Source organism: Triticum urartu, chromosome 6A (assembly GCF_056163025.1).
Source record: "Triticum urartu cultivar PI428250 chromosome 6A, HENAU_Tu73, whole genome shotgun sequence".
Classification (NCBI taxonomy): Eukaryota; Viridiplantae; Streptophyta; class Magnoliopsida; order Poales; family Poaceae; genus Triticum; species Triticum urartu.
In genome coordinates, this window is record NC_141878.1 from 242,152,723 (window position 1) to 242,224,811 (window position 72,089).

Sequence of the window (72,089 nt, forward strand, 5' to 3'; positions counted from 1 at the left end):
ATCCGGCCGTGGAGTCTATCACTTGGTCAATACTTGGCAGGGCAAAGGGATCTTTGGGGCAGGCCTTGTTGAGGCTCGTGTAGTCTATACACATGCGCCACTTGTTGTTTTTCTTTAGCACGAGGACCGGGTTGGCGAGCCACTCTGTAAAGAGAACTTCCATAATGAAGCAGGCTGCCAGAAGCCGGGCTATCTCCTCTCCCAAAATCCTGCGTTTCTCCTCCGACAGTCGGCGGAGGGGTTGTTTGACTGGCTTTGCATCTTCTCGGACGTGTAGTTTGTGCTCGGCGAATTTCTTTGGGATGCCCGGCATGTCCTTGGGGGACCATGAAAAGATGTCCCGATTCTCATGGAGGAAATCGGAGAGCTCGCCTTCCTATTTGCTGTTTAGGTTTGCCCAGATGGCGGCAAACCTCTCTGGGTGCGGGCCGCGCTTCAGGCTGCTCGTCTTCGACTGTGGCCACCTGCCGACTGGTGGAGGGCGACACCGGGCCCTTGCGCTTGTGGTCGTTCTGGTGTGGGCGTCGGCCGGAGTCCCCAGCCAGCTCCTAGGTTTGCTGTTTAGGTTTGCTCGGGGTCAAGAGGTATCTTCTTCGTCTCCTTGGCCGGCTGGAAAGATCCTTGAGCATCATGCTCCTTGGGATCGGGGGACAAGGCCGACTGCTTGCCGGCCATGGCCATGACTCGGTCCAACATCTTCTTTTCTTCGGCAATCACAAGGGACTCGGCCAGCCGACTGCTGGCTACTGCGCACTCAGAGGACTTCTTGTAATTGCCGGCTATGGTGATGACGCCTTTGGTGCTCGGTATCTTCATCTTGAGGTATGCATAGTGGGGAAATGCCATGAACTTGGCCAAGGCAGGTCGGCCAAGCAATACATGGTAAGGGCTCTCCAGGTCCACCACTTCAAACCAGATCGCTTCCCGGCGGAAATGCTCCTTGTCCCCAAAAAGTACATCAATCTTGATCATGCCAATGGGGGCGCAGGACAGGCCGGGTACGATGCCATGGAACACAGTCCGAGTAGGCATGAGCTGCTTCATCTTAACATTCAGCTTCTCCATGGTGTCACGGTACAGGATGTTGATGCTCTCCCGCCGTCTATCAGCACGCGGGAGAATCGAGCAGCGCGTCTATCCGTTGCAAGGGTGGCATCCAAAACCAACGCATAAGAGCCGGGAGACGGCATCACCTCTGGGTGGTCGGTCCGGCTCCAGCTGATAGGTTTTTCTGACCAGTGCATGTGCTCGGCGGGGTTGGCAGCAACCATGCTGACTTCTTGGTGCTCTCGGCGTTTGCTGCGCCGGTCTTCGGGCTGGCTTGTAAAGATGATATAGGCGGCATGCTCGTCGGGGAACTCATCATGCACGGCTCCGACTGCGGGCCGAGCGGCCGGCGGCTGCGGAGCCGGAGGCGGCGGACCGGCAGGCGGAGGCGGCGCGAGCCCTTCGCATTTAGAGATTCGGGTGAGCCAGTGGCACTTCCGGGTCGTGTGGTTGGACGGCTTCGCGCCGCTGTGGAACTTGCACGAGGCGTCGAGAGTCTGCTCGTAGGAGAAGGCCGGCTGCCAAGCCGGCTTGCCGCCCCTCTACTTCTTGGGTGCGGGCGCGCTTCGGGCTGCTCGTCTTCGACTGTGGCCACCTGCCGACTGGTGGAGGGCGACACTGGGCCCTTGCGCTTGTGGTCATTCTGGTGTGGGCGTCGGCCGGAGTCCCCAGCCGGCGTCTTGGGCGCCGGGTTGAGTACCTTTCCGGACGCGTCTACCCAGAGTTCGGTCTTCATCAGAAGCTCGTCGAGGGTAGTCGGCTCGTCGCAGAGGAGCTTGTGCTTGAGGAGGGTGCCTTCTCGGCACCCGGCAGTGAAGTATTCTATGGCTTGCACCTCGTGCACCCCTTCGCAAGAGTTGCGGAGCTAGGCCCAACGCATGAGGTAGTCGCGAGTGGACTCGGCGGGGCCTTGTATGCACAAGGAGAGCTGTCTGGGCTTGGGAGCCCGCTTGTAGGTGCTGGTGAAGTTGCGGACGAAGGCTTCTGTGAAGTCTAGCCAGCTGTTGATGCTGTATGGCTTGAGGCTGTTGAGCCAGGTCCGCGCCGTGCCCTGCAGCATGAGGGGCACGTACTTCACGGCAACGCGCCTGTTGCCGTTGGCTATGCTAACCGCCGTGGAGTAGTCGATCAACCAATCTTCTGGCTTCACGGAGCCGTTGTACTTGGGCGTGTCTCTTGGGAGCGAGAACCCTTTGGCGAAAGGCTCATCGCGGATGCGGGGGCCGAAGCAAGGCGGGTCGACATCGTCTTCTTCTTCTAGCGCCAGGGATCGCGCCAGGCGGTCGATCCGATGGCGGGCGTCGTTCTCGCCGACTCCTTCGGGGCGACCTAGCTGGCCGCTGAGAGTCGGATGCGCAACAGGCGGCGGGGTGGGATATCTCTCTCCACGGGGCCGGGGCGGAGGCACGTTGCCCCGCCACTCCATGGCCCGGGGGTGGCCTTCTGCGTCTCGCTCGATGGAGATTCGGGTTCGGCTTCGGCTGGCAGCCGGTTCTTTCTCGCGCCGCGCGCGGGTTTTACCCGTGGTCGGCGTCCGGGACGTCGCGCCGTGATCTCGGCGCGGGGGAGGGCTTTCCGCTCGGGCGTCGGCTTCGTGCCGCTGCGCGGCTGCATCGATCAGCTGTTGGATGCGTCGGGTCATGTGGGGGAGCTCTTCGGCCCCCAGTCCATCTAGCTCGTCTACGGCCGCCTGGGCGGCGCGCAGGTTCTCGAGCAGAGTAGCGTAGACTGGGCGGTCGACTCCTAGCGTATCGGCGACGACAGCGCCGCACTGTCTGACAACGCCGACCCGGCTAGGCCCGCCTGGGGGCGGCGTGCCAAAGGCGGCGCGGTCGGCCTGGCGTCGGTGGGCCTCAGCGAGGCGTCTCATGGAAACCAACTTCTGGCCCTCCGCGAGGAGGGCAAGGCGGCGAGCTTCCAGTGCTTCAGCATCGGCATCGACCGGGAGGGGGATGGACAAGTCGTGGACCGCCGCGTGCGGGGCGTCGTGGGCGCTCTCGTCAGAAGCGCCGCCGTGGCCGATGACCATCACCTCGGTGGTGACAGCGTCACAGCCATCGGCCCGGGGGAGCGGGTCGTTGTAGATCGCGACGTTGGTGGGGAACACGTCGAGTGAGGCCGTGTCGGAGTCGACAGGCATCGGATCGGTGGAGCCAACCGACTCCAAGTCCATGGCAGGCTCGCCGGAGACGTGGAGCTGGCCGAGGAGGTTGACGAGGTGGTCGGTGCCCGCGTCGGAGGCGAGCTCGTCAGAGATGAGAATCTTGTCAAGGAGATTGGCGAGGCTGCTCGCCGCACAGATGTTGGTGATGCCTTGTAGCACGTCGTGGCAAGCGCCATCGGGCGTGCCGGGCTGGCTACGCTCGCGGGGGACGAAGAGGGTTCCCGTCCAGAACAGGTCTCCGGACGATGGTGCACCTGGCCCCAGGTGGGCGCCAAATGTCGGGTGGTAGGTGCGACATATGCCAATGAGTGGCTTATCATTGTGGGAGCCAATAAGACGTCGCCGGTGCCTGGAAACGGGATGAGGCGAAGACATGCACGCCGGCAAATCTTACCCAGCTTCGGGGCTCTCTGTGGAGATAACACCCCTACTGCGGCTCTGCGGGGTCTCCGCATGGTCACTAGATGAACAAGTAGCTACACGGTGCTCCTTGAGCTGTTTGGTGAGAGGAGGAAGAAGGGCACGGCTTGCTCTCTTCTCCTCCCTATGTGGTGTCTAAGACTAGCAGGGATTGATCTCCCTTTGCATGGATGCCCCTGGGGGTTTATATAGGCATACCCCCCGGGGGTATGATGGTAATCCGGCTGGGCGCGGGGCCCAGCCGTCTGTGTCTATGCTCTCCAGCTTCTGTGCCGGCTGCTGGGGCCCACCGGCTAGTGGGTCCCGTCGGCTGCTGGCTCCTTGGTCGACAGGCAGGCCCCACTGTCAGGGCCTTGTCGGCGGCTGGTTACTGTTGCTCAATCTTGGTGGCGAGGGCTTCGCCGAAGTGGGCGTGGCTATAGTGCCGCTGCCCGGTGGGCGATCACTATAGCCCCACCGCATCTTGTCTCCTTAATGGGGCGTCTTCTTCGAGGGAGGTGGCAAGCCGGCTGTGGGGAGCCGGCTCTATCTTGGGCCGACTGGGGGAGGTCTGGCCGCCTTCGGGTGTCTCTCTGCCCAAAGGGGCCCACCGCCCGTGGGCCGTACTGGTATCCCGTCGTGGATGACATCAGGGTCAACGTGGCAACAGTGCTGCGCCGGACGGGTCATGGCCACCCGTACGGCGCACTATGCCAGGCGTGCTCCGGGATTCGGGGGTGGCTGGCTTCACTGTAGCCACGCCCCGTCACATCGCCGTTATGTGGATGCAGACTTCGAGGGTACGATCTTGACCACTTTATGGGAGCCGGCTTCTCGGAGCCGGCCCTCCTGCGGCTTCTCTTCATGAGGGCTGAAGTCGGGCCGCCTTCTGATAGCCGGCCTGGAGACAGCCGGCAAGGGGAAGGCGGCCCTGTGTCTTGGATTCTTGAGGGCCGAATCGGCTCGTAATTTTTTCAGAAGGGCCAGGGGGAGCCTGCTAGGCTACCCATGGTTATTTACTCCGACGCGCATTTAATGCGTCTTGCTTAGGTGTCCTTGCTTTATCGGGGACAGGGGAGAAACCTGTCTCGTCCGTCGCCGCTCCTTCTTGTGTCGACACGCGCCCTGGCCAGCGACGCCTGCGATGCCATGTAGGTAGGCAGGCAGCTGAGGTGGCGCAGTGGTGGGTCTCCACGAAGATCTGCATACCGCCACGCGGGTGCCTGCCCAGCTGGTTGGGTCGGCAGCTGCATGCAAGCGGTGGTGGAGGTTTAGTCAGCATGGGCCTGATGGTGGCCCTGCGGGTGTCCTCGGCAAGGGCCTTGCCGGGGCCCCGGCAAGGGTCTTCCCGAGGCGCCTGCTGTCATCCCCGGCAAGGCGCTTGCTGGGGGCCTTGTGGTCTTCCTTGGCTGGGATCCCGCCAAAGGTTGTCGTCTCCTTAGTGCGTATCTGATCTTGAATGTCTTCACAAAGATCTGCATGCCGCCACGGGGATGTCTCCTGAATCCTTGCCCTTTGGGGGCAGTGGACTCAAGGGTGATTTGTTGCGTAGGCGCGGGACGAGTCGTCGCGGCAAGGGTCTTGCCGGGGCTGCTAGAACTGTCTCCCGTCAAGGATCTTGCCGGGGGAGTCCGCTTCGTCCCCTTTGCTCTTCATGGTCTTGGCCTTGGCGTTGTTCTAGTTCTCTTGAGCTTCGGTATTACCCTGGCTCACCTCCCTTGCCTTGCTTGGTGTGGTGGTATCCGCGGCTCAGACTGCCCGTGCACAGTTATAGGGGTACAAAAAGTGTACCCCTCTTTTTGTACACCGACAAGAGGATTCCTCATAATGTTCTGAGACATTTTCCAATTACACCAAGATTGCAGAGGTTGTTTCATGATGCTGAAACAAGAGAGGATGTACTGTGGCATTCTAGGAACCAGGAGTACAGAGATCAGAATGTAATGAGCCATCCATCTCATGGTAGTGAGTGGAAAAGCTTCAATGATAAACACAAAGAGTTTGCTGCTGACCCGAGAAACATTAGACTTGGCTTAGCTTCAGATGGATTTAACCCATTTGGCCACCAGAGCGCCACATATAGCATGTGGCCAGTGCTTGTTATCCCTTACAACATGCCTCCAAATGTCTGCACCAAAGAATCAAACTTCATGATGGCCTTGCTCATCTCAGGTCCAAAAAGTCCTGGAAAGGATTTTGATTTGTTCATGGTGCCTCTTATGGAGGAACTTCAACATCTATGGAAGGGTGTTCTCACTCGAGACCTATATAGCAGCCCACCAGCTGATTTCTTTCTGCGTGTTGTTATAATGTGGTGCATCCATGATTATCCGGCTTTGGGCACTATGTCAGGGCGAACGACACATGGTTACAATGCATGTGTTTGCTGTGACAGGAATCCGCTGTCATACGCAATACATAGCAAGATCTGTTACATTGGACACCGCTGTTTCCTTGCCAAGGACAAGCCGCTTCCTAGAAAATACCGAAGACATGTGTTCAATGCAAAGCATGAAAACTGTGATGCGCCAAAGAGGCTCACCGCCGATGAGTTGCAAGTGGAATTAGAGAAGGTCAGGCATATTACACCAGGAAACCATCCTGATAATGGTAGCGGGAAAAGGAAGCGTGGTAGGGCAGAAGAGAGATTAGTGTTTACCCGCAGGTCCACTTTGTGGGACTTGGAGTATTGGAAAGATTTGGATCCGTGGCATAATCTTGATGTGATGCACATCGAGAAAAAAATATGTGACAACATTATCGGCACACTTCTTAGTATTGAAGGCAAGACGAAAGATACCTTAAAATCTAGGATTGATTTGACACACCTGGGTATCAGACAGGATTTGTAGGTGCAAGATGAAGGTAAACCACGCGATATGGCACCAGCTGTGTATATCTTGGACATGGTAAAAAGAAAAGAATTCTGCGAGGTCCTGTCACGTGTGAGATTCCCACATGGTTTTGCTTCCAGCCCTGAAAAGAGATGCTTTGGAGCGTCTTAGAGAAAAGATACCAACTATCCTATGCGACCTTGAGAAGATATATCCTCCAGCCTTCTTTGATGTGATGGTGCATTTGGTTGTTCATCTACCTGATGAGGCACTACTTAGAGGTCCAGTACAGTTTGGCTGGATGTACCCTATTGAAAGGCAGCTAGGTACTTTCAAGGGCTATGTTAGGAACATAGCTAGACCCCAGGGTTCCATTGAAGAGGCCTACATTGCTACAGAAGCGTTGACATTCTGCTCAAAATACATTGAAACAGCTGATCAGCTTAGCAAAGAGGTGGGTGAAGACAATCCCGGGCTCAATGTTTTCGATTATTCTGTTCGAGTTACAAGGAAGAGTCTACAAGAGGACAAACCTAAAGATTTGGACAAAATGGTTTGGTATGTGTTGAATAATTGTCTTGAGATACTACCTTATATCAAGTAAGTGGAGTACTGCAGCTTATACATCGTAATCTACCAAACTTGCAGCACATTCTTATATACTTAGATGTTTGACGCGATCACTATGTTGTGCAACATCTACAAAGAGGAGTTACTGCCGCAAAATCCAAGAAACATTGACAAACTGGTTATGGCAGGATTTGCGAAATGGTTCAAGAACCATGTAAGCTTTTGAAGTGCACTGTCAGTTTTTTTAATATATTGAGTACATAAGATGATCAGCTTGTCTATTTTCTAACCATAGGTTAAGAAGATGCGGGAGGATGGGCAGGCAGTTGATGATGCCCTTTACTCACTAGCAATGGGTCCTGATACTCGGGTAAGACATTATGAATCTTGCGTTGTTGGAGATGTGCGCTACAACACCCTTGCACGAGACGAAGGCAGGAAGACACAAAACAGTGCCATCATGTGCACGGATACGTATGACAAAGAGATAACTGAAACGTATGCTAACATAACAGACATTGTTCAGTTGTAGTATATCTCCAGTTTCGAGGATCGTCGGTGTGTGGTTCTATTGTGCTATCGTTGGTATAACCTGTTTTCCAGGATCGCAAAACCCAGAGCTGATGATTATTTCAAATCCATCACTGTCAAGGCGGCGTACCAGACCAACGAGCCTTTTATTTTGGCAAATCAAGCAACACAGATATTTTTCTTGGAAGAAACATTTGCACGTAGCGATGACAGGATAGTATTGCAAAGGTGTGAGCAGAGGAATTCGTTTAATGAAGTTGCACAACAAGATGATGCTTACACTGCTCCTGATGTACAAGATAACACAGATGTTCCTAATATCTTTGAGAATCATCACGTCAATGACACCGGCGAAAAGATTGCCTGTCGTGATGTGGACATACAAGAGTTGATTAAGAAGAAGCCAACTTTCGACGACGTTGAGGACGAAGAAGAAGATGACACCATGGGGAATTACGATTCAGACTGATACACATGGTCAAGATGTTGATGCTGCTGCTGCGGATGATGATTACATTGCTTTTGTCGTATTTGCCTGTCAGAAGACATTTTTTATCTACTATGTGAAATTGTGTTTGCTATGACAACTGAAACCTGATGAACATGTTGTTTAGTATTTTGCTGTGAGAACATCACTTGTTATGTATGCTGATTTGTGTTTGGTGATTGTATGACAACTAAAACATGATGACATTGTTGTTTAGTTGTACTCATATTTGGCTGTGAAACTTGAATTTGATCACATAGTTTGCTGTTGGACTGCAATTTGCTCGACGTCTTCGAATGAGAACAAAGCTGACCCGAGAGGGCCTCTGCTATTTATTTATTTATATGAGCAAAAGGGGATACCCCCTGATTTCCGTTAAAAGAAATAATTAGATGTTCAAAACACTACGCCCAGCCTGCTACACAGGTTTCATTCATTACTAGTTTCAGCAAAGTGCTCATGTCGTAGCCACTGAATACATCACGAGTGCTACATACACTGCAAATAAAGAGACAATCATCCTACAGAGCACATCGATTTTGCCCATTATCTTCACAAGCTCTTTCATCTCCTCATTGCTGTCAAGGCCGTTCAGCAGCTGTTGCTTGGCCATGATCAGAGGAACTGCATCTTTAACCTTCTGCTCTGCATCTTCCTCTTCTGCCGTTCCTTCAGTTACTTGACCAACACCCCAACCTGCTGGTATTGGGATTCCTCGGCTGACCAAATAATCAGCGTAGTTGCATTCCCCCACATCAGCAACTTCCCAGAAATACAAATCACATGAATCTTCCCTTTTCTGCACGAATCAAATTGGTAGATCATCAACCAAACTATTCAAAAAATCAGCAACTGAAAGCAGCAGAACAACACTTAAACATATTATTACCCCATGATTCGGGCATTTGTAGAAGACTCGGCCAGGGTTGCGGATTGTGGTTGAGACGCGACGGATGACTCTGCGTGATTTGCAGCAGTGGCACCACACCAACGGCAGCGGGTTGCGATGAGCAACCGGCTGCGGTGCGCGTGCCGGCGAGGGTGTGATGAGACCCACAGGCGATGGTACGGGTTGCGACTTGGCGCATATCTGGTTGTTGCCTGCTGAAGAGCAGGTGGACGAGCAGCCAGCGGACATAGTTGCTGCGGCCAGAGCTTCTGATGCAAGGCAGAGTAAGTAGAGAAGAGGAGAAGCGAACGTTGGATATGTCAGTTTCATTACTTGCAGAGTAGCATAGCACCATATATAGTCATAGTCTAGGTTTGGATTCAAACCAGCTACAGGAGCACGTCTTTCTTTTTTCTAAAACTCGGCAACGTCTCTTTACTGGTACACTAGCTTGTTCTGTACGCCTTCCCAAGTCTTTGATTTTCTTTCCCTTTTTTTGCGAGGACCTGATAGCTGGGACCCACCGGAAGGGCCTCTGTATTTCGCGAAAAAAACGTTCCCCCTGCTGACATGTCGGACCCACCAGCTATATCTTCGCACGCAAGGAAGTGCCTCCTCATTACGCACAAAAAAATGAATACCCCCCTGCTAGCTGAGACCCACCATAGTGGGAGGATGACTTGTGGGCCAACAAAGTTGACGGGGACGTAGGGCTTTGTCAACTTAGTCAATATGAACGATTCTAGCTCCAGTGACCGTACGATGTCCATCCAACGGGCGTAGTGCATCTTCAACCTCTGGTCTTCTTGCTCCAGCCGCCCAAAGCAGCGTTGGTCGTGTCGGATTTCGGGTTCCAGCAGACCCTTGAGGTTCGAACACTGGGGTGCGCGCGGAGATTTCGCCTCCTACCTACCTGCACCCCTCCGCCGAGCTGGGATCAAAGCTATGAAAAGAACATCACAAGGGACACAGGATTTATACTGGTTCGGGCCACCGTTGTGGTGTAATACCCTACTCCAGTGTGTGGTGTGTGGATTGCCTCTTGGGCTGATGATGATGAACAATACAAGGGAGAACAGCCTCGCGAGGGTCTGTTCTTGGCTGGGGCGATGAACTGCTGGGAGGAGTTCAGCCACCTTTCTCTATCTCTCTCTCTCTGCTTACTTCCTCTCTACTTGTCGAGCCCTTGGAGGAGACTGAGCCGAACCCTTTGCTACGTGGGTGGTCGGTCCTATTTATACAGGCCCTGGTCCTCTTCCCAAATATTGAGCGGGAAGGGAGCCAACAATGGCGGGCTAATTTGAAAGGGGACAGCAAGTATCAGCTATCCTGACAAAAGTAGTCTTCGCCTGCGCAAAGCTCTGGTGATGACGCCGTCTTGGGCCCCATGGTGACCTCCGTCTTGTATTCCTCCTGGTCTTGGTCTCGTTGCACCGAAATGGCAACCATTGCCTGATGCCTCGGTACTCCGCGGCCGCGCTTGCCCCCTTTGCACCAAAGAGGAAAGGAGGACGCTGCGCGGGCTGGCACCCGCCTGGTGCCCTGAGTCGTCATGGCTTGCGTCACGGGCACCTCGCGAGGTACCCCACCTTGATCTCTCCGCCTCCTCGTGAGCCAGCCTGACGAGGCCGTGCCTGAGGAATCCGCCCCGCGAGGCTTGGCCCCTCGTGAGGTTCTTGAGTTTGTGTTGGTGAAGATGGGCCATGCTGGGCCCCCCTTCGAGCCACGCCGCAGGCCGCAGGCAGGCAAGTCTGGGGACCCCCGTTCCCAGAACACCGACAGTAGCCCCCGGGCCCAAGGCGCGCCCGGACTTGGCCGTGCAGGGAGGCGGAAGGGCAAGAGCGAAGCGCCGCAGGCCCTAACAGCCTGCGGCCTTAGGCGCCGCGCAGCAGTTGATTGGACGTGGGCGGCACTGTTCCCCCACGCCCTCCTTATCTTGTGCCTTGCTAGGCGGACCCGTAGTTGTACACAGCCGTTCCCCTTTTATCGCTCGAGCGCTTCCCGTCCTTCCTCCGCTTGAGCCCTGGTTTCTGTTTTCAATTCAATCTCGAATCCTCCCCCCCCCTTTTCCTATCGCCATGGCCCCGACGAAGAAGGGAAGAGGGAAGAATCCCGTGTCTCCGCCTCGCCCGCCGCCGTTGGCGGCCCCCGCCGAGGGTTTGGGTAAGGTCAGCTTGGCTCTGGCCACCATATTCAATGAATGCGGGAGAACGACGGCCTGGCCCGCGTCCCACTTCTCCATCGGCAGGATAGTTACCGAGGTGCCATATTTCGCCGACGCCCTGTGGGCAGGTCTGGTTCCCCCCTTTTCTACTTTCTTCAATGCCGTTCTCTCCCACTATTAGATCCACATGCTGCATCTGAGTCCTGGATCCATCACCCTCCTTTCGGTATTTGCCTTCGTCTGCGAAGCCATGGTGGGCATCCCTCCTTCGGTTGCCTTGTTGCGCCACTTCTTCTCACTGCATCTTGTCGACCCTACCCAATGCTGGGCGTGCGTAAGCTTCGTTGCCGCGCCAGAGACTGCCGCCTCTGGGATTGACTTCAAGCTCCCCCTGCCCGCGGTTGGGTTCCGCGAGCGGTGGCTGTATGTGGACGCAGGGGTGCCCAGCCCCCTGCTAACGGAGCCGACCTCGCCTGCTGTTCCCAATTCAGGCTGGGGCCAGGTGGCGCTTGAGAGCCCTCGGCTCGTCTTCGTCTGGCGCCGCTTCGCACTCTTAAGGTCGCTTGGCGTGACAGTGCCCAAGGTGGTGAAGGAGTTCCTGCTATGCCACGTTGCTCCTCTTCAACGCCACTCTCACCGGATGTGGGCCTTCCGTGGGCGCGAGGATAGTATGAGGCTCCAGGAAGAGGACCTGGCTCCTGAGGTGCTGAAGACGGCGCTCTTGACCCTGGCTGGGGACCCCAACCCCGGCAGCGTCCGGCAGGGAGGGGCCTTGCTGTACCTCTGCCAGAGCAGGGTTGACTTTGTGAAGCAGATGCCTGCCTTTGATGAGTGGGGGCTGCACCCCGCCGGCCTTCAGGGGTCTCGCGAGAATCCGGTGGTGGTGACTGCCCTTCCAGTCAGCCAAGGCGACTCGTCCTCAAGTGGCGGAGCAGGGAGGTACGAGGCGCCAGAGGCCGAGGGGGCTCCCGGCGTCGTGACGGCACCGGGCGAGGCTCATGAGGAAGCAGTTATCGGGGCCCATACCGCTGAGGCTGAGGGTGACAAACAGCTGCCCTCTATGCCTGCGACTGGGGCCCCTGAGGATCCAGCTACTTCTCTTGGGGAGGCGATTGGCAGCGCACATCAGGCAGGCGCCCCTGACGCTGATCGTCTTGACGCTCCATCTTCGTCGCAGGTCGATCCCTGCGCCCGACTCTTAGGCCGCTTCCGCGTGGACTTAGGGGCTCTCCGGAAGAGAAGGGAGGCCCTTGGCGACGGTTACCCTTGTCGCCTGCTGAAGTGCAGAAAGTACTTCGCCACTAATGAGTAAGCCTTCTCCTTTCCCTGCTCCTGATTCTCCCGTTGCTCTTACTAACCCTTGCTCCGCAGGCCCCTTCCAGCCGAGCTTGCTGAGACGGCTGAGGAGCCGTCCCCTTTGGCTTTGCCCCCTCCACCGTCCTCGAGCGCCCCAAGTAGCGGAGCCCTTGTGGCAAGGGCGACCGAAGAGGCGAACCATCTCGAGGCGTATCGTGGTCCCGCGCACCTCGTGATCCTCCTTCACGAGCCTTCTCGTGGCATAGCCAACCTGCCATGGGCTTCTCGCCTGGTCATGGACTGCGACTGGCTGAGGCGCTTCCTGCGCTCTCCTCCTGAGGTCGGGCTGGCCCCAGGCCGTGCTTCTGACGCGGCGTGCCCGGCCGTCGCGAGGGTGCCAGCCCCCAGCCCCCAGCCCGGAGAAGGAGCGCTGACCTGCAGCCCCCGGCGCTTGCTTGGGGCAGATGATGGTGTGGAAGATGTGCTTGAGCGCGCTCGGGAGTGTCGCGCTCTCGGCCAAGGATTCCTTCGAAGGGCGACTGACGCGGTGAGCCTGCTTGGTGAGGAGCTTGGTGATGAAGACGCGCGCCTTGAGGCCGAGGGCTTGCGCCTGGCTGCAGAGAGGCGCGAGCTGGAGGGCGCCATCGCCCTTGCGTGCCGTCAGCGCGACCTTGATGAAGCAGAGGCCAAGGCGTCATTGGTGGCCTCTCGGGAGGCCCGGTCTCGCTGCTGAGGAAGCTCGGGAGGCTGACCGACGGCGGACGGCTGCAGAGGAGCGGGCTCGGGAGCTCCTGACCTGGTGCCACTCGCTGGAGGAGCAGGTGGAGCTACGCGAGGCAGCCCTCACGTCGACGAGGGTGGCCTCCGGCGACTCGGCGGAGCTCCAGAAGCGTGAGGAGGTGCTGACGCTGGAAGCCGCCGAACGTGCCCGCGAGTACGAGCGTCTGGAGACGAGGGAGCACTTGGTGATGCAGGCAGAGGACGATGTCGCTGCACAGGAAGCCCGTGTCCTGGTGGAGGTCGGACGTCGGGTGGCGATGGCGCATTTGAACCTCGAGCACGAGTTCGAGGAGAAGCTGGGGTTGATCCGGGCCGAAGCCGAAGGCAGGACTGCTGCCCCGAGGGCCAAGCTGGAGGAGGTGACGCGGAGGGCCGATGCTTCCCGGGCCGCCCTTGAGGTGGCGCAAGGTGGGCTAACCACCTCCCAGGCTAAGGTGCTCCTTCTTCGCTAGTGGGTGGAGGAGGCTAAGGCCGTCGCGCGCCAGAACGCGGACGAGATACGTCAGCGGCGGCTCCTGGAGCATGAGCACGGCCCCATGCTGACCATGCTCCGGGAGAGGGCCAACGCGGCCTTGGGCAACATCTGCGAGGAGACCGTCGGCGAGCCGCACGCGGTTAACTACGCGGGCAATCTTCAATTCTTTACTGACGTGGTGACGCAGCTGGAGGCGCGGTTGATAAGGGCTGACAGGTTGGTGGAGGAGAGGAGCCGCGCCCTGCTCAGGCGCGCCTTTTCTCGTGTCTTCAGCCATCTCCGGAGCATGGATCCCAACTTTGATTTCGACGCCGCCATCGCCCCAGTCCCCCAGGCCGTCTGAGGTGAGCTGGCGCACTGGGTGGATGACCATGTGGAGGCTCTTATCAGGGCCTTCGCCTCGGACAACGACGATGCGATCGTGGCGGCCGACGAGGGCGGCGTGACGGGCGGCCCTGACGCCGCTGGTGGCAACGCGGGCGGCGGTGGCGAGTTCAGTGATGCCAGCAACGGCCCCGATGGCGCTCCTAAGGACGCATTGGGAGATTCATCCGACTGATTGTGCATCATTCCTGCTTACCCGGTATGAATAGAACTCAGGTTTTGGCCTGATAGCTATGAGAGCATTTTGGAGGGGGAGCCCCTCATGTAAAACTTGCGTATATCGTATCAGTAGGAGCTACATTGCCCATGCGCCCGCGCCAAGTGGTTGGCTTAAGCGACGCGCTGGTCGGCTAATTTACCTTTGTCCCGTGCTGGCCCTGGGGCAGCCCGCAGGAGGCTGTGGAGCCCGGAGTGTTTCCCGATTGAATCCGTTGGACCTGCAGTAAGACGCCCTCCTGAGAGGACGTGGCGGCGGCAGTCTGGGCTGCGCGCAAGCTAGGCCTGACCCGGCTCGTGAGGGGCTCACGAGGGGAGGCAGCTGAGGCGAAGTGGTAACCGAAACGCGAGAAATTGCTCGAACGAGACTAAGCACCCCTTCCCCGAACACACGCAAATCTCAAATTCGAATCCAACTTGAATCCAGCGGGGGAAAGCGGCAACCAAAGGGAAGAGCAACAAAAGCAAACAAAAGGTCGCGTCCGGCACCTAGTCTAGTCTTGGACGTCTTCTCACCAGCGCGGAGCTAAGTGCTGCCACTGGGCGTGGGAGGGAGCCCCAGGGCCTGAGGCCGGCACCCCTGAGACTCCGGGGCGTGTACAGCCCCACTCATTATTACGTGAGAGTGTCACGGGGCGGCGAGCTTCACAGGCATTGGGCCTTCTTCACAGGTACTGGCCTTGCTTCATATCGCCAGATGAGGGCCCCGCCTTGCGCCACACTCTAGTGCCATCAGCAACGACCGGAAACCAGGACGCCGCCCGATGGGGTAGAGCGGTCGCCAGCGGTTCCCCCGACGACCACGGGTCCTCCGCCGGGGGCAGGCCCTGGGGCACCTCCCCAGCGGAGGGCCTACCTCCTGAGAACGCCTTGCTCCGAACGTCGCGGTGGCAATGTCGGATCCCTGCCTCTCTCCTGCAGCCCCCTACGCCCTCCTCCCGAGGGGTAGGAGACTGTGGGAGCGGGGCAGCTGCTCGCTGCGGCGACCTGCACCTCCTGTGATCCATGGTTAGCGTATACCTGCTCCTGAAGAATTAGCGGTACCCGATATTCGTTGCCTCCAGCATGGCCAGTGGGACCGTCCCGGGGCTCCTGGAAAGGCTCAGGTTCTAGTGCCTCGTCCCCCCAGCTTGGGCTGAGGAGCGAGCCTTGTCCGTCCTCGTGAGGGTGTCCTTGGTCCATCATGAGGGGCACGTATTCCTCCGGCGTCGTCATCCCGAATGCCATGCCATAATGCCCCGCATGCCACGGGAACCTTCCTGACGCGCCCATTGTGGGGTCGCAGCGCGGCCGCCCACTGGGGCCATGGGTCGCGTTGAGTCCTTCTTCTTCGCGGACCGGGGGCGGGGATAGCGCCGCCGCGGGTCCGGCGCTGACAGCTTCGCTGGCGTCGGAGTAGCCTTGGAGCCCGCGGGCGCGCGCGGGGCCCCCACGTGGGTAGCCCTGGGCTTGAGATGGGAGCTGGGTGGAGAAGGGGTGAGCCCCCGAGGCGGCGAAGCCCAGGAGCTCTGCCACTCGCTCCAGCAGCACGTCGTGGCCGCCCTCCAGAAGTCTGCACTGCAGCAGCTCTCGGGCCACCGTGAGTGCGGCTATCGAGTTCGCCTGCTCCCGGCGGGTGTACGGTGTCGTGGTCGCGTCGTGATTGGAGGCCCTTGCTGCCGACCGCGCCTGCCGCGGTGTAAGAGTTGTTGAAGCCTGTCCGCGTTGCCCGCGGCCCGCAGCACCCTGCGGACCGCGAGCTGCCTGGGGCATGGGGTCGCCTGAGGCGAGCGGTTCTGCGCGGGCGGGCCACGCAGCCCATGGGTCTGGGTTGCCCTCCTGGTCGCCGGGCATGGTGATGACGACGCGACAGGGCACGGAGCGGTGGAAGACGAATTCCTGCGCACCCCTACCTGGCGCGCCAAATGTCGGATTTCGGGTTCCGGCAGACCCTTGAGGTTCAAACACTGGGGTGCGCGCGGAGATTTCGCCTCCTACCTACCTGCACCCCTCTGCCGAGCTGGGATCAAAGCTATGAAAAGAACAACACAAGGGACACAGGGTTTATACTGGTTCGGGCCACCGTTGTGGTGTAATACCCTACTCCAGTGTGTGGTGTGTGGATTGCCTCTTGGGCTGATGATGATGAACAATACAAGGGAGAACAGCCTCGCGAGGGTCTGTTCTTGGCTGGGGCGATGAACTGCTGGGAGGAGTTCAGCCACCTTTCTCTATCTCTCTCTCTCTCTGCTTACTTCCTCTCTACTTGTCGAGCCCTTGGAGGAGACTGAGCCGAACCCTTTGCTACGTGGGTGGCCGGTCCTATTTATAGAGGCCCTGGTCCTCTTCCCAAATATTGAGCGGGAAGGGAGCCAACAATGGCGGGCTAATTTGAAAGGGGACAGCAAGTATCAGCTATCCTGACAAAAGTAGTCTTCGCCTGCGCAAAGCTCTCGTGATGACGCCGTCTTGGGCCCCATGGTGACCTCCGTCTCATAGTCCTCCTGGTCTTGGTCTCGTTGCACTGAAATGGCAACCTTTGCCTGATGCCTCGGTACTCCGTGGCTGCGCTTGACCCCTTTGCACCAAAGAGGAAAGGAGGACGCTGCGCGGGCTGGCACCCGCCTGGCGCCCTGAGTCGTCATGCCTTGCGTCACGGGCACCTCGCGAGGTACCCCGCCTTGATCTCTCCGCCTCCTCGTGAGCCAGCATGACGAGGCCGTGCTTGAGGAAGCTCCGCGTCGTCCGCCCTGCGAGGCTTGGCCCCTCGCGAGGGTCTTGAGTTTGTGTTGGTGAAGATGGGTCGTGCTGGGCCCCCCTTTGAGCCACGCCGCAGGCCGCAGGCAGTCAAGTCTGGGGACCCCCGTTCCCAGAACACTGACAGGTCGTGCCACATACTCTTGCCTCCCGTGGCCAGCTGTGCTGCCGCGGAGGCCTCATCGCCCCTACTATTCCCATCGCTGGCCAGGCCCTGCGGCGACGGCAGTCTCACACCGCAGCCGAACCAGTGAACCCTCGTACTCCTCTCTGCGTGGGCTTCCACTGCCGCGTCTTCCCCGGCTCCGCGTCGTCCCCTTCCTAGGCCTCGCCGTCGTCCACCGCCGTGGTGCTCTCCGCGCGGCGTGGTCAACGTGGTCAAGGAACGACTTACATCGGAAGAGTACTGTACGTGGAGAGGCTGACAGGTGGGTCCACGGCCACAGACCAGTTTTTTTGTGATTTGCCAAGTAAGTCGCTTTGTCAGGCGTGTTGGGCTGCAAATCTTTCAAGACGAGGAGAGCTTTCATTCAGCCGGCCGAGAAAATGGCCCATCAGTAATGAGAAATGGGTTGTACATTTTTAAAACACATCAAACTGGCAATTATTTTCAAATATCTTTTTTTTCATTTCAAGATTTTAAATTACATCAATTTTTATGCGTGGAGAATTTGTTGGATTTTATATTGATATACATTTATTTTTAAAATCAGTTTGAATGTGAGTCGAAATTTCGGGATTAAGAACAGTTCGGACCGCACCAAAATATGCAAAATTTCATATAATTTTTTAACCGTGGCCACAATTTGGGCTGTAATGCTAACAAAAAGAATATGGGCTCCAAAAAAAACCTTAAGAATTAGCAAATGGGCTGAAAATTATTATATATAATGGCAGATGGGTTGTATGCTGTTTTCCACAGATTTGAGGCTTTCCTAAAAAAAAGGTTGACGCACAAGCAGTGACGGTTGGATGTCGATCCAACGGCCATTCTTCTTCTGTTGTAATGGGACCGAGTTCTTCTCACAGACCACCTTCTTGAGTGTGTTGGGGCTGATAATATTTGGCACCTCGGCTATCTGAGGCTCGGTGAAGTCGGCAGCTGGAGGCTTCTCCTGAGAACTAAACGCCAGACGACGCCTGTTGCAACTGGGTTTCTCCGCCGTACCAGCTAGACCGCGGTCGTCTTGGTTGGGTTCTTGAGAAAGAGGCCCGCAGAATTCGTCATCATACCCATGTTCGGCAAAGTACTTATCAACATTGCTAAATGTACGACCGTCGTCGTTGTCGTTGTCGTCCAGATCCTGTGCCACATGCATGTTCGGATCATGTGCCATAGGGATGTCCAGCATGTCCGGTAGCGTTGCGGCGGTCTTGCCATGGCTTGGCGCCGGCACGACTGGTGGTGTTGTCTTTGGGGTGGTGTCCCCTGCCCCCAAACGAATCTGGCTCTTCGGCCAAAGCAGGGGCCAGCTTAGGCAGGTGCTGAGGGTCATCAGATCATCTTCGTCGGCCCCGGCGGGTTGAATCAAAGGTAACAACTTGTCGCAGACTGGCAGCACCCAAACCAGTTGAACCCTATACACGGTGGGTGGCATCGGTTTACCATGGAACACGGGGTTGCCCGGTTGAACGATTTTGCCCTTGGCGACATGGACCAACTCGTCGTTCACGAAGTGCAAGAGAGTTCACGGAACGTCGGCGGCGCCCTGCGAAAACATGTAGGGCGTCAGGGATGCCGAGTCAAAGGCAAGGAGATGAAGTCCTCGACCGAGAGGCTTAATTAGTTACCATGATGATGGCGTCGAGCTCGGCTAATGTCGAGGCACCGCCAACGGCGGGCGTGCAACTGACGGAGGGGCCGCTTGCTGGCGAGGTGCCGGCCGGTGTACACCCGGGTGCATTAAGATCCAATGCCGGCGTCGGAGACACCAATACCGCCGCTGCCGGAGACACCAATGGCGCCGCCACCGTAGACACCAATACCGCCGCCGCCGGAGACACCAATGGCGCCGCCTGCGCGTTGTGCGAGTTGCTGGCCGTGAAGCTGGGAATCGGGGGCGGCCCCTGTTGGCCACCCGCAATCCACGTCATTATCCCATGAATCAAGGTAGGCATAGTGCCGGTGAGCGTCGATCCCAGTTGTTGTTGCACTTGCTCTTGGACCATCTCCGGAATCCGCGCCACTTGCGCCTTGAGTGCTTCAACCTCGCGCGACTAGCTTTCCGAGCTGGTCTTTTTCTCCTTTCGCCCACCAGCAGTATAGTATGACGACCATTTTGTGGACAAGCCTTTGCCGGCCACACGACCAGCTGACGCCGGCTTATTGAGCTTATCCTTGTTTTTCATTATGTTCAACGCCCTATTCAAAGGGGTGTCGAAAGGGGAGCTCTGAGACGACCCCGCGCTACTGCTCTCTTTGTCCTGCAGAAGGAACATGAACCATTTAGAAATATTGGGGATTAATTAGAATGCAACCATATGGAGCTAATTACGCGGGGGTGTATTCCTTACCAGAACAAGCTCAAGCGCCTTGGTCTTCGAATCCGTGGTAAGCTCCTTTGTTACCGGGTCCTCCTTGTACCGGGCCCTCAGAAAGTTCATGGTCTGCTTGTCACGGTATTTCTCGAAGCGGGGCGGTAGGCCTTGCTCGGCACGCTCCGCGTCCTCCTTGTCCCATATAGGCTCCGCCACTCTGTAACCACCGGGACCGAGTTGGTGGACCCCTAAGTTCAACTGCCGCATTTCTTTCCCCCACTAACTTGATTCGGAGGTTGCGGGGCTCTTGCACTTGATCTTGAACTCCTTGTAGTCATCTTCGCTAATCAAAGGATATTTCGCCTTGATCTTCTCATAACTATCACCTTTGTCAATCATTGCCTTCACCGTGCTTTTCCAAGTAGACAAGGCCATGCTCATCCTCGTGAGGGCGGCACCGTTCACTTTATTCCCCGAGAGGCGTGTGTTTGCGAACTCAGCGGGGAACTTGTATCGTTCGTGCAGCTTCGTGAAGAGGAGGCTGCGCAAATTCCCTCGATCCTTATGCCTTAGGTTCTCGGTGTTGATCGAGGCGGTGCTCCAGAGAATGCACCCGAGCTGAACCGAGTACCCCTTGACTACGTGTTTGGGCGCCGTCGGATGACCGTCGGAGTTCACTTCAGTAAATTCCTCCCTGATGGTGCCGAGCACGTTCGGGCGCCGGTCCTTCCGTTGCCTCTTTGGTTGGCTGCCATCTGTGTGTGCGCCGCCATCATCAGTGGTGGCATCCGCGGCACCATCATCAGTGGTGTCATCCCCGACGCCACTAGGGGTTGTGTAGTCAGGATCGTTGTCTTTCGCGGCGTCCTCATAGCGGTGAGGTTCTTCCTCCAACTCATGGGACAGCTCCCAGAATTGCTTGCCGCCCGAACCGCCGGCCTCATCGTTGTGGGCCATGTTTCGCTCTAAATAGGAAAAAAGTTTGGTCAAAAAGTTGGTTATTGTCAAGGAACAAGATCATGGTCTCATCATTTAGGGTTTGTCGACACCGAGGCATCCTAAAAGCTAAGCTTTTATCATTTAGGGTTTGTCGACGCCGAGGCACCCTAAAAGCCTAAGCGTACATCATTTAGGTTCTCATCGACATCGAGGCACCCTATAGAAGCCAAGTTAAGTTTTCATCATTTAGGGTTTATCGATGCCGAGGCACCCTAGGTTAGGCCTAATCACTTGGCACTAATCACTTGGCTCTATTGCCACCTATGTTGGGTTTATCATCTAGGGTTTATCGATGCTAAGGAGAATTCTAAGTTGGGCCTAATCACTTGGCTCTATTGCCACCTATGGTTTAATGCAGCAAGAATGGCGGGGCAGTTGATCCTACTTAACTAAGTACTAAGATACCCCGGCCCATGCATTAGTCGCAAGTACCCCATATGTCCTATTTTTAGCAAAGTCATGCTAAAATTCACGGAAAATTTCAGCATGACCTTTGCTAAAAATAGGACATATGGAGTACCCGAATTTGCCAGAACGGAAGTTAATCGACATTCCAGCAAACTCAAGGGCCTCTCGGGGTACCTGCAAATTCATCACGACACAATGGTCGGAGACAAAACCTAGCAAACTAGCACCACAATGTGCCTCTACTTTCATATGGTTGAAAAGGCCACAGACCATATGGTCCTCTGCTTGCATATGGACAAAAATCAGCTCAACTTATGTGAGCTTCCATTCCAGATCTAATAGGTCACCCAACAAAAATTATAAGTCCTCACACCATATATACTTTATCACATTATAAGTCCTCACACCATATATACTTTATCACATTATAAGTCCTCACACCATCAACTATGAAAAAATCTGAGAGTATAAGTTTGGTTACATTCACCCAAGTCCAAACGTAAAATTCTGTCCAACATAGTACAGCCCACTTTGATAATTTCATAGGATTTAATATACCAAACGAAACCTGACAAGTGATATGTGTTTTAAGTATCTACAGAACTAACTAGCAGCAGGTGTGCAATGACAAAATTCTGGAGTTATGCTATGCAATCAAGAATGTAGTCTAAGGGGAACTAACTGGCAGTAGCTCATCTAGAACACGTGTGAGTACTTCAATGGAAATAGCAACATCAAGAAGAAAAGAAGGAACATTGTCCCATAGTAGCAACAGTAGGTGTTCAATTAGTCAAGCAGCAGGAACACACAAGCAAAGCATGTGTTCAATTAGTGAAGCAGTTGGTGTGACTGTACAAATTACTCTACTGATACATGATACATGTGTCATGTACATTGATCGCTATAGCCTTGTTCACTGACCAAACATCTTCATCTCACTACATGGACAGGGCAGTGTACTGTTATGTCCACTCACAGACCAAAAAATTGCAACCAATAACGAACAAATGCCTAACAGTTCCATGGAGCTACTGGATTAAGTGAGAGCTATATGCGGGTTTTTTAAAACAAGTGAGAACTCCTACATGCTTGCCAGGCCATGAAAAAAATGAGTGTTGTTTCCATAATTATTTCTTAGAGTGAATACAGTATGTTCTCCAAAACTCAACAAACAATATGCAGATCGTTCTTAGTGTCTCTTGCTTTTCTGATAGCCAAATAGCCACTAATAATATGCCATTGGGATCATCATCGCTTCAAATCATTTGTCTGGAAACAAAGGAATGTATAAACTGAATTTGAAGAATAATAAAGACAGATATGAGTTGCTAGCTGTTATGAGGCACCAGATATGTCTTTGCTTGCTGCAGTTGTGGTTCTGTGTCATTGATGTCCTAGGAGTTTTCTCAAATTTTACTAGCTCAAGTGTGATGCTATTTCTTGTTTACCTATGTGTGCCACAGTTACTTTGTTACATAATTACCCTTTCATAAACTAAGCAATTAACATGAGCACATAGTTACATACTAGTGTGTTTCACACAAAAGCAAACAAATCTCCTGGAATCTGTCACGAAATTGAGTTTTAACCAACTGCCATATATAATTTTGCTATTAAGCACAGATCATTTTTGTTCAGGTTTCTTTTCCAGAAGAAGTATAAATATGCTCCTAAACAAACAAGGTCGGCCCTGTGGTGAGTTGGATAACAGCTTGCTACACTGACAGAGAGGAAGACGAAATCGAAGGGGGGGAGGGGAACCGGTGCAGCTCACCGAGAGGAAGATGATGGCGAGCTCGTGCGGGGCCGGGGTTGACGAGGTGACGCGGATCGATGGTGAGGCCGCGGTGGCCGGAGGTGGAAGAAGACCTCGATCCGCATGATGCAGAGTCGTCAAGCTCGAACAGCTGGCCGTAGATGGCGTAGAAGAACACTGCAGAGCTCCTGGACTCCTTGGTCAGGTGCAGGGACGACGGTGGTCGCGGGGACGACCTAGTCGGGTGAAGCAGCGCGAGGGGAGGGGAAGTGGGGAGGTGCTAGGGTGTGGAGCGGGCGCGGGGGTCGTCGGAGTGGGTGTGGCGGGGGAGGGAAGGGGATCTGGTGAGGGAGAGGGAAGGGGGATCGGGCGAAGGGGTATCCAGCTAGAGGGGGAATGTTAGTAATGGCGCACCCTCCTTTGGTGCGCCATTAGTAGTTTTTTTTTCTGATAGCAATGGCGCACCCTCCTCTGGTGCGCCATTAGTAACTTTTTTTCTGATAGCAATGGTGCACCCTCCTCTGTGCGCCATTAGTAACTTCTTTTTTCATTATTTCTTGTTGCATCTAATAATTTGTTTTTTTATCAAAAATTTTATTTTCATGAGGACTAGAACAGAAGATATCATCAAATATCATCAATTTTTTTAAATATCATCAAATTTGTTTTTTTATTTTTAATTGAAAATAACATCAAATTTGTTATTTGAAAATATCATCAAATTTTTTATTTGAAAATATCATCAAATTTGTTATTTAAAAATATCATCAAAAAGTGGGGGAGGGTGCGGGGTGTCGGCGACGGCGGTGGAGCGGCCGGGGGAGGGAGCGGAGGGTCGGCGGCGGCGGTGGAGCGGGGAAGGGTGCGGTGGGTCGGCGGCGGCGGTGGAGCGGGGGAGGGTGCGGGGGGTCGTCGGCGGTGGTGGAGCAGGGGGAGGGTGCGGGGGGTGCTCGGCGGCGAGGGGGATCTGGCGAGGGGGATAGCTATCGAGAGGGAGGGGGTCGAGATCGAGTGTCCTCATGAATATTCAATATTTTTTCATATTGAATATGAAAAAATATCATCAAATTGGAAAAAAAATATTCATGAATTCAAAAAGTGCCCATGAAATTTAAAAATATTCATGATATCAAAAAGTGCCCAAGAAATGAAGACTACGATTTAAATACAATCGATCTTAGCTAGCTATCTGTTCACAATCTTCTTGCCCTTCTTTTTCGCAAATGGAGTTCTTCTGTGGAACGGACGTCCTTTAGGTAGGGTGGTCCTGCTTCTTCTTGTGGTGTACACTGCTACTTCATCGTCGTCGCCATATTCGATCTTCAGGTTGCCGTACTTGTCGAAGTCTTGCTCATTGGCTACTCCATCCATTCTGATGATCTTCCTTTTGCCTCTCCTCACGACAACATGACTGGGCTTTGACGGGTCGGTAATGAAGAAGCATTGGTCCACTTGGGAAGCCAGTACCCACTTTAGGACACTCTTGGCCCATGTGACACGGAACATCGGGACCTTCTCTCCAGCATAGCTCAGCTCCCAGATCTCCTCGATCCTTCCATAGTATCTGTCCTTGTCGTTACTGGTGTAGGATTCCATCGTTACCCCGGAGTTCTGATAACCATCGCTCTTCATGTCCTTGTCCTTAGTGTAGAATGTGTAGCCGTTGATACCGTACACCTCATAGGTCATCAGGTTGTGCTCGGCGCCCTGTGACAAGGCGAATATGAGTTGTTCTTCCATGGAAGAATCCTCATGTAAAGGGTACGACAGAAGCTTCTGGTTGAACCAACGCGTGAAACATGAGTTGTGCTCTTTGATTATATCTCCGTCCTTCCTCTGTTGGCCTCGGTCATTGTACGTCTTCTCAATAAAGGTTTTGTGCTCTACCACCCAAGGATCGACCACGTCTATGTGTTGTAGCGCGACTAGGTTTGCTCTTTCAAAGTCGGCGAGTCAACCCTCGAAGTCGACATGCATTTCGCGGCGACCCTCACGGTGACCCCATCCAGCGAGCCTGCCGAGGTGCCTGTTGACGGGCAGACCAACGGGGTTCTCGATGCCTAGATAATTCGTGCAGTAGGAGATGCACTCTTCGGTCAGAAAGCCCCTGGCTATGCTTCCCTCTGGACGTGGCATGTTGCGAACGTATCCTTTGATGACACCATTCATCCTTTCGAACGGCATCATGCTGTGCAGGAACGTCGGCCCGAGTTGGATGATATCCTCCACGATATGGACCAGCAGATGCACCATAACGTCGAAGAATGCGGGCGGGAAGTACATCTCAAGCTCGCATAGTATCACCGCGATCTCTTCCTGTAGCCTTCTGAGTTGCCTCACACCAACCGACTTCTGAGAGATGACGTCAAAAAAGTTGCATAGGCGAAATAGCGTTTCACGGACGTGCGCGTCCATGATCCCACGGATTGCAACTGAAATATCTGTGTCATCAGCACGTGACAGTCATTAGACTTCATCCCGCTGAACTTCTGCTTCGCTGGGTCTAGGTATCTGCTTATCTTCCCCGCGTAACCGTAAGGAAGTTTTACTCCTACGAGGCAGGTGAAAAACTGCTCGATCTCCTCCTGACTTAGAGTGAAGCACGTGGGAGGGTAGTCATTTCCCGTCTTCTTGGCCTTTTTGCCTTCGCGACGACTTTCTGTGTCCTGCTTTGCCTCATCATCATTAGCGTGAAGCTCCTGCCTGATGCCCATTGATTTCAAGTCTGCCCTTGCTTTCGGCCCATCTTTGGTTCTCTCTGGCATGTTGAGCATGGTACCAAGAAGACTCTCGCACATGTTCTTCGTGATATGCCTTGCATCAAGGCTGTGAGGCACACGGTGGATCTTCCAGTACGGCAAGTCCCAGAAAACAGACCTCGTTTTCCATACCTTCAGCAGCGGCTCTGGCGCCTTTCGCTTCTTTCCTGGCTCTGGCGCCTTTTGCTTCTTTCCCGGTAGTGGGCAATCTTTCCAATTTTTCAACAGCCCGTCTATTTCCTCGTCGCTCCTCGTACGCGGGCGTCTTCGGGGTTCGGTTTCACCATCGAACAGATCCTTGCGTTTCCTCCACGGGTCATCGTCGCGAAGCCACCTTCGATGTCCCGTGAACACGGTTTTCGAAGACCCGGGATCACTATCTAGCTGGCGATACATTGTGCCATCCATGCATCTGACGCATCTAGAAAATCAGTGGACCACCTGCCCCGCGACATATCCGTAACCGAGATAGTCGTGCACCGTCATGAGCAGTGCGGCTCTCATAGGGAAATATTCTTTCTCTGCGGCGTCCCACGTATTGGCTGACGTTTTCCACAGCGTGTCTAGCTCCTCTTCCAGCAGCCCCAGATACAGATTGATGTCATCCCCTGGTTGTTTCGGCCCTTCAATTAGCATACTCATGTGAATGTACTTCCTTTTCATGCACAACCAGGGGGGAAGGTTGTACATCCACACAGACACAGGCCAGGTGCTATGTGTGCTTCTCTGGCTGCCAAACGGATTGACTCCATCGGTGCTCGCGCCCAGCACGATGTTCCTTGGATCCTTCCCAAATTCTGGGTGTTCGAAGTTCAACGCTTGCCACTGGCTCCCATCCTTAGGGTGACTCAGCATCTTGTCTTTTTTATTTATCTCCTGGTCATTTGCGTCATCTTCTCGCTTCTTCTCCTCCCTATCCACGTGCCAACGCAGGAGCTTTGCTACCTTAGGGTCCGCGAAATACCGCTGCAGACGAGGAGTGATCGGAAAGTACCACACCACTTTTCAAGGAGCTTTCTTCCTCTTCTTGTATCGAGTGACGCCGCACACCGGACATATGGTAGACTCCGCGTGCTCGTCCCGATAAATGATGCAATTGTTCATGCACACATGGTATTTCACGTGCGGTAAATCCAGAGGACACACGAATTTCTTCGCCTCCTCGGAACTGGTCGGGCACTTGTTCCCCTTGGGAAGACGTTCGTTCCAGAATGACATGTTCTCGTCGAAGCATGCGTCGGTCATTTTGTGTTTTACCTTCATCTCCAGAGCCATGAGCGTTACTTTCAGGCGGGTATCCTCGGGTCTGCATCCTTCATACAATGGAGTAACCGCGTCTATCTCCAGTTGATCCAGCTTGGCTTTCTCTCGGGCGGCAGCTCTTGCGTTATCCATCTGCTTGAGAAGCAGCTCTTGAATATGAGGGTCCTGCACCCAGCCCATTGATGGTCCATCATCGTCTGCTCCGCCGGCATCTTCATCTTCATGATCATGCCCTTCGTCTGCTCCGGCATCTTCCTCATCATCATGTCCGACATCTTCTACATGATGACTGTGTACAGCATCACCGTCGTGACCATGTCCTAGAGATTCTTCGTCTTCTCGCCCGCCCGAGCCGCGGTGGTTGTCTTGCTGCCCTTCCTCATTTCTTGCCCGGCCCCCATGGACGACTTCATAGTCATCTTCATCACCTTGCCACCGATAGCCAGCCATGAAACCACGCAAGATCAGGTGGTCCCGCACCTGCCCGGAATCCGGGTCCGCAATAAGGCTCTTCAGCTTGCATCTTCGACACGGACATCTTATCTCCGTCTCGTTCTTTTGAAGCATCTCGGCCTTCGCGGAGCTCAAAAACCTATTCACGATGCCTTCGGTCATCGTGCAGACCATGGTCACCTGCGGGGTAGAGCAAAACGATATTTTAGAACCAAGAAAAAATTTGGCGTGATTTTCCCTAAAAATAGGACCAAAAAGAATGCATAGTGCCAAAATTCTTGCAGAAACGGAAATGAATCAACATTCCGGCAAAATATTGGCAACTATCGCATTTCAAATACCGGTATGCAAACACAAACATAAATGCAACACCACAAACATATGCAACACCACAAACATATGCAACACCACAAACATACATAGATCTAGCTAGGCCACAAAAAGTGCATGTGCACGTTGTTCGAGCGAGCTAGGGAGAAAAAAAGTAGATCTACAACATGAAGATAGCTTTCCCCTTACTTACCTATCAAAAAAAGGTAATTTCACCACTTAATTTTGATGAATCTATGGTGCAAATGAGGTGAGGAGGAGGAGGCAGCCGACAAGCTTGGAGAAGGAGGTGGAGGGAATGAAGTGGGGAAAGTGAGTGTGTAGGTGTGGCTGTCCAAAATATCTAGCTGGTCCCAGGTTACTAATGGCGCACCACACAGCCATGCACCATTAGTAACCCAACATACTAATGGCGCACCTCCTCGCCGTGCGCCATTAGTAGTGCAAAAAAAGTAAAAAAATATATATATATATATATACTAATGGCGCACCGTGGCATAGTGCGCCATTACTAGTTTAAACAAGTAATGGCGCACTTTGCAACGGTGCGCCATTAGTAGTTTTGCAAAAAAAGAATAAAAAAATACAGTAGTGGCGCACTCCATGGCTGGTGCGCCATTACTAGTTAGAACTACTAATGGTGCACTTTGCCAGGATGCGCCATTAGTATGTTTGGAAAAATGAAAAAAAAATTGTTACTTGTGGCGCACCTTGTGCCTGGTGCGCCATTAGTGTCTTCCACACTAATGGCACATCACCACATGGTGCGCCATTAGTATATAGTAGTGGCGCACTTCTTCTCTGGTGCGCCATCTATAGCCCTTTTCCTAGTAGTGATCTTCATAGTCCAGGAGTCCGGCCGAAGGTATAGTCCAGTTATCCGTACACCCCCTAATCCAGGACTCCCTCAGGACCCTCTTGGCGGGTGTGGCTGGAGTGGAGCGGTTCCGATTACTGCTTGCTCCATTCCCATTCCCATTGTTGGGGCCATTGTGGTTGTGAGAACTCCCTCCATTGTGAGTATGGCCTTCATGGTTATGGGTATATCCTCCCAAGTTCGGGGTTAAACGAGGCTTCTACTGAGATCCTGAATTGTACTTCCCTTGTCCATACTTCCTCTTGCGGCTCTCAATCTACTGTTGCTTCCCTTCAATCATAAGAGTCGTGTCTACCAGCTCCTGGTAGTTGTTAAATGTTGCCACCATCAACTGCATGCTCATCTCATCATTCAGCCCTTCCATAAACTTCTCCTGCTTCGTGGCATCTGTGGCCACATCATTGGGGGCATAATGAGACAGCTTACTAAACTCATCTATGTACTGAGTCACAGTACGATTTCCCTGGCGCAAGTTGCGAAACTCATGCTTCTTCATGATCATAGCTCCAGTTGAGACATGGGTTGTGCGGAAAGCTTGCTAAAACTGCTCCCAAGTAACATTGGCTATGTGAAAAGTGGCTACGTAATTCTCCCACCATGCGGCTGTTGGTCCATCCAATTGGTGTACGGCAAAACGCACCTTCTCAGCATCCATGCAACCGGCAGTGGTTAACTCCCTTCCAATCCTAGGTAGCCAATCATCCGCAACTATGGGCTCGGTGCTACTAGAAAACACCGGCGGTTGTAGCCTCAGAAAACAGGCTAAGTTGTTAACTGGTGATGGTGTCGGTGGGTTGTTGTTATTGTTGTTGTTGTTGCCCTGATTCTGAACTAGTAACTGCATCAGTGTATGCTGCTGCTGGATCAACTAGCTGAGCTCCGGTGGAAAAAAACCGGGGTCATGTCTCGGAGGCATCTGATGGGTTTTAGAGGGGAGAGATTAGAATAGAATGAGATCTAAGGAGAAAGCACTACCCATATGCACATGAGACAAACACAATCATATCACAAGCAAGGGCATATAATCGATCTAACTATCATTACAGCGCGCAGACTATACTATATACATGGGGATACACTACTGATCATATGGTGGTCTACTAGAAGTTTTGATCGGTGGAAGACTCCATGATATCCGCTCCGGCTTCGTCTTCATAATCATCATCACTATCGTCGGGGTCGGAGTCGGTGTCGTCGATGATGATGTAGTCTTCAGAACGAATCTCCTTGGGTTTGTCGTCTTCTCCTCCTGGCGCGGGGTCTCCCAAGAAAACTCCTAGCTTCCTTGTCATGTCGTCATTCTTCTCCACAAGTATCATCATTTCCTCCTCATATCCATCGCATGTAGACTTAAGCTCCTCTTCTAGCTCTGTGATCCTGGTCATCGCCTTCTACAAATCTATCATGCTTGCACACATCTGGTTCTCTTGGTGACGAATGTGATGGTTTAACTCCTGGATGAACGCTGCAATGGACCTGTCCTTCCTGGTGCTGATCATCTCCCATTGCTCATCTCGATGCCTACGTATCTGGTAGATGGTGTCCTTTAGCTCCTGTTTGTAGACTTCTCCAATTTGTCCCATAGCAATGTGGGCTGCCATGCTCTTTCCTAGACTCCAGGTGGGTGCGTTAAAGGAAAACTCTATGGATTTAGTGACTGGTGTGGAAGTCCTTCTTGGGATTTGGACTTGAATCAACCGATTCTCCTCTTCTGGTAAAGTGGTGGTGTAGGTCCCGTTGAAGCTTGGTATTCCAATGTTTAGGTACCTAGTGACTTCCTTCAAGTGTCGTCCAAAGGGTGTGTCATCATCCGGTTGTGCAAACTTGTTCCTTAAGTCCGCCATCCTAAGGAGTAGAAAATGGAGAGGAGTCAGAAATGAGTAGAGAAGAGTGACCTATGGCTCATCTTAGTGGTCGTGTCCTACATTCAGCATGTGCTCTGATACCATCTTGTAGCTATCCGACCTCAGACGGTCAAATCTCTGTGTTCAGTGTCATCCGTAGATCGGTAATGCTGACGCACACAGTACTTCAAAGGATTTATAACAGAGTAGAAATCACACACTTATTACATCGAATGTCTCAAAAGAGAACTTACTATAATAAATATCGCTTAAGGCCATCTAAGTAGGATAACAGCGGAGGGCTTGGAAGATAAAGTGAGTCCATCAACTCCAACAGCATAGCTGAGTGCACGACAAACGACCTAGCGCACCTTACTCCTCGTCTGAAAAGTCTGCAACATGATACGTTGCAGACCGAAAACGGGTCAGCACATGGAATATGCTGGCAATATAACACAGTAGAGCAATGAACAGGTAAATGCTATCACTACATGCATATTTGGCTGGTGGAGGCTCTACGGTTATATTGTTTTGCGAAAGCCAATTTTTCCCTGCTAAAAAGGAATATATTTTTGTCAGGACCCCGATTCCAAGTCACATCGATCTAGCCGGTAACACCTCATATCACTTTGCGGCCTCACGCACGGTATCCCACGGGTGACGCCTTACCATGGCCCGGGACCGTTTGCGCCTTTTGGCTCACGTATATGACAGTGTCGCTAGCATCCATATGACAGAGAACCCGGGCCGACATGGCTAGTCGTGAACCCAAAGCGGCACAGACCTATGGAGACAGGCATACATGAATCACATCGAACATGTCGGTCATCAACGAGTGATTCCGGGCTGTAGCACTGGGCTAACAGGACTCCGGGGAACCCCGGGCTGTAGTAGGCTAGGCAGGACTCCGGAAGTCACCATGTGACATTTCCCCGAAGGGACAGACATAGGGACGAAGTGAAACACATGCCGGCCAGTCAAGTGTCCTGAGCAGTAGTGCTGGGCTAGCAGGACTCCGGTGAACCGGGCTGTAGCGGACTACTATGGCTCGAGGAACACTAGACTACATTTCCCCATAAGAAAGGCCGTCAAGGATAAACAACTAGATTGTCGGATCCCACTCATACCAAGCATTTCAATCATACACACAATATGCCTGATATGAGTACATACAACATGGCATTACAACAAAACTCTACAACTCAAGTACTTTATTTAAAGGCTCCAGAGAGCCATACATAACATGTTCATACAGATAGGGGTCACATGACCTGACACTCAAGTCATACAAACATACAAGCACATGCGGAAGCAACTAGTCTGGGTACAGACTCTAGAAAGAAAGAAGGCATCTCGAAGCCTGTCTATCTACATAGGCCCTCCATGGCCAGGGTCACCACCTGGGTGGCTAGTCACTCGTCGACGCCAAGGTCTACATAGAACCCATCGGAGGAGGCAGTGTTGTAATCTGAAAACAATAAATAAGCAAAACATGAGTACAAAGGTACTCAGCAAGTCTTACATCAGAACCTACTATACATGCTTATTCTCAAGAAGGCGGTGGGGTTGATGCAGCAAGCCAGCTTTGACTCTTGGCTAAGCTATCCTACGGAACTTCACCAGTAAAATAGTTTTCGCACACGAGTCCACTACTCACCAACATAATACTCCACCGGGGATCCTCCCTCGTCATCCTACGAGAGGGCCATCATCGGTACTCACACTTTATCTTGAGTCTTTTAGTAGTATCCATTAACTTGTCCATGAACTGTATATGCAACCAAGTAGTCCTTTACCGCGGACGTGGCTATTCGAATAGTTTTATACCCTGCAGGGGTGTACTTCGTCACACATGTTTCCACCACTTAGCGTCTGCACACGACATGTGCTCGGCAGACTTCAAGCGAAAACCGACGTGGGTGTAGACCACGACCTGACTAACCTCACAAGTCTCTAGTCCAGGTTTATCGCCTATTCAGGTTCCATCCGCAAGGAAATCCGGCCGGGGCGTCCTCAACGGCCCCAAACGATGTGAACAGGGTTCCCGCGACACCAAACGGGTGACTCGGTACACCGTGCCACGGTGTATCTACCGCAACATAGCCCACCCCTAGGGTCAGCGCTACGCACGGCCTCCAACACGTGTCCTACAAACACCAGAAACTAGTTGCAACTCTTGGACAGAGGCGAGAGGGGTCAGTAAGTCGAGCGGGGTCATATTTCAGGGCCCAATGTGTGGTAGTAGCTGAATCTTAAATCACGCATACAGATCTCAGTGCTTAGGGACGGCCTCAATGAAACAACCCACCATGTACTCCTACATGGCCTCTCATCGATACCTTTACCAAGACATGTTCAACGCATCCCTCACATTACCGGCATAAGCATTTCACTCTAGCCCATCTCCCAGATGAACCAGACCTGACACAACTCTAAGCATAGCAGGCATAGCAAGGTAAGAATCACATACATGGCTCAATCAACTCCTACACATGCTAGTGGGTTTCATCTAGTTACTGTGGCAATGACAGGTCATGCAGAGGATAAGGTTTCAACTACCGTAGCACACAGCAGTTTGAATCGCGTTGTCTTAATGCAGTAAACAAGAGCAGAAGCGAGAACATGGGTTTGTATCGGAATAATCAATGGTTGCTTGCCTGATGGAGTGGTAGTGGGATACTGCCCTTCAGTTGGATACTCGTGGATATCCTCGAAGGCAGAACCTACCACGAAGAACACATCGTAATACAATCAACACATGACGATATGCAACAATATGATGCATGCTATGACATGGCAATATGAATGTGTCTTGGCCTAATGCAAGTTATATTAGAAAGGAATGAACTCATTTGAATCAAAGATTCAAATATTAGCTCATTAAACATGGCCTTAATAGTGCTTTTCCTTATTCTGCCTAAATAACAAGGTAACTTGTTTTGTCATGCATGAAACCATTACAGTTGGATAGATTGAATTTTTCTGATAATTTTTCATATATAATTTATCTCATTTGGAGCTATGGTTGAATTTCTATGAATTTTTGAAGTTTGAACTATTTTCTGGAATTTCCTAAATAAGAATAAATCCAGAAAATCAATTACTGCGTCAGCATTGCGTCAGGGTGACGTCAGCAGGTCAAAGGCGCCAGCCCAGGTCAAACCTGACTAGTGGGCCCCTTCTGTCAGCCTCTCAGCTAATTAGCAAAATTAGATTAACACTAATTAGTTGTCAGTGGGGCCTGGGCCCACATGTCAGTGACTGATTTAATTAAAATTAATTAAGACTAATCCTAATTTAGTTAGCCGACCGGCCCCACCTGTCATAGACTCAGGGGGGGTCTTCCTGGGCCCACCCAGGGGTCAAACTGGGTCAACTCGTCGGCGGCTCGACGCCGGCGAGGCCCGAGACGGCGGAGGGCTTCGGATTTGGTCCTCCGGTGACCAAATCGACGGTGGAGACGTGCTACGCGTAGCTGGGTGTGACGCCCCCGATTTAATCGTACGCTAATCATACACGCAAACGTGTACGATCAAGATCAGGGACTCATGGGAAGATATCACAACACAACTCTACAAATAAAATAAGTCATACAAGCATCATATTACAAGCCAGGGGCCTCGAGGGTTCGAATACAAGAGCTCGATCATAGACGAGTCAGCGGAAGCAACAATATCTGAGTACAGACATAAGTTAAACAAGTTGCCATAAGATGGCTAGCACAAACTGGGATACAGATCGAAAGAGGCGCAGGCCTCCTGCCTGGGATCCTCCTAAATTACTCCTGGTCGTCGTCAGCGGGCAGCACGTAGTAGTAGGCACCTCTGGTGCAGTAGGAGTCATCGTCGAAGGTGGCATCTGGCTCTTGGGCTCCAACATCTGGTTGCGACAACCAGGTAGAAGGGATAGGGGTAAAAGAGGGAGAAAGCAACCGTGAGTACTCATCCAAAGTACTCGCAAGCAAGGAGCTATACTACATATGTATGCATTGGTATCAACTGGAATAAGGCTATTATATGTGGACTGAACTGCAGAAAGCCGAGATAAGGGGGGGATAGCTAGTCCTTTCGAAGACTACACTTCTGGAAGCCTCCGTCTTGCATCATGTAGAAGAGAGTAGACTGAAGTCCTCCAAGTAGCACCGCATAGCATAATCCTAACCGATGATCCTCCCCTCGTCGCCCTGTGAGAGAGCGATCACCGGTTGTATCTGGCACTTGGAAGGGTGTGTTTTATTTAGTATCCGGTTCTAGTTGTCATAAGGTCAAGGTACAACTCCAAGTCGTCCTGTTACCGAAGATCACGGCTATTCGAATAGATTAACTTCCCTGCAGGGGTGCACCACATAACCCAACACGCTCGATCCCATTTGGCCGGACACACTTTCCTGGGTCATGCCCGGCCTCGGAAGATCAACACGTCGCAGCCCTACCTAGGCACAACAAAGAGGTCAGCACGCCGGTCTAAACCTAAGCGCCCAGGGGTCTGGGCCCATCGCCCTTAGCACACCTGCACGTTGCGTGGGCGGCCGGAAGCAGACCTAGCCTAGTAGGCGTTCCAGTCCAATCCAGCGCGCGCCGCTCCGTCGCTGACGTCACGAAGACTTCGGCTGATACCACGACGTCGAGTGCCCATAACTGTCCCCGCGTAGATGGTTAGTGCGTATAGGCCAGTAGCCAGACTCAGATCAAATACCAAGATCTCATTAAACGTGTTAAGTATCTGCGAACGCCAACCAGGGCCAGGCCCACCTCTCTCCTAGGTGGTCTCAACCTGCCCTGTCGCTCCGCCTCAAAGTAACAGTCAGGGGCCGTCGGGAACCCAGGCCCACCTCTACCGGGATGGAGCCACCTGCCCCTTCAGCCCCCATCTCCGAACAGTAACACAGGTAAGGTAACTATGTAAAGTATATTGTATATGCCCATGATCACCTCCCGAAGTGATCACGGCCCAGTGGTATAGCATGGCAGACGGACAAGAGTGTAGGGCCACTGATGGAACACTAGCATCCTATACTAAGCAGTAGGATAGCAGGTAATGGTAACAAAAGTAGTAGCAAGGACAGGCTATGCATCAGGATAGGAATAACGGAAAGCAGTAACATGCTACACTACTATAATGCAAGCAGTATAGAGAAAAGAGTAGGCGATATCTGGTGATCAAAGGGGGGGCTTGCCTGGTTGCTCTGGCAAGAGAGAGGGGTCGTCAACTCCGTAGTCGATCACAAGGGTACGGACAGCGGTCTCGGAGTCTACCGGAAAAAGTAACGGAGGGGGAACACAATAAATAACAGAGCCATCAAAGCATAACATGACAAATGCGGTGCTAGAGGTGATCTAACGCAGGGATAGGTGATACCGGCGAAGGGGGGAAACATCCGGGAAAGTATCACCGGTGTTTTGTGTTTTCGGGCAGATGAGCCGGAGGGGGAAAGTTGCGAGTTTGATATGTTAGGGGTGTGTGGCGGACGAACGGGCTGCGTATCCGGGTTCGTCTCATCGTTCTGAGCAACTTTCGTGTACAAAGTTTTTCCAACCGAGCTACGGTTTATTTTATATTAATTGTTAAAAATTTTAAAACATTTTCTAAATTCAGGATTTAATTTAATTCGAAATTAAATTTGTATTTAAATTCTATGGGTACACAGGAAGTGTACCCAGATCGTGTCCAAGGGGCTGACAGGTGGGGCCCTGGTCAAATGTCCAGTCAGCGTTTGACTGGACCGTTGACTGGTCAAAGGGGGCCCATGGGACCCAAATGTCATTGACTGGGTTATCCTAGTCAGCAGTTTGACTGGTCAATGGACTCATGTGTCATTGATACATGTTTTACTAAACAGCACTTGATTAACTAATCTGGTTGATTTGGTTATTATGCAGGTTAATTAAGTTAACTAATTAACTTACTAGCTAATTAATTAATTAATTAATTGAATAATATTTATTTAATTAATTTCTTTTTACGTTTTATTTTTGGGCGTGGGCCCCATCTGTCATAGGCACAGGGGCCTTGCGGGTCGGGCGAAGGGCGAAGGGCATGCGGGTTACGGGCACGGGCGCCCAGCCCAATTGGGCATTCGCCCAGATCGAAAGGGGGGCGACCATGGGCACGGCGAGGCCGCCCGCCTGAGGCGGCAGTGGCGAGGCCACCACAGGGCGGCGCGCATTGCAGGCGGTTGAAGCCAGCAGGACTCGCAGCGGTGGCGAGCGGGGTCGAGAAGGGCGGCAGCAAGCAACGGCACCAGCAGCAGTAGAGCGAAGCAGCGGCGGCGACACTGGAGCAATTAGCAGCGGCAACAGAGGCAGTTAGCAGCAGCCGTAGAGCAGGGGAGCGGGACGCGGCAGGGGCGGCCGGCGCGCGTGCGGGCGCCGGTGAGCGAGGCCATGGCCGAAGTGGTCGGAGCAGGGGAGGGGGAGGAGGTGCCGGGCCTCACCACGGGGCCGTGGGGTCTAGGCAGCGGTGGCGATGATGCGTAAGTCGACGTGGTGGCCTCCGGGCCTCGATCCAGCGGCGTAGACGAAGCAGGGGTCGACGACGGTGCTCCCAACGAGATCCCAGGCGGCAGGGTGAGTGCGCGGGCGGGCGAGGTCGACGGCGGCCATGGCGATGTGCGGCGGTGGAGTCGGGGCGGATCCCCTCGATCTAAATCGAGAGGAGGCAGAGGGAGTCCGGTAGGGAGGGCGGCGAGGTGGTTCCGACGAGGGGGGAGTTGGGGAGGAGAGCGACGGGCCGAGGCAGCAGGAGGGGCGACGGCGGAGCGGTCCGGCGAGGGGCGCCAGTGCGGTGGCGACGGGAATCGGCGGCGGCGTCGGGCCGATGGGATCGGGGGTCTGCCCCGATCCAGATCGGGCAGAGGAGGAGGTAGCGAGGGGAGTGGGGGAATGTGGGGGAGCGAGTGGGGACCGGGTGAGGGTTAGGGTTACAGGGGGAGTGGATAAGGAGGGGGGTAGTGGGGGGGCGGCCTGGGCCTGTGGCCGAGTGGGCCGGCCTGCTGGGCCGAAGCCCAATGGGGGCCTTTCTCTCTTTCCCCCTTTTTTTTGTTTGTTTCTGTTTTTTTTTGTAGTTTCTTTTGTTTTATTTATTTTTTTGGTTTTATAAAATATACCACTAGCCCCTAAATTAGTATTTATAAATACTCTATTGCCACCTTAATTTCTCATACCTAATAAAATAGTTTAATGTTTTAATATTTATAAAATGCATCTAACTATTTGTATAAGCCACTGTTTTATTTAGTTCAGTGCTTTTAATTATTTTATAAAAATGTGATCCTCCACCATAATTACCTAAGCATTATTTGCCACCTCTAGAACATTTTAATTTTAATGTTTGAAAACTTTACCGTTTGACCTGATTTTGAATTTTTGAATTCGAACGGGATCGAACCATCGTGAGATTTACAACAGTAAGAGTGGTGACGTGGCATCATTAGCAGGGGTTACTGTAGCTTGATTATCCGGGCGTCACACTGGGGCTCGTGCGCATCTAGTGGGGCAAGTGGGAGGAGCTGGGGTGGAGCGAGCTCGCCGGAATCGAGCTCGTGGCGGCGGCCGGAGTTCGGGTGAGGTCGGTTTCGAGGCTACGGTGCATGGGAGGAAGAACTGGTGGTGGCTACGGGTCCCTGGTGTTGCGCTGAGCACGGTGAGGCGCTCGGACGCGTGCTTGCACGGCCGTAGCCACGACGGCGGCATGGCCGGCGGTGAGGAGCGCTCGGGCTCGGAGGGGGCGGTGGCTACGAGGCGTAATCGAGCACGGGAACTAGGGGGAAAGGAAGAGGAGCTCACAGCGGAGTCGGAGAGGGGGTCAGCGGGCTCGGGGAGGTCCTGGCGGCGGCGAATTCGACCGGAGATGGCTCGGGTGCCCGAGGTTGAAGACGAGGGCGAAGGCGGCGATGCAGGGCCTCCGGCGATGCGTGGCTCGGTGGGGAGGACGAGGGAGTCTAGGCGGAGCTAATGGGCTCGTCGGAGGGGCGAGGGGGTGTCTGTGGTGGCAACTACGGCGATCGGCGGCGAGGTACGCGCTCGGCCGTCACGCGAGAGAGAGAGGGAGACGAGGGGGAGAGTGAGCGAGTGCGAGAGGGAGACGTGGGGGGTCGCGTGGCACTTCAAGGCGTCTCTCGGGCGTCGGCGGAAGCAGGAGGTGGCCCGCGTGTGGCCGCGGGCGCCGGCCACGCGCTCCGCGTCCTTCTGGCGCGAGGAGGACGACGACTGGCAGCGCCAGCAGGCTGGGCCGAGCCAGGTGGCTGGGCCAGCACAGGTAAGGCCCAGGTGGGCTTCTTTCTCCTCTTTTTTTTTATTTAGTTTCTGTTTTCTATTTAACTGCAACTGTTTAGCTTTAAATAAAATACTAAAACATTTCCAAAAATCCTGAAAATAAATGTGGCCTCTGTTTTGATTATTTCCAACAGGAAACATTTATTCCCAGAATTATTTGAGCATTTAGATTATTTTATAGCATTTAAATGCCCAAATTCAAATACTTATGATTTAATTCAATGACCTTCTGTTGACCTAGAAAATTGTGCACCAATTTTGCCAGAGGTTCTAACCTAAGACAAACAGGGTGGACTTTTTAGAAGGGCATTTCAGGTTCATTGAAAATATTTTTAGTAAACCCTAGTTGTTTCCAAGGGGGGGTGTTGGGGGTTCTGTCTTCCCCAATTCAAATTTAAGAGGAATTTAAACATGATGCACATTCTAATGCTTGAACTAGCTAGGGTGTGACAATTTTACTTAACTATCATGGTAGTTGAAACATTGAGAATGGTACCCCCATCTCAATCCCAATTAAAAAGGTAATCATTAACAACCCAACAAATTCATTTAGAGTGATGAGATCAAATCAATAATTCAGGTACCAAATACTCAAATTTTCCATAATTGGGGACACAGCTAACCATGATTAGTTTGTACACTCTATAGAGGTTTGTGTACTTTTCCCCACAAGACTCGATCTCCTCCGTTGGATTTCTCACACTACATGGTGTTTGAGAAACGGATGACCGAGACATAGTCTTTCAGAAGCATTAACTCTAACCCTAGGTAGACCGTACCAACCTACATCCCCTACATCTGCTAGCCTACCACTAGAAGAGGTCATGCAACATACTCAACTATGCCAGAGCCCATAATGGCTTGTGGCTGCACACGTAAGTTCCTAGTATGAATAATTTTATGATCCCTTTGAGCCTGGGTGGCGGACCATAGGAGGATCACACGGTATAACCCCGGGATCTCCTAGGACAACACTAGTATAACCCCAGGTGCCCAAAACCTACAATCCACCCAGATGTGTATTAAAGTTGCCACCTTAAATTAAACCATTAATTAACAACTCACATATGTCATGGATATACTCAAACCCAATCCATGTCTACGAGCATCGCATAGCGATAAAAGCATAACGTAGAAGTAACTCCCAAGGGTTTGATAATAAAACAGGTAATAGGTACTACCTCATCATCTACTTCCCCATACCCACAAGTTAAATCACATCCTAATCATGCAGTATTTTGAGGATTGTAACTAATCCATAAAACTGGGTATGAAAGGGGTATGATCAATGTGTTACTTGCCTTGCTGACGATACACAAAACCTAGGGACTCGTAGTAGCACGTTCACACTATGGGTGTTCTATCGCAAACAAACAATAGCATACATAAGCAATCAAGCAAAGATGCATGGGTAAAACTCAAATAATAGGATCTAACAGGAAAGTTCAACTTAAGAACTCCGGTTTGCAAAAACAATCAAATCAAACGAAGCAACGGAACTCAAACTGCGAAAGACACAAGGTCCGACGACTAATCTGGACTAAAGTCAACTTTTTACAGTACCAAAATCTTGTTCAACTTGGTTAAACAGAAAGAGGGTTTCGAGGCGAAGATCTAGGAATTTGAATCACCTGATTCTGAGAAACGAGCGAAAAGATAAACTAAAACAAAAATCAGGGCAGAAATCGCGATCGGAAATAATCACGGAAAAACCCTGAAAAAGAAAAACTGATGAACAGGCTAACGAACAAACGTTCACTGTCTGCGGCTAACGGATGAACACCGATCGTTAAAACGAACGTACGAACGAACGTCCGCTATTTAACTAAACCAAGAAAACCGAACCGATCTAATCAAAAAGACAACGAATATAGGTTTTCGAAATAAAACCGAACGGTTTTTAAATAAAACTGACAGCTACCTCGGCAAACGTGTCGGCAGCGGCGACGGGAACTCCGGCGGGGCGGTGGGCTACTCCGGCGAGGCGGCTCCGGCGATGGGCGGGGTCGGCGACGGTGGGGTGGTGCGGCGGCGGGCGAGGCGAGGCGGCGGCGTCGGCAGCTTCGGCGGCGAGACGGCGCGGTGGCGGCGCGGGACACGGCGGCGGCGGCGGTGCGGATCGGGCTAGGGTTTGGGGTTCGGTGGGGTGGGCTGGCGGCTCGGGGCTGCGGCTCTTAAAGGGCTGGCCGGGTCACGTGATATGGCACATGTATTCCTATGTGATTTTTTTTCTTCAATTTGAGACAAGCTGCTTATGAGAAGTTGCACAAATGAAGAGCCAAGGTATTTTGGAACAAAGACCTGTCACGTTAAGGCGAACGCTTTCACTATTGAAACCATGGGTGTTTACGTGCCGCCACGAGTCCCGCTTCTCATCGACAGGTGTCGTCCGAGCAAGCGTGTGAGTCAACGGGAGGCGTCCGAGCAGACCGCTGCGTCGGCTGACAGGGAGGCGTGAGAGCAGACCACTATGCAGGCTCACCGGGACGTGAGCCCTTTGACTAGGCTCTGCTGCCCACCTTCGTCCCAACTGCTCCCACATTTAATGTCGCCGGCGCCGCATTTTAAAATCAACCCGCACAACCTGGTATCTCTACAATCTTCTCTCTTCCTCTCTGATTCTCCTGTCATCTACCTCCAACCAGCCTGACCTAACCGTACACCATACAGCATCACAATGGTCTGCCCTTAGTGTTCCAATTTCCTGAGGAAGACACCCAGCTAGAGTCTCAAGAACATAAGGCGCTTTGGGACGGGCTTGAACCGGCCTTGCAGTAACACGCCGTGCATGTCCCCACTCACGTTTCGGCTCCAGTCGCCCCGACTGTGCCAGCGCCCATCCCCGTGGCATTGATGTGCTGGGAGCCGCACATTGTCACCGAGCTTGATGCCACGGGGTTCCACGAGGTCCCCGCCGACTTTCACGTGCCCGTGCACCTGCCAGAACATGCGCCTCCGCGTGCACTGATGCGCACGCCCATGCCGGTACCTGTGCACCTGCCAACGCATGCGCCTGCACGTGCACTGACGTGTGCACCTATGCCGGTGCCCGTGCACATGAATGTCTCCGCCGCGTCGTTACCAACGCATGTCCCCGCGTGGCTGCCAGTGCCCCCTCAGCAGCATGTATGGCCACCGTCGACTGCTTCTTTGCACCAACGCTAGTTGCTTCCTCCCGCCACTTGACTCGCTCCTAGAGACTGAAGTCCAAAACATTGTGGCCTTCCTTGAAGCTAGGGCCAACATCCAGGAGTACGCCAACAACGGCGCAAGAAGCCGCCACTGCTATCGTCATCGTCGATCAGTGGCCCGACATCGTCGTCGCTGTCGGTCTGGCCTGACGACACAGAGAGCACGGCAGAGGAGCTGCTTCCCACTACGAGACACCCCCGTCGCCTCCGCGTAATCTAAATTTGCCATGAAAAACGTTCGGATTGCCATGCTTAAAATCCGAACGTTTATCATTTCCGTTTATTTTCTGAATGTAAAGTCGGAGTCAGACTGAATGAAATATATGGTTTGATCGATTGAATGTTCTGCTAGAGCCGTATCAAATTATGTGGCACACACTCTAATCCACGTTAGCGTGGATACAATTTCGATTTTTTTTCAAATAAAGCCTCATTAATTAATTTACAGTATCTCGTTTAGAATGACTAATTATTTACAAGGAAAACATGGGCATGGTAATACACACAGATTCATTTGCAAATGAAAGAAGATTCGTATGGATTCTCAAATGTAGGCGCACCACGCAGACCAGGGTCGTGTTGTGGTGGTCGCGTGTGTCCTATGGACGTTTAGCACCCAGCCACCGACCCCCTCCCTCCCCCCCCCCCCCCCCAAAAAAAATAAGAACGATGTTAAAATAAGTTCGCGCTTCCACGTTTCGGATTGAAATATCTGGCGGCCCCAATTCCAGCCCTGCAAAATCTCCCTTTGCCACCGTCCCCTTCCGCGCCCGGATTGCTCAAATCCCTAATTCGCCGCCAACCCAAGAAAAGTTTGAATCGCCCCTTGTCTCGTCTCTTTCCCCACCTCTGTGTCGGCCGACGACGAAGGTCGCGCTTCACCACCGCACCGGAGCTACCTCATCTACGCCCTCATCCACCGCACAGGGTGGTCCACTGACAATGTCGGCTACCGCAACCGACGTGCCTCACAGACACCGACTTACACCACATCAGGTGCGCTTCACCGACGCCGTCTCCCACCTCGTCGGGGCTACTTCACCAAGCACATCGTCGCACCTCCGCCCCCTGAGGCCATTGGGGCTTCACCAACGGTCTCGTCCACCGCATCGTAGCGCTCCGCTACCACTTAAGATATGCATCTGTGCGTGGCCAGCCAATGCCAGCGCGTCACCCTCAACGGATCTGAAGTGACCCGCACTCTAGCTAAGCGAGCATGCCCAAACGTCGGCCCGAACTAGGTATCCACAAATCACTCCCTTGTGCATTATTCCGATGATGTTGGATATCCTTTCACTACTCTCTTAGCTTACACGCCTATGCAACTCTCACATTAACTCTTATTTCTTCTGGAGATATCATCTGAAACCTGCAAAACCATTTTTAGGGAAGCATGACGGCACTACGGGATCTAGTACACATCCTGCACACCTGTATAACCTTGTAAGTATCTGTCCTCTGATACAACAACAAGGTTGATTCGTCTTATTTGATCAACCATTCGCCATGTCAAAAATGCAGAGGGGGAAGCAAGGAGAACTAGGCCTGCACATCCAAGCAAGTGGTAACATGGACTTGTACATGGAACATCCCAAGTGCAAGCAGAGCTGCAGTGAGCCTATACAACGAGCTAGCGTAAGTCCCTACATTTCATTTAATTCGTACTGGCCTGCGTGTATGATTTGTGTGCAGTGGCGGATCCACGAATTCAAGTTACCAGGGGAGAACATTTAACTTAAAAAAAGAAGGCACTTGCACTCCGGAAATGAACATAACTTGAGAAATGTGAAGCTACATGCACTTTGAAAACCAGCTAATGATCCAAAGTAGTTTAGATTATAAAACACTAAATGATGCAAGTACCAAATAACACAAAATGCAACATGGTGTACAAGGACTACTATCATGGTCTGTACCTGCTTGAATTATTCGTTCTCTGGCTGAAAATATAGAAGTGTAATTGCACCTATAACTAGTGCACAAACTGCATATCAATATATCTATCCTGCACAAGTATGCCTATAGTTTCAAACAACAGATTAGAAAAGTATTTGTGCTACGTTGTCATGATACGGGGATTTTTTGGTAGATGGCCTCGATGTTTCCTAAAGCCATGAAAATGTACTATAATTTGGTTGTCATCAATGCCTGCAAATCTCTATGTCTCTCTCAACATAGCAGATCATCATTAGATACTAAATCCTTCAATGGGAGCTTGCAAAATGCTTGCATTAGATCCATCATTAGACACTATATGTTCATCACCAGGAGCATGTAAAATGTTTGCATCAAATCCTTCATTAGCTGTGTGTTCATTAGACACTTCGGGCTCAAGAACAACATGAGCTTGTATGTTTGCACAAGAAAATGGATTACATACATTAGATTCGGTCAGTTCAGTATTGATTGGGGGAGTTATAAAATAAGCAGAAATTGGTTTCATTTTCTCATTCCCTACATACAAGCAGTTTTACAACACCATCGGGTTTAACTATTGGCCAGAAATTGAACAGTTTAATCATATATAATCAGGGATGTGATGTACCTGCTCGTTGCGCATGCTGCTCTTGCAAGTTGCAATTATTCGTTTGCGCAAGCTCGATGCCATTCCGGTACTGCCGCCGCTGCCTCCCACGCAGGCTACACCCAGGGTTGGATCTTCATCTTCTTGTCCTTCCATTCACTTGAAGCCCGACGACCGCCCTCCAAGGAGGGCACGAGGAAGTGTTGTGTTGGACTTTCTAGCGGTGGCTAGGTTAGGAGCGAACCAGACTGGAGGCTGGAGCGAACGAATTGGGATTTTTCTAGCTGTCGATCGATATGGGAGGCGTACGTTTGGGCCGCAAGCCTACTATAGGGCTTGCCTTGCACTTATGTTATTGGCACATCCAAATTGAAACGTTTTTCTTCATTTTTTTACATTGCCTGCTCGTGCGTTGGGATGAGTAAAACTAGCCTGGGCCAACCTGGGCGACTCAAACTAGGTGCACACTTTCCAGCCACCTGAGGCGGCCGCCCATACCAGCCCCTACGGTAGCGTTGCCCCTTTTTACATGTATGGTTGGGGTAGTGAAAAATATTCCAGTGGCGCTTTTGATTTACCCATTGAATGGTTGAATTGCTTGTTTCTATGAACTGAGTTCGCCAATAATGTGAAGGATGCCAGTCTTTTCATCCTATTGTAGATTGCTTAGATCTCGATATGCCAAATGTAATCGCATGAAATATATAGTAAAAGCCAGTGTGATGTGTGTGCCTACAACTAGTCTGACTACACGTCCTCATATAATATATCAAGGACCCACCAACTTACCAGATTAACCATTCGACTTACCAATGCAGTGTCGGAAGAAAGAAGTATTGGGACTACGTATCCAAGCAATTGATGCCATCCACTCCTTCATAGAAACTTGTAAGCGAAAAAGAAGTTGCAGTGTGCCTGTACAAAGAGCTAGCATAAGTTCAGTTATGTGCTTCTTGGAATTTTAGTTAGCCACTTATTGCAAAATTGTTCAATTACGTTGCTTGGCTTAATTTAGTTTGTTACAGATTACATAATGCCATAGCATGTTAATCCTATTATAGAGTGTGCCTATCTGTGTGTATGCTACTTACTGTTAAGAATTACCTATTTGCCTGAACTTAAATAGCTACTTAAGCATGTAGATATCTGGTCATATGTACTTCTAGGGAGCAGCAGAATTCACGTGTAATTTACGTTCTGATTCCCTGTTTGTTTAAATGGTTTGTTGTTATCACTTGTAGCACTCTTAATGTTTGCATTCTCATAGATAGACAACTATGAGGTTTATATGAGGGACACCGTATTTTTAACTTATATATGTGTTGGAATCATTTGCTTACATCAAAGAAATTTACAGATGCCTGTGTTGCTAGTAAACGGTACCGACTTGTTCCTTTAATATGTTGCCAAGAACTTGTTAGTTTAACTAGTTTATGTGTAATTAAATATGTTTCCAAAACTGGTTAGTTTTACTAGTTTGATGTTAGTTTCATATGGCTCTTCTAAAACTTTATTTATTAATTGCTAACATTCAAGTTTGTAGGATCCAACTGAAACTCCGTTGGGACAACAGGTATGTTTTCAGAAACTTCTTTGTTTACCTGGTTTCCTGCTGTAACTTGTTGTTGTAATCATCTTACCTACTTCAGGTTTTCAGGATCCAATTGGAAGTCCAATTGCACAGCGGGTACATTTTCAAAAATATATTTGTGTAATAGGTTTGCTGCTGTAACTTGTTGCTCTAATCAAGTTACTAACTACTCAAGTTTTCAGGATCCAAGAGAAACTCCAACGCCACAACAGGTTCCTTTTGCAAAACTTGTTTGTTTAAATTCTTTGCTGCTGCAACCGGTTGCTCTAATCACGTTACTGGCTACTCAACTTTTCAGGATCCAAGAGAAACTCCAATGCCACAATAGGTTCCTTTTGCAAAACTTGTTTGTTTAGCTGCTTTGCTGCTGCAACAACCGGTTACAATGATGTTAATAACTACTTTTCAGCATCCAATTGAAACTCTTTAATTCCTTGTTTGTTTAACGGGTTTGCTGTTATAACTCCCAGTTGAGACGTTTCGCTAACTTCAACTTTTCGGAATCCAAGCAGAACTTTAATGGAAAAACAGGTTAGCTCAAGATCAAAGAGCGAGGTCTCCATGGACGTGTATCATCCCATAGCAGTGGCACCGGCCCAATCATGCATCATGAATTGCCAACTGCCGATGCTCTAGAGGCTAAACTAGTGGTAGAAAGAGAATCTACTCTTGCACTTAGAGATGAAGTTGACATGTTGAGGAAGAAAACATCACAATCACAAGTAGTACTCAAGACAACCATTAAATATTTGGTGGATTTCAAAACGAAGGAAGCTGAGACTGACCGGATTGTTAAGGTCCTGAAGGAAAAAAGGAAATTAAATTCCCACTTGGTAAATCATAGGTGGAATGTTCTTTCCATCGTTGAATAACCTTTATGTTGTTTTCATGTAATCGATCAAACCATTTGTTTTAGAGATCATGTAACAATTGTTTTTTGTTTTTTGGTTTGTAATTTTATTTGAGCACAAGTCTGTATTAATTGATAAGACTCGGAGACATTTCATTTTGATTGTTGTGCCAGACCTACAAATATGCCAATCGGGCTGAATATGCATTCAACAATAATAGTAGTATAGATGGACCATAAGTAGCACGCATTGGAAAGGGCCAAGATGTTGCACTAGCTTAGCTAAAAAAAGTATGCTCTTCTAGCAAAAAAATACAACGGCCTGGCTTATGTATGTGTAACGCCCTCGATGCGGCTATAGCTCCCACGTGTCGAGGCACGACTTAGAGACATAACCGCATTGAAAGCAATGTCGCAAGTTAAGCAATCTTCACAACATCCCATGTAATATAAATAATAAAGGGGAGATACATAGTTGGCTTACACTCGCCACGTCAATCAAAGTACATAAATAGCATTACCACATTCAAACACTCATGGCCCGACTACGGCGCCAAAATAAAAGATATCCCAACATGCGACACGGTCCTGATCACCCCAACTGGGCACCACTACTGATCATCAGGGAAAGACACGTAGTATCGTTGAGAGTCCTCGTCGAACTCCCACTTGAGCTCGAGCGCGTCACTTGGAGCGGAATCATCAGGCCCTGCATCTGGTTTGGAAGTAATCTATGAGCCACAGGGACTCAGCAATCTCGCACCCTTGCGATCAAGACTATTTAAGCTTATGGGTAAGGCAAGGTAAATATGTGGAGCTACAGCAAGCGACTAGCATATATGGTGGCTATCCTGTTCGCAAAAGAGAGCGGGAAGAGGAGGCAAAGCGCGAACGAGTAACTAGAGGACAACTTGCGCAAGCATTACTCCAACACCGTGTTCACTTCCCGGACTCCGCCGAGAAGAGACCATCACGGTAACTCACACTGTTGATTCATTTTAATTAAGTTAAGGTTCAAGTTATCTACAACCGGACATTAACAAATTCCCATCTGCTCATAACCGCGGGCACGGCTTTCGAAAGTTCAAATCCCTGCAGGGGAGTCCCAACTAAGCCCATGACAAGCTCTCACGGTCAACGAAGGAATAGACCTCCTCCCGAGACGTTCCGATCAGACTCAGTATCTCGGTTCTACAAGACACTTCGACAGGTTAAAACAAATCCAGCAACACCACCCAGATGTGCCGACAAATCCCGATAGGAGCTGCACATATCTCGTTCTCAGGGCACACCGGATGAGCAAGACGTCGGGTAGGCCAGCCCACAGTTGCCCCTGGTAGCCCCGGACATCGCTCGGTTGGACCAACACTCAAAGGAGCACTGGCCCGGGGGGGTTTAAATAAGATGACCCTCGGGTTCCGGAAACCCAAGGGAAAAGAGGCTAGGTGGCAAATGGTAAAACCAAGGTTGGGCATTGCTGGAAAAGCTTTAATCAAGGCGAACTATCAAGGGGTTCCCATTATAACCCAACCGAACATAACACCGATATGACGGAAACTAGGGCGGCAAGAGTGGAACAAAACACTAGGCGAGAGGCCGAGCCTTCCACACTTTACCAAGTATATAGATGCATTAAGATAACATGGCAATGTAATGATATCCCAACAAGTAAATAATGTTCCAACAAGGAACAGTCTCCAATCTTCACCTGCAACTAGCAACGCTATAAGAGGGGCTGAGCAAAGCGGTAACATAGCCAATCAACGGTTTGCTAGGACATGGTGGGTTAGAGGTTTGACATGGCAATTTGGGAGGCTTGAAAGCAAGTGGTAGGCATCGTAGCATGGCATAGCAAAAGAGAGAGCAATCTAGCAAAGCAAAGATAGTAGTGATTTCGAGGGTATGATCATCTTGCCTGCAAAGTTGTCAGAGTTGACTGGATCCTCGAAAGCAAACTCAATGGGCTCCTCATTAGCGAACCCGTATCCCGGCTCTACCCAAACAAGACAAACAAGCAAACGGAACACAATCAACCCCGGACAAAGCTCAAACAATATGATGCAAGTATGGTATGCTACGCGGGATGCGATGCGGGATGCATATGCAAGATTTGACAAGGGTTGCATGAACCTGGCCTCAACATGGAAATCCAAGTGTGCCACTGGAAAGACGAGATGAAATCGCTTGAAAACGATATAAAGAACACCAGAATCGGAGTTACGGTTTGGAAATGACAAGCAATTCAAATATGACCACGTTCTGCGATTTACAGCAAGTAGTCGTCTAAATGCAACAAGATGAACATGCTACAGCACCCAAACATGGCATCAAAATACATGGCAGGGATCCATTCATGAAGCTTAACAAAAGTCTACCACTGAGCTACGGCCAATTCATCCATTAACAGGTTCAAACAAGCATGGCAAAATGCATTTGACAAACAGATTTCAGACTTAGTGAAATTAACACTTGTCGGGAATTTCAGATCAGATAGCACTCTTTGGAGCATGAAAACAATATGCTACAGGACCTGAACATGGAAAAGTAAAACATGGCATGGAGCTAATCAAAGAGCTTAACAAAAGTCCCTTAGTGACCTTGAGCCAAAAGGGATCAGAAAATACATTTGCAAGCATGTGAACATGGCAAAAACATAATCAGATCACAGACTTGGTGAAAACTGGAGCATGCTGAAAACAGATATCAAGTAGGCATGTTTACGAGCTCGATGCACTCACTACAGAGAAAGTCATGAAAATCTAAGCATACATCCATCAAGAATACACACAATGCAAGCTATACATGGCAAGAACAATACCATAGCATGCACAGATCAACTACGACATCATCGGCAAAATCGCTAACAAGTAGACAATCTGCCCAGATTCACGAAATGACAAAAGTAGAGCTCGATTGACTCAAGCTAGGGTGCTCAATAATTGCAAACAAAGACATGTATGGATAGAGCACTACAAGGTTAACAAAACATCCTTACTGAACATCCTAAAAAGAGGCATGGATCACTAGGAAACAACATGAACATATGGCCATATGAGATAAACAGGTCAAGGACTTAGTGGAAATGCTAAGTCCCTGAAATCAGCATTAACAAATGCCTCACTTTACAAGCTTGTGCTAGTCACCACACACATCACAAAAATACATGGGTTGCACCTCTGGAAAGATGGCAAAACCCTTACCAAAACACATGTAGAGCTCATGGGCATATCATGCACACATTAATCATGGCAAAAATGACAAATATCTAATTGGAGCAGCAGATCTGACAATTATCTCAAGTAGCACTCTTCTAACAGCATTTCAGGCATCAAGATGAACTCAAATGAAAATGATGCAATGAGATGAAATGATGTGCTCTCTGAGACGAACATTTTGATATGCTATATGCGCGAAACGGATTTACGGATGAGGAGTTATAGCACGAAGAACAAGGGTATATGGATCCGAGAATTTGAGGACTTAGTAGAAATTCACCACCTCGCGGTTAGGGTTTACTGTAGCTGCCAGATCTGGATCGCGGCACGCTTTACGAGGTTGGCCGGCTTGAGTTCGCCGGAGTTTTGCCGGCCGGAGTGGACGACGAGGACGGCGTCGAGGGAGAGAGGCGGCGCGGCACGGGATCCGGTCGTCGGTGCACCTGCCGGAGACGAGGGCAGCGCGGCGAGGAGGCGCACGCCGGCGCGGGGCGGACGGCGTCCTGCGGCGGACGGTGTCCGAGGCGGAGAGGCGGCGGCGGCGGCTCGTCGGCGTCGGGGAAGGAGAAGGGCGCGGACGGCGGCGGCTCCTCTGGGCCGCGGGGGCTCGCAGCGGGCCGCGCGGGCCGGCGTGGCTGCGGGTGGCAGCACGCCACGTGGCGGCCCCCGGTTGGCTGCGGGCGGCGGCGGCGATGTGTCCGAATTAGGCGGCGGACATGTCCGTCGGCGGCGGGGCGATTTTAGGGTTTCGGGGGAGAAGGAGATCCAGATTTCGGGGGGTTCTATTTATAGGCATAGAGGGAGCTAGGAGAGTCCAAATGAGGTGCGGTTTTCGGCCACGCGATCGTGATCGAACGCTCTAGATGATGGAGAGAGTTTAGGTGGGTTTTTGGCCAACTTGGAGGGGTGTTGGGCTGCAACACACACGAGGCCTTTTCGGTCCCTCGCTTAACCGTTGGAGCATCAAACGAAGTCCAAATGGTACGAAACTTAACAGGCGGTCTACCGGTAGTAAACCAAGGCCGCTTGGCAAGTCTCGGTCCAATCCGGAAATGTTTAATCCCCACACACGAAAGAAAGGTAGAAATGACCACCGGAGGAGAACGAAGCGCCGGAATGCAAAACGGACAACGGGGAAAATGCTCGAATACATGAGATGAACACGTATGCAAATGCAATGCACATGATGACATGATATGAGATGCATGACAACGACAACAACACACGGAGACAAATACCCAACCCGAGAAAATAAAATAACTTAAGGTCGGAAATGGCAAGGGTTGGGTTACATATTGGGTAAGTCATATCCGGGGTGTTACAGTATGTTAGTTGATATTATTGATCCATATACTATATAAGTGTTTATATGACTGTTAGTTATGTACATTATTGGTTCATTGACTCGGTATTTGAATCTTGATACATCGCTTGTGTACATATCTAAATGGGAGTACACATTATGCTACGTGTGACATTTGAGTTGGACATAAAGTGTTCCAAATATTCGAATTCACCTTAATCTGGATTCTAGATTCTGAATTTGAGTATCGGCATTTGTAAATCATATTCATATATGACAGTGGAATTCATCTTTGTCGTGCTTATGAAGATATATAAAAACACATAGAATGATTTATAAAGATTCGTATATGAATACAAAATGGATTTGAATTTAGTTGTCAGGGTAAACGTGGATGCTTATTGTCCCAAAGTTCAAAAGAAGCAGCAAAATGTTCACTTCCACGTCAGCTGCCCGAAGCCAAGTGTTTGGGAGATGGAAATTACTGTCTACCCTTTACACGGACAATCCGTCGGCCCAATTTCCACTGCTCTCAATAGGGGTATGTTAGTAACTTCAATTAGACTTGACATGACCGCCTCTAAGCCCATTCCGACACAGTGGGCGCCAAACATGGGTGGCAAAACACGTTTGATTCAAGCTCGTTCGAAAGACCTATGTTTCTCCCTCCATTTCCCCATTCATACATGGTGGGCGGCAAAACAAACTCGACTCGGCCGAAATCGATGTAGGAAAATATTTTCAATAGGGGAAGGTTTGTAACTTCACTCATACGTGACACAACCGTCCTACCTGTCATCCCTGTTCATACACCATGGGCGCCAACCATGGTGGCCAAAACACCCTCTCCTTGCCTGAAATCGCTCTGGGCAAATATTGGCGACATGCGAGATTACCGTCCTATCCCCAACTGACGAGACATCCAAATTTTAAACGGCGACTAAGTTCATAACTTTCCCATATTTCAGACAAACGTGTCCCAAAAACATGGTTCCCCATACCTCTCCCTCCATTTTCCCATTCATGCACTGTCCGCGCTAGAACACCATCACTACACCAGCCTCCTCCATCCGCCACCCCATCCATCGTCGCCGTCCTCCATCCCATCCATCGCCACCATCCTCCACCATGCCAGAGCGCCTACTTTAGGTGTCAAAACTGGCGGATCATGGGTAGGGAGTCCCGAACTGTGTGTCTTGGATCGATGGTAACAGGAGACGGGGGACACAATGTTTACCCAGGTTCGGGCCCTCTCTATGGAGGTAATACCCTACTTCCTGCTTGATTGATCTTGATGAATATGAGTATTACAAGAGTTGATCTACCACGAGATCGTAATGGCTAAACCCTAAAAGTCTAGCCTTGACTATGATTATGAGGATATATCTACGGACCTAGCCCTCCGGTTTATATAGACACAGAAGGGACCTAGGGTTACACAAGCTCGGTTTACAGAGAAAGGAATCTTCATATTTGGTCGCCAAGCTTGCCTTCCACGCCATGGAGAGTCCCATCCGGACACGGGTAGAGTCTTCGGTCTTCATATCTTCACGGCCCATCAGTCCGGCCCATATCCAATAGGTCGGACACTCGAGGACCCCCTAGTCCAGGACTCCCTCAGTAGCCCTGAATCAGGCTTCAATGATGATGTGTCCGGCGCACAAATTGTCTTCGGTATTGCAAGGCGGGTTCCACTTTTCGAGTACTCCAAGATAGTATTCGGATAAAACAAATGTGTCCGGATCTGCAACACAAGTACCACACACGACTGCAGGGAATATAATATTTCACGAGTCCCATCTGCTGACAACTTTTTGCAAGATGACATCACGTCTGTCTGGTCATTATATCGAACCGTTTTTGTCCGCCGTTCCGCGTTTCGAGATGCGGTTTTCATTGGCACGTCTTGTCAAAGCAGAGATCTTGTCCCCTTATTGAGGGATTCTCATCAATACAGGCGTGGGTAACCCAACCGTGCCATTTACACGGCCCTTGGGAATAAGTGATTTTAGGGTGAGTTGGGAGGCGTTCAATATTAACTACCCTTATAAGGGGATAAGGATTCCCCTTCTTCTCCCATGCCTTCTCTCTTCCTCTGCCCTTCCACTCTTGAGCTCTAGCGCCCAAGTTCTCCTCTTTCCCCACCCGAGCAGGCACTCAGCCATGTCCAGATCCGGAGGTCAACGCAAGTGGATGGCCTCCTCCGTCAAGGAGAAGGACATTACTGAGCTTCGGGCGGCCGGGTACCTGGCGAACGAAATCGCCCACCGTCTTCAAGCCAAGGGGCAAGTCGTCCTCACACTGAAGCCCAACGAGAAGGTGGTATTCATCCCTCATTTCCTCCGCAGGCTAGGGTTTCCACTCCACCCTTTCGTCTGCGGGTTGATGTTCTATTATGGGCTAGACTTCCATGATCTAGCCCCGAACTCTTTTCTCAACATATCGGCATTCTTCGTCGTGTGTGAGGCCTTCCTCCGCATCCAACCCCACTTCGGGCTGTGGCTCAAGGTCTTCAACGTGAAGCCGAAGGTGGTGGATGGCCAGCAGGTGGAATGCGGAGGCACCATGGTGATAAAGCTGACCAATGTCTCCTGGCCGAAAGGCACTTTCGTGGAGACTGTCAAGGAATGGCAGAAATTGTGGTTCTACATCATAGAACCCCGCGGCGCCAACTGGGCCGCAGCTGCCAAATTCAACTCCGGCGCTCCAATGCGACTCACCTCCTGGGTTGAGAAGAGCCCGAATTGGTCTTCGTCAGATGAGCTGATAGCACTGCAGACGCACGTTCAAAGCATGGTGGATAAACATATCAAGCTCCTCAATGTAATCCAGGTGATGCTAGTTCGCCAGATTCTCCCGTGCCAAAGCCGAAGTCACCCTTTATGGGAGTTCAATCCGAAGAAGCACCAAACCCTGAAGAGGCTCTTCGAAACTACTCACGAAGATGCCTGGAAGTTGCTCTTCAAAGGAAATGAGACGCCGCCTGCCATAGATTCGGACCGCGGGCATGACATTACCAACCTCGCCAACGAGGTAAGCCTTTAACACATCCTATACTTGCTTGTTACAAGGAGGATATCTGAACTTTTATCATCATTGCTTCTTCGGGAATGGATGGAGAGGGCGAAGCGGATTCGGTGTGACCCGAGGAACCAATCATCCCAAGCCTGGCGAAGATGCTGGTGCCGGCGCCCTGTACGGGGCTAGAGAAGAAGGCCAAGGGTGTCCGGAGTGGCCCGCGCCGCAAGGGCGCTTTGGACATGACGTCCCAGGACAAGACCCGCTCCTCTGCCGCCGAAGACGACGACGATGAGGAGGAGGAGGAGGAGGAGGAGCGACTCTCCCCCTGATGGGGGAGGAAGAAGAGGGCGGCCTCCACAAATCTGGAGGCGGAGGCGCCCAAGAAGGGGAAAGGCCCTCTCATAGACAGCTCTGCGTGGGACGTCGACAGCAGTCCAGAGCGACGCCCCCAGAACAAGCCCCTGGCCCCATCGCGAGTACTAAGAACCCGCACACATCCATTTATCCGGCCTCTCCACCTTATGGTATTTTATATGGTTTAATCATGTTATTGCAGTCCGGCCCACGACAGCTCCCAGCGATCCTTATCAAGAGGCTCGTTGGATTGAAAGGCAATGGCCAGCGAGACACCGCCGGCCGCTCACTCTCCCAAGTCCAAGGGAGACGACGAGGTGCTGTCCCAAAGGACCTTCCCAAGCCAGGGAGAGGTTCAGGAGGCCGTCATGGTGGCGCCAGGAGGCAAGACCTCAACTTCCGGACACATGGGGGAGTAGATCCCCATGGTGACTGGGGGCCTCGATCAGTTCGGCCCCCAGCTGAATATGATTTCGGAGATCCATGCGGCTCCGGAATCCGGCGAAAAACCTCCTTCGAAAGAAGGGTGTGTGACTGTCCTACCGGTGACCTCTGTCCAACTAGAGGCACCGGATAATCTACTCGAAGCGCTACGAGGCGCTTCCATTGTGGAAGAACACCGTATCCTTATGGGTACGGTGATTGAGAAGGTTCAGTCCGTCAAGAGCGGACTGACCGAAGCCTGCAGCGGCCTGCTGACAAGCAATGTAACAGGGAAAATCCCAATATAGACAGTAGCCCTTGAGACATTGCCCGGTGTTTGGAAGGAAAAGTCGGACAGAGGATCAATTAAATTTCGCAGGAAACTAACCAAACTATGTATGATGTGAATAAGCAGGTGTCGCTGCTGGCCACGACCTCTCACACTGCCGAAGTCTCCGGACTAAAGCAGAGACTGGAGCAGGCCGAAGAAGAGCTCGGCCAGGCGAGGAAGCAGCTGGAAGACCAGCAAGGTATGTATTGACTTGATATGTATTCGGAAAGAATAAATGATGTATATTGACCATAGTGTCATGATATGCGTCGGAGCGACGACCGAGGTCGAGGCCCTTAAAGGCCCTGGCCGAATCTGAGGGGAAAGCTGTCAAGGAGCAGGCCGCTCATAAGAAGCTTAAGGCCAGGCTGAACAAGGTCCAGCAAGAGCTGCAAGATGCTGTGAAGAAGTATGAGGCCTTGGAGGGTGATGTTTCTGCTCGAGAGGCCGAATCTCAAAGGCTCGCCAAAGCACGGAAGCGGCCCGGGTTGAAGCCCAGGGTGCCCTCCAGGAGATCCAGGAGGCCAAGAAGATCGCAGCGGGTAAGGCATTTAGTACGCAAAGCAAGTATGTGAAGAAGAAATATTTCCAACTAACCCGGATTCAGAGTTCTCCAGGGGCATTTGCAGATCTGCCGTGCAGTGTGTCCGACGCCGCGGAGTTCTTCAGAGCCGAAGAAGGGATCTCAATGGAGAAACTGTTCTGGTCGCAATACCTTGCGCCAAAGCATCTCGTGCCCTTTACCGATCAGCTAAAACAACTGGTTCAGCTGCATAGGGTGGCCGAACTGGCCATGAAGGATTTGATAATCCGGCTGTGGCCTGCCAAAGCTATGCCCGGCAGCTACTTCAGGCTTGTGAAGCGGCTGGTGAACGCCTGTCCTCGGCTGGATGTCGTCAAGCGATCGGCCTGCATTGAAGGTGCGTGCATGGCCTTCGCACGCATCAAGGTGTGGTTGGCAAAGATGAACGCTGTCAAGCTGACGACCGAGGGGCCGCCAGAGGGCAAGGAGCACCGCACACCCGATTGGTATTTTGCAGATGTCTTGGAGGGGTCTCGCATTGTAGCAACTCAATGTTCGCAAGACATTATTTTCGATTGAATACATTCATGTTGTCTTTTCCTTGTATGATGAAACAAAAACGTTATGTAATATAATGTTTTGGTAAAAAAATTCTCCTCATGTGCGGCCGTGTTATGTGAAATTTGAGAGTTGGCCAGTCATCGGCTTCTTACCCCACGTAGGAAATACGGGGGTGTTCGGGATGTAATCTAAACACTCTTGATCCAATTGTTTGGTCCTTGAAGGAAGTGTTTACCGTGACGAACCAGGCAATCGGACTATGCGGATTTAGCACCCTCACTTAGCCATAGGAGTTTGACAATGGAAATACAAGCGCAGCCCCTAGTATCCGCACTAGGATGTTGTAAACACTTGATCGAGTAAGTACCAAGCCCTCGCGTAATGCAGAAAAAATCTCTAAGGATTTGAGACCTCCGAAGAGCTAATCGGCTCTTGCCGCATCATGACAGTCAGTTTTCGGCTTTCTATACTGAGGTGCTCACTTGGGTAAACCAGGGCACAATCGCACTAGTTCTCCCTTTACTACCCTAGCCGATACAACGGAACGTAAGGTAGTAAGCACAGGAGCCGGGCAACCCAACTATTGACCAAAAACATGATTAGGAGCCAATGCATTTAGTGCTAAATTCGGAGTGCCGAATTGTACTATAAAAGTGTTCGGACTTTTTTTGCCATGTTGTGGGGCGCTATGAAGCCCCTGGCAAATTCAAATGCACTAGAGTGTACGGGTGTTATCTGATAAAGTTACCAGAAAAGAAAAGATGAAAAGGAAGCAAAAGAAGAACAAGTGGTAAGCTAGAGCCGTAAAATTTGGGCCGCAAACTGTTTCTATTATAATTTCATTGGTGCGTTAACGCGCATTTATACAAGTAATGCAATAAGCATAAGGCTATTTACTATGCCTTAACCAAGGGAGGCTGCGTGTGGGTCCTGAAAAACAGGTAAAGGGATCGTTAAAGAAACCACCTAAAGATTCCCCAGTACGTCCATGATTCTTGTCGCCTTGGTGTTTTTATCCTTCAGAAAGAATTGATGGTCAAGATGCCAGAAAAGGCCTGTGAAAAAAAAGAAGAAAGAAAAAAGGAAATAGTAAAATTATGTGTGTCCTGGGTCGGTCGAGCCATATTGCGGATCACAAGCTGATTATGCCTCCATCCGTGTCCATGGTACTTTTAGTGCGTAATTATGTATGCGTGGTACAGTTGCCGCCACTTGGTTAGGAATGGGACGGAGGCCAAATTGCTAGTCGAGCTCTTGATGAGTCGAGCTGTCCTTCTGCAGAATGGTTCGGACTCTCTTGACAGTGTTCGGGGGATCGGCCACCGAATTGAGGTTCTGCTTGAAAAGGCCGCCCTGTGCCTCTGCCGCTAAGGCAGCGGTGTGCTCCTCCGTACGGAGGGGGCGTTCCGTGTTTCCATTGACTGTTATGACGCTGCGTGTTCCAGGCATCTTGAGCTTGAGATAAGCGTAGTGTGGTACCGCATTGAATCGAACAAATGCGGTTCATCCGAGCAGTGTGTGGTAGCCGCTGCGAAAGGGGACGATATCGAAGATTAACTCCTCGCTTCGGAAGTTTTCCGGAGATCCGAAGACAACCTCTAGTGTGATTGAGCCCGTACAGTGGGCCTCTACGCCCGGTATGACTCCTTTAAAGGTAGTCTTTGTGGGTTTGATCTGTGATTGGTTAATGCCCATTTTGCGCATTGTATCCTGATAGACCAAGTTGAGGCTGCTGCCACCGACCATCAGGACTCGCGTCAAGTGGAACCCATCAATTATCGGGTCCAGGACCAGTGCGGCCGAACCGCCGTGACGGATACTGGTCGGATGATCCTGCCGATCAAGAGTGATCGGGCATGACGACCATGGATTAAATTTTGGGGCGACTAGCTCTATCGCGTAGACGTCCCTGAGCGCGCGCTTGCGCTCCCTCTTGTGGATGTGAGTAGCATATATCATGTTCACCATTTTGACTTGAGGGGGAAACTTCTACTGTCCCCCTGTGTTTGGTGGCTAGGGATCGTCGTCGTCGTCTTCGCTTTGCGATCCCTTATCCTTGTTTTCGGCATTTAACTTGTCGGCCTGTTTAAAAACCCAACAATCTCTATTGGTATGATTGGGTGGTTTGTCTGGGGTGCCATGAATCTGGCACGGACGATCAAGTGTGCGGTCCAAGCTAGATGGGCCCGAATTGGTCTTTTTGAATGGCTTCTTCCACTGACCGGACTTAGAGCCACTGAATCCGGCATTGACCGTTGTATCCTCGGTGTTGTCATTGTTGTTTTGACGCTTGTATCTGTTGCGTCAAGACTTGTCGCTGCTATTTTTAGCTTCAGGGGTGACGACGTTGTTTACATTGTTCTTGTTGTGGGCCAGCCAACTATCCTCACCCACACAAAAGCGGGTCATGAGTGCCGTGAGGGCCGCCATGGACTTTGGTTTCTCTTGGCCGAGGTGGCGGGCGAGCCATTCATCGCGGATGCTGTGTTTAAAGGCTGCTAGGGCTTCGGTGTCCGGATAGTCGACGATCTGGTTCTTTTTAATTAAGAACCTAGTCCAGAATTTCCTGGCGGACTCTCCGGGCTGTTGAACTATAGGATTTAAGTCATCAGCATCCGAAGGTCGAACATATGTACCTTGGAAGTTGTCAAGAAAGGCTTCTTTCAAGTCCTCCCAACTGCCGATGGAATTTTCGGGTAGGCTGTTCAACCAGTGCCGGGCTGGTCCTTTGAGTTTTAGGGGGAGGTATTTAATGGCATGAAGGTTGTCGCGGCGGGCCATATGAATATGGAGAATGAAGTCTTCGATCCATACCGCGGGGTTTGTGGTTCCATCGTATGATTCTATATTCACGGGTTTGAACCCTTCTGGGAATTCATCTTCCATAACTTCGTCGGTGAAGCAATGAGGGTGCGCGGCACCTCTATATCGGGCCGTATCGCGACGTAGCTCTGATGAAGTCCGTCTGCGGCTTTCAGCCCGCGCATGACTAGGTTTGTCATGTCCGAATAGGTTTCCGTTGTCGCGTGTCGGGGCACGTCCTCGCGATCCGTAGATCGATCTGGTATGTCCTGCTTTATTGTTTAGGTCCTGTTGAAGGTCATATGTATGACCACGAGCTGATTTCCCTCTGCCTTTGCGATGAGGTGGGCCAGGCTGGTTTTTAGCTGGAGTTGCCATTTCATCCAGACCACGTGGTGGTCGGTCAACCGCATTGTGCGATGGTGGAATGTGTTCCGGCGCCTCCTCGTCAAACTGAGGTAGCAATTTGCGCTTCGGGTAGCTTTTGGCTGGGCGCTTGAGGCCGTATTCTTCGATTGCTAGGACATCGGTCCATTTATCGTTGAGCAGATCTTGGTCAGCTTCAAGCTGTTACTGCTTCTTTTTCAGGCTCCTTGCACTGGCTATTAGCTGGTGCTTGAAGGGCTCCTACTCAAGAGGTTCCTCAAGCATGATGAAATCCTCAGTGTCGAGGCTCACCTCATCTTTGGAGAGCGAAAGGTAATTATTGTCCTCCGAGTCTTCGTGTGTGGCATGTTTACCAGGGCTATCCTGCCCATATTCCCGTTCGTCCTATTCAATAGATGTGTCAACAGGGTGTTTGTTGTCTTCGGCACCTTCCGGAGTGTTATCTTCTCATGTGTCGGTGTTGTTGTCTTTACTGCGGCGTGACTTAGAGCGGCGCCGCTGACGTCGGCGCTTCGATTGTATCTCGGGAGGTTTATCCTCAACTGGACCTTCATTGTCATCGCCGATATTCTCCTTTGGTGCATCCACCATGTATACATCATACGAGGAAGTGGTCGTCCAACGTCCGGTGAACGGCGGGTTCTGGGCCTCTTCTTCTCCGGCATCATCATCCATACCGTCGATGTTGTCGGAGCCGTAATCGAGCATGTCAGTTAGGTCTTCGACAGTGGCTATGAAGTGGGCGGTGGGTGGAAAGTGAAATTCTCCATCATCAGCCTCCGGTTCGAACCGGACACAATTTGGCTGTGAGCCTCCCGCTAAAGATAGTGCTCTTAAAGAGCTTAGCACGTCGCCCAAAGGCAAGTGCCGGAAGATGTCCGCGGTGCTAAATTCAGCGATCGATGACCGATCATGCTCGATATGCGCGGATGCGCATAGTTCGGAATTTATAACCGGAAACGAGTTCGATGTTCCGGTGACACATGCATTACCGGAAGTTAGGTCTGTGTGCGGATCCAATGCCGTGGAGTCTATGGCTTCCATGGTGGGGTTGAGCTTCCTGTCCTCGGATGGCGCGACCTCCTCCGGATCTAAGGCCAGAGCGGTTTCAGGTGCAATTTCTTGGGTATGGCTCGATGACAGATCTAAGTCATGTTCATTGTGGTGGCTGGGAGCGGCTGTCATGGTCTCGAATCCGTCGAAGGTCAAGTCTCCACGGATATCTGCGACATAGTTCAATCTTCCGAATCTGACCTGGTGGCCAGGGCATAGCCTTAGATCTGCTCCAGATGGCCAAGCGAGTTGGCCCGCAGTGCGAAGCCACCAAACACGAAGATCTGTCCGGGGAGGAAGACTACCCCTTGGACAGCATCATTGCAGATGATTGAAGGAGCCATCAAACCCTTTAAGGTCGGCACAGTGGAACTCTCAATGAAAGCACCAATGTTTGTGTCAAAACCGGCGGATCTCGGGTAGGGGGTCCCGAACTGGGCGTCTAGGATCGATGGTAATAGGAGACGGGGGACACAATGTTTACCCAGGTTTGGGCCCACTCTATGGAGGTAATACCCTACTTCCGGCTTGATTGATCTTGATGAATATGAGTATTAAAAGAGTTGATCTACTATGAGATCGTAATGGCTAAACCCTAAAAGTCTAGCCTTGACTATGATTATGAGGATATATCTACGGACCTAGCCCTCCGGTTTATATAGACACAGGAGGGACCTAGGGTTACACAAGGTCGGTTTACATAGAAAGGAATCTTCATAGTTGGTCGCCAAGCTTGCCTTCCATGCCATGGAGAGTCCCATCTGGACACGTGTAGAGTCTTTGGTCTCCGTATCCTCACGGCCCATCAGTCTGGCCCATATCCAATACGTCGGACACTCGAGGAACCACCTGGTCCAGGACTCCCTCACCTACCAAAACCATGTCGTCCACTGCTAGAGATGGACGTTTCTCATCCACGGCAACGGACCAAGAGAATTGCATCGTGTCCTCTCGCTTCATCAGCGCTGTCGTCCTCTTTGTCGGGGCCGCTCACACGACCTTCTCTCCCATCGCAACGGGACTTATCCCCCGATGCACCCGTCTACCATCGCAGATCTGCTTCAACGCCACCGACAGCCATCGCTCCCCCGATGCCTACACGGCGCCGCAAGAGAGGTGGTACTTCATATCTCCTCAAGTTTTTGATCTTAACTAGAAAATAGATCGTGACTTGGTTACTGTACTTTCTTTTTAGCTCTTAGAATTTAGTTCTTAGTTAGAAGCAAACAATGGATGCTAAATAGCATTTCTCCGATTTGCAGCTTTAAATCTGCCATGGCACAGTCACAATAGGGTTTAACTGATCGTGCTTAGGTATTAATTGATCATGCTGGTTCCGTGGTGGTTTCTTTAATAGAAATCGGAGGGGAAACCCTCCTTTGCTCAAAAAAATTGCTTAGGGTTTCCCCCTTTTATGATCACTATACGATCAACATACGTGCTTCATGTCATAATAGCACTGCTCCACCCATCAAACTAAACAAGCTTAGTTGTTCAAATACGAATCTGATATTATTAAAATAGAGTCATTTAATTGGTAAGCTAAATATTCCTAATTTAGTTTCGAAAATGCATGTTCGCCGCTGGTGGGCCGCGGCCCACCCTGGGATTTTGGGTCGGCCCAGGCCCCGATTCCCCTCTGTTCTGCTGCGCGCTTCTGATCTCTACTCGCCCCAGGCCACTTGCCTTGCCGGCGACCTGCCGTCCCCGGATGGCATGACTCTAGGAGGAGACGCCGAACTAAAAGGATGTCAGGACCCGCTTGCCAAACAGCGTCACCACTACTCGGGCATGCCGTCATGCCTACTGTCGGTGTCAAAACTGGCGGATCTCGGGTAGGGGCTCCCGAACTATGCGTCTAAGGCGGATGGTAATAGGAGGCAGGGGACACAATGTTTACCCAGGTTCGGGCTCTCTCGATGGAGGTAATACCCTACGTCATGCTTGATTGATATTGATGATATGAGTATTACAAGAGTTGATCTACCACGAGATCGTAGAGGCTAAACCCTAGAAGCTAGCCTATGGTATGATTGTTGTTGTCCTACGGACTAAACCATCCGATTTATATAGACACCGGAGGAGGCTAGGGTTACACAGATTCGGTTACAAGGGAGGAGATCTATATATCCATACTGCCAAGCTTGCCTTCCACGCCAAGGAGAGTCCCATCCGGACATGGGACGAAGTCTTCAATCTTGTATCTTCATAGTCCAACAGTCCGGCCAAAGGACTCCCTCAGTGGCCCCTGAACCAGGCTTCAATGACAATGAGTCCGGCACACAGATTTGTCTTTGGCATTGCAAGGCGGGTTCTTCCTCTGAATACTCCATAGAAGATATTCACACAAGGATAGTGTCCGGCTCTGCAAAACAAGTTTCACATACCACCGTAGAGTGAATAATATTTCCACAAATCTAATCTGCTAACACGTTTTGCAACATGACATCATGCCATGGCCCGGTCATTATTCGAACCGTTTTTCTCAACCAGCACTGCACATATCGCGAGGAGGTTTTCTTGACACGTCTTGTCGAAGCAGAGATCGTGTCCCCTTATCACGGGATTCTCATCAATACGGGTATAGGTAACCCAACCGTGCCATCAATTACGGCGTTCGGGGAATAAGCGATTTTACCAGGTAAGTGGATTTTCATGATCTGGCCCCCAATTTCGTCCTCAACATCTTGGTGTTTATCGTCGTGTGCGCGGCCTTCCTCCGCATCGGGCCCCACTTCGGCCTGTGGCTGAAGACCTTCAATGTTAAACCGAAGGTGGTGGTTGGATAGCAAGCAGAGTGTGGAGGCGCCATGGTGGGCAAAATGCCTAACGTCACCTGGCTCGAAGGCTCCTATGTGGAGACCATAAAGGGGTGGCAATCGGAGTGGTTCTACATCACCAAGCCGCGTGACACCAACTGGGTGGCGGCCCCCGAATTTCGATCTGGAATCCCCACGCGGCTCACTTCCTGGAAAGAGAAGGGCCTGTCCTGGGGTTCTCCGGTAGAGCTGACCGGACTCCAGACCTGCATCAAGAACATGATGAGCAAGAAAATAAAGCTCGTCAATGTGGTCCAGGTCATGCTCTTCCGCCGGATCCTCCCGTGTCAACGACGGGTGTTCAATTTGTGGGAGTTCAACCCGGCCAAGCACCAGAGCTGCGAGAGCTCTTCGACACGATGCACAAGGATGTCTGGAAGGTGTTGTTCAAGGGCGCCGAGGTACCTCCTCCCCTAACCAAGGATCGCGGACTTAGCGCAAAGCGCCATGCCAATCCGGTAAGTTTTTATATCTCATAGGATATTTATTTGCCCCAGTTTAATCGTGTGCGGGATCTAAGCTTCCATGCCATTAACAGGACTGGTTAAAGATAGTGGAGCAGATCGATTGCCCCGCCCCTCTACCTGAAGATCCTGCAGACGCTCTCCTAATGGAGATGCTGGCTCTGGCCCCTTACGAGGTGCCGGTGAAGAAGGCCAAGCAGAAGGCCACGGGGACCCGAAAGGGTCTCCGGCGCAAGGTTATATCGGACTCATCGTCTGATGACTCTGAAGCGCACTCCTCCCATGAAAACGAGGAGGAGGAAGAGAAGTTCTCCCCCCCCCCAGCCGGGGGAGACAAGAAAAGGAAGGCCGCCCCAACTGGGGAGGCCGAAGGGTCCAAGAAGGGAAGGACCCTCCTTCCGGACTACTCCACGACGGCCGCCTATAGCGGCAACGAGTGGTTACCCAGGGACAAGCCCCTAGCGAAGTCGTAAGTATCTGGATACCATAGTAATTCATGGTATGTTTTATTGCACTGCTTCTCCTCACGCCAAATATGATTATGCAGTCTGTCCTGAGATCGTCTCGATGTATCTTCGTCGGACGGTTCTTTGGACTCGTCGGATAGGAATAGCGATTCACTTCCGACCGCCTCCACCCCTTGCCCTACAGACAACGTCGAGGTGTTGTCTTGAAAGGCACCAAGCCGAGGGGAGGTAGTCCTGGGGGCGCCTCAACGCGACCTTCCGGACCCTGGGCGCAAAGGGAGCAAGACTCCCACGGGCTCCAAGTTCGGCCCCCAGCCGAACACTGCGCCGGAACCTTCGGTGGTTCCGGACTCCGGTGGGCGACCCCCTGTTAAGGGGGCAAGCCGCCTGTGCCGGTGGCCTATGTCCATCTAGAGGCAACCGACAACTTGCTGGAAGCGCTTCATGGCGCTTACATCGACAAAGAGCATCGCACTATCATGAGTGCGGTGATCGAGAAGGTTCAGTCCGCCAAAAACGAACTAACCGAAGCTTGTGCCAGCCACCTAACAGGCTTTCTGGTAAGCAATCAAAATATAGGAAAATATTACCGCATAGACAGTAGCCCCTGATGCTCTATTTCACGTTCGCGAAGAAAGGCCGAATAGAGGATCAAATAATTACTCAGGAGTCTAATCAGAATATGTCTATGTGCATATGCAGGCTTCACTGTTGGCCGCTGCCACACGTACTGCGGAGGTCGCTGCACTGAAGCAGGACCTTGAGTGGTCCGAGAACGAGCTTGGCCTTACCAAGAGGCAGCTCAAGGAGAGCAAAGGTCAGCAATACCTTGTCTATATATTAAAAAGAAATTCAGTTGTAGAGTAATAGGATCATCATAAATTTTCTAGGGGCCACGACTGAGGTGGAGACCCTGAAGAAGGCGCTATCCGAGGCCGAAGACAAAGCGGCCAGGGAGCGCATTGAGCGGGAAAAGCAAGAAGCCCGGGTAGGCGAGGTGCAGCAAGAGCTCGAGGCTCTCGCCAAAAAACATGATTCCTTGGAACTTGACTCTAAGACGCGAGAGTCCGAGCTTGCGAAGGCGCTCGAAAGCACCCGGAGCGCCAAGGCTGAAGCCCACAAGGCCCTCCAGGAGATTGATGCGGTGAAGAAGATAGCAGCGGGTAAGGCATTCATTATGCAAAGCAAGCATGTGAAGGAAACTTCCCTTTTACTTACCCGAGTTCGGAGCTCTCCATGAGCGTTCGCAGATCTTCCCCGCAGTGTACTGGATGCCGCGGAGTTTTACCGAGCTGCGGAGGGGGGCTCGATGGAAAAGTTGTTCTAGTCTCAGTATACTGGGACCGAACACCCAATTCCCTTGAGCGACCAGCTGAAGCAACTGGTCGAGCTTCACAAGGCGGCCGAACAGGCCATGAAGGGTCTTATAGTCCGGATGTGGCCTGGCGATCCCCTGCCTAGCAGCTACTTCGGTCTGGTGAGGCGGCTTGTGGATGCCTGCCCGTGGCTTGAAGTCATAAAGCGGTCCCTCTGCATCAAGGGTGCGCGCAGGGCTTTTGCCCGAGTGAAGATGCACTGGGTGAAGCTGGACGTCGTGAAGCTGGTGAAGGAGGGGCCGCCGGAGGGCAAGGAGCATCGCTGCCCCGAAATGTATTATGACAGTGTCCTGAAGGGTTCCCGCCTTGTGGCGGAGGAATGTGCCAGAGATGTAATTTTTGAATAAACATGCTCATGTGATCCTGTAATGTGAAACGAGTTTATTTGCGCCATGCAATGCTTTTTGAATTTAAAATATTACCTTCTGTGTGGCCATTTATAAAATCTGAGAATTGGCCAGTCATCGGCTTCTGCCCCCATGTAACTAGTACTGGGGTGTTTGGGATAAACCTGAACACTCTTTATCCCAATTTTGGGTCCTTCGAGGGAGGTGGTCAGCAGAACGAACCAGGCAATCGGACTATAAGGCTTTATTACTCTCACTTAGTCATAGAAGTCTACAATTTTAAATTTTGGCGAAGCCCCTAGTATTTAGAAGGCCAAATTTGGGGCGCTATATACGCCTAAGTCGGGCAAGGCCGACTCCTCGCCTGAAGCGAAAAAAGTCTTTAAGGACTTGAGACCTCTCGAACAGCGACCAGCTCTCGCCTTATCATGACAGTCATTTTTCGGCTTTCTCTACTAAGGTGCTCGTCCGGAAGAACCGGAACACAATCGCAGTAGTTCTCCCAGTGCTACCTTAGCCGATATAGCGGAACGTAAGGTACCAAAACATGAGAGCCGGGAAAACCCAACTATTGACCCAAGACATGATTCGAAGCTGATGCATATAATGCTATAAGTTTGGGGTGTCGCACTGTCGAAAGTGTTCGGACTTCTCACGCCGTATTATGGGGTAAACGAAAAGCCCCTGGCGTACTGACCATACCAGAATGTACGGGTGCAAGTTGTCGAAATGAACATAGAAGAAAAAGATGGATAATGCAATAATAGAGTAATGATATGCATTGTTATTTAAATAATACGTCGAAGCATACTGATACAAGTAGTGCAATAAGCAAAAAATAGGATTATTTGACATGTCCTATCCAAGGGCAAGCTGCATATGGGAAGTAAAAAGCGGGTATATCGGTTGTTATTAGAGACCACCTGGGGGTTCCCTTGTACGTCTTAGCTTCTTGCCTCCTTGGTTGTTCCTTCCCGTAATGTGTCCGGCAATCATACTGCTGGAAAGGGCTTCCAGAGAGTAAGGTCCTGAAAGAGAAAAAATGATAAAGGTATGCAGCCCCTAGGGTGGTTAAGCCGCATTGCGGGACATGCCCTGATCGTGCCCCCGCCTATACCCATGGTATTTTCAGTGAGTAATTATGTACGCGTAGCACGGATTTTGTCGCTTGACTGGGACTAGGATGGGGGCCGGATTGCTAGGTGAGCTCTGAACGTGCCAGGCGATCCTATTGCAGGTTACTCCGGACTCGCTTGACGGTGCCTGGGGGCTGTATCACCGAATTGGCGGTTTTCCTAAAAAGGCTGCTTTGTGCTTCTGCTGCGATGGCCGCAGTATGCTCTTCCGTGCGGAGCGAGCGTTCTGTGTTTCCATTGACTGTTATGACCCCCTAGGTCCTGGCATCTTGAGCTTGAGGTATGCGTAATGCGGTACCGCATTGAATTTTGCAAATGCAGTTCGCCCAAGCAGTGCGTGATAGCCACTATGGAACGGGACGATATCGAAGATTAAATCCTCACTTCGGAAGTTGTCCGAAGCTCCGAAGACCACTTCCAGTGTGATTGAGCCCGTGCAATGGGCCTCTACACCTGGGATGACGCCCTTAAAGGTGGTTTTGGTGGGTTTAATCCTCGAGGGATCTATACCCATTTTGCGCACTGTATCCTGATAGAGCAGGTTCAGGCTGCTGCCGCCGTCCATAAGGACTTGAGTGAGGTGAAATCTGTCGATGATGGGGTCTAGGACCAATGCGGAAGATCCACCATGATGGATACTAGTGGGGTGGTCCCTGCGATCGAAGGTGGGGTGGTCCCTGCGATCGAAGGTGATCGGACAGGAGGACCATGGGTTGAACTTTGGGGCGACGGGCTCCATCGCATAGACGTCCCTTAGTGCACGCTTTCTTTCCTTCTTGGGAATGTGGGTTGCGTATATCATGTTCACCGTCTTCACTTGTGGGGGGAACCTCTTCTGTCCTCCCGTGTTCGGCGGCCGGGGCTCCTCCTCGTCATCACTATGCAGCCCCTTGTCCTTGTTTTCGGCATTCAACTTGTCGGCCTGCTTGAACACCCAGCATTCTATGTTAGTGTGATTGGCTGGCTTATCAGGGGTGCCATGTATTTGACACGAGCAATCGAGTATGCGATCCAAACTGGATGGGCCTGGAGTACTTCTTTTGAATGGCTTTTTTCCGCTGACCGGATCTAGAGCCTCTGAATCCGGCATTGACTACCGTATCATCGGCGTTATCGCCGTTTTTGCGGCGCTTTTGTCTGTTACGGCGTGGTTGGCCGTTGGCATCTTTGGTATCCGAAGTGCCCGGATTCCTTGATGTGTTGTTGCTGTGAGCCAGCCAGCTATCCTCGCCCGCGCAAAAGGGGGTCATGAGTGTCGTGAGGGCTGCCATAGATTTCGGCTTCTCCTGGCCGAGGTGTCAGGCGAGCCACTCGTCATGGATGTTATGCTTGAATGCCGCTAAGGCCTCTGTATCCGGACAGACAACAATTTGGTTTTTCTTGGTTAGGAACCGTGTCCAGAATTGCCTAGCTGATTCCCCTGGCTGCTGAGTTATATGGCTCGTGTCATCAGCATCCAGTGGTCGCACATAAGTGCCCTGGAATTTGTCAAGGAATGCGTCTTCCAAATCCTCCCAACTGCCGACGGAGTCTGCTGGCAAGCTATTCAGCCAATGTCGAGCTAGTCCTTTGAGTTTTAGTGGGAGGTATTTGATGGCATGCAGATCATCACCGCGAGCCATGTGGATATGAAGGAGGAAATCCTCAATCCATACAGCAGGATCTGTTGTACCATCATACGATTTGATATTTACGGGTTTAAAACCTTCCGGGAATTCGTGATCCATAACTTCATCAGTGAAGCATAGGGGGTGTGCGGCGCCTCTGTGCCGGGCTATATTATGACGCAGTTCATATGAGTCTTGTCTGCTGTGTCCAGCCCGGTCGGATTTACTATTAGTGTATCTGGCGTGACGGTCATCGTTACGCATTGGCGCACGCCCCTTTGACCTGTATATCGACCTTACATGTTTTTCCCTGCTTTCCAATACGTCTCGCAGGTCCCGTGTGTTGCCCCGGGCCTTGGTATTTTTGTGGCGGCGGGGTGCAGGCTGAAATTCAGGCTGAAACGCCTCTCTGGCTCGGCCACGCGGTGGCTGGTCAGCCGCATTGTACACTGGTGATGTAGGTTTCAATGCATCCTCCTCGAGGTGAGGTAGCAACCTGTGCTTTTGGTAACTCTTGGAGCGGCGCTCGAGTTCGTATTCCTCGGTCGCAAGGACTTCGGTCCATCTGTCTGCTAGCAAATCTTGGTCAGCTTGAAGTTGTTGTTGCTTTTTCTTCAAGCTGTTTGTTGTGGCCATAAGCCTACGCTTGAAGCGCTCGTGCTCAACTGGATCCTCAGGCACGATAAATTCTTCATCGCTGAGGCTCACCTCGTCTTCGAAGAGAGGCATGTAATTGTCCTCCTCCGATTCTCCATCTGCTGCCCGCTCTGGAGGGCTAGCTTGTTCACTCTCCCGCTCTAAATCATGCTGGAGGGGATTGTTGTCGTCTTCGGCACTATCCGTAGTGTTATTATCTCTTGTGCCGGTATCACTACTTTTGCTATGGCGGGACTTAGAGCGGCGCCACTAACGTCGGCGCTTGGGTTGTTTCTTGGAGGGGTCATCCCCTGCTGTCTAATCGCCATTGTCTTCTTTGGGGGTGTCCACCATGTATATATCATATGATGAGGTGGCAGTCTAGCGCCCTGTGGGCGGTGGTTCCTGTTCGTCTCCTGCATCATCGTCCATACCGTCAATGTCTTCGGAGTCGAAGTCGAGCATGTCGATTAAATCGTCGACAGTGGCTACTAAGTGGGTGGTGGGTGGGGAGCAAATTTCTTTGTCGTCCGCATCCCATCCTAGCTGGACATAGTTCGGCCAAGGTTCTCCTAACAGTTACACCCACTATCCCTGCAACTACATATACTGGAACAATTACGAGAGCTCGCGCACGCCAATTTAATTATTAAAACTTTGGTTTCTTGGTAACGATTCTAATGTTCATGAGAATATGATGCTACCTAAATTGGATAAATTTATTTTTCTTGTAAATGAAGGGCCAAGCATGGACATGACCGATGAACATTGAAGCATGATCAAGCATGGAGAATATGGTGTGCGCAAGGGGAACAAGAACAGAGTTTCAAGTGATGATTTCAGTACTTTGAAGCGACCATAATGAGTGCATAATGGCTTGGACAAAATATACCAGATGCCACCTCATAAATTCCGTCCAGAGGCTATAATAGGTGCTGCGTCATCTTATTATTGGGCTAGGCCCATGTAGATTTGAAATACTTATGTATAGGCTGTTTTTAGAGTCTGTATGTGTGGGGAAACCAAGTTAGGGTTGGTTTTGGACCCCTCCTCCAAGGAGTCACGAAATTCCCCCCTATTCCTCCATATTACAGCCCTCAGGGTGTCATTTAGACTTTGGTTTTGTTTAGATTAAAGTTTTCCATAGCTGCAACTTCGCGTAGTTCGTTTCTATTCAAAGACCGGACCAAGAAGTCACAGAACCCCACCTTGATCAATAAAGCTTTCCTCTTATAGTCGCAATATCCAGATTGCAATCTTAGTTTCTTGCTTGTTCTTTGTTTGCTTGCAGGAAATAGACCCACGTGGTCAGGTTGATCGTGCTCCGGCATGGTAAATAACCTCTCGGAGTTGGTTTAGCGATTGCTAAGGCACGACGTCCTTGCATGTTCATAGTCAGATCGTCAAAGTCTACTCCTCTGAAAACGATAATCACCATCTCATCGAAAGACAGGACACCTTTGCCGATATCAAGGGTTGTCAATCCCCTTGAACTCGTTACTTGCAAGGATTAATTCTGATAGTGATAGATAGATAAACTACAAAGTAAAACAAAAGTAAATAAATTGCAGAAAAGTATTTTTGGTTTTAGTTTATACTAGTGGCTTCTCTCTAGAACACATAGCATATGGTGGGTAAACAAATTAATGTTGGGCAATTGATAGAAAAGCGCATTGTTATGACATTATTCATGGAAATGATCACACATATAGGCATCACATCCGTGACAGGTAGGTTGTCTCCTGCCTGCAATTACTGCTATTACTCCACCAATCGACCACTATCCTGGATGCATCTCTGGTATTAAGTTCATGACAAACAGAGTAACGCTTTAAGCAAGATGACATGATGTAGACAAAGTAAACTCAATAAACATGAATAAATCCCATCATTTTATCCTTAATGGCAACAATACAATACCGGCCTCGCTACCCCTACTGTCATTGGGTGAGGACGCTGCAAGATTGAACACATTACAAAGCACCTCTCCCACTGAAGATAAATCAATCTAGTTGGCCAAACCAAACAGATCGATCAGAGAGAAATACAAAGCTATCATAATCATGCGTAATAAAGTTCAGAGAAGACTCAATTACTTTCAATGAATAATCATATCATAAATCCACAATTCATCGGATCCCAACAAACACACCGCAAAACAAGATTACATCGGATAGAACTCCAAGAAGATCGAGGAGAACATGACATGCTATTCAAGATCAAAGAAAGAGAAGAAACCATTTAGCTACTAGCAATGGACCCGCAGGTCTATGGTAAACTACTCACGCGTCATCTAAAGGCAGCAAGGATGATGTAGAAGCCCTCAGTGATCGATTCCCCCTCCGGTAGAGTACCAGAAAAGGCCTCCAAATGGGTTCACGAAAGAATAGAAGCTTGCAATGGTAGAAAAAGTGTTCCGTGTGTCTCTCTAGGGCTTTCCCAATATTTGAGAATTTATAGAAGTGTAATTAGGTCAAACGAAGACAAGTGGGGTCCACAAGGTAATAGGGCGTGCCCTAACCCCTTGGGTGCACCCTGTTGCCTTGCCATCTCCCCGCTTCATGTCTGATCTCCTCCCTAGGGTCTCTTTTGTCTAGGAAAAAATTTCCAAAATGTCTTGTAGCGTTTGGACTCCGTTTGGTACTGATTTTCTAGAAAACCAAAAACAAGCAGAAAACGGTAACTGGCACTAGGTG

The 72,089-nt window shown here is 51.1% G+C and overlaps 1 pseudogene; it reads right to left on the reverse strand.

Moving 5' to 3' along the window:
- Positions 1-19,379: 19,379 nt before the first annotated feature.
- LOC147964882 (uncharacterized) lies at positions 19,380-26,807 on the reverse strand (annotated as a pseudogene).
- Positions 26,808-72,089: the final 45,282 nt, after the last annotated feature.